At 41.5% G+C, this 72,089-nt stretch overlaps 3 protein-coding genes across 4 annotated transcripts in view; all 3 read left to right on the forward strand.

The window, feature by feature from the left end:
* Nucleotides 1-6,112, forward strand: part of serpinh1a (serpin peptidase inhibitor, clade H (heat shock protein 47), member 1a) — a 290,988-nt gene extending 284,876 nt beyond the window's left edge. Inside the window, exons 1-5 of one of the 2 annotated variants that reach the window (XM_079804770.1) lie at nt 1,095-1,372; nt 2,698-3,300; nt 3,382-3,480; nt 4,856-5,088; nt 5,173-6,112. In XM_079804770.1, coding sequence (XP_079660896.1) covers nt 1,303-1,372; nt 2,698-3,300; nt 3,382-3,480; nt 4,856-5,088; nt 5,173-5,475 — 1,308 coding nt within the window. In that variant the 5' untranslated portion in view covers nt 1,095-1,302 and the 3' untranslated portion in view covers nt 5,476-6,112. Of the gene's footprint in view, nt 1-1,094; nt 1,373-2,697; nt 3,301-3,381; nt 3,481-4,855; nt 5,089-5,172 lie in introns of those variants that run through there. The other variant, XM_079804771.1, reaches the window with a different exon arrangement.
* A 7,769-nt stretch (nt 6,113-13,881) lies between these two features.
* On the forward strand, nt 13,882-30,948 carry acer3 (alkaline ceramidase 3). The gene is made up of 10 exons (XM_079804056.1): nt 13,882-14,017; nt 18,051-18,161; nt 18,310-18,362; nt 18,543-18,595; nt 19,092-19,173; nt 20,189-20,224; nt 20,561-20,619; nt 28,180-28,281; nt 28,841-28,945; nt 29,038-30,948. The coding sequence occupies exons 1-10, from the start codon at nt 13,915-13,917 to the stop codon at nt 29,135-29,137; spliced, it is 804 nt and encodes a 267-aa protein (XP_079660182.1). The 5' UTR covers nt 13,882-13,914; the 3' UTR covers nt 29,138-30,948.
* Nucleotides 30,949-57,109: 26,161 nt separating this feature from the next.
* Nucleotides 57,110-60,087, forward strand: LOC307118840 (collagenase 3-like). The gene is made up of 10 exons (XM_079804665.1): nt 57,110-57,233; nt 57,329-57,570; nt 57,652-57,800; nt 58,206-58,334; nt 58,421-58,582; nt 58,671-58,800; nt 58,908-59,041; nt 59,320-59,479; nt 59,559-59,662; nt 59,742-60,087. The coding sequence occupies exons 1-10, from the start codon at nt 57,123-57,125 to the stop codon at nt 59,840-59,842; spliced, it is 1,422 nt and encodes a 473-aa protein (XP_079660791.1). The 5' UTR covers nt 57,110-57,122; the 3' UTR covers nt 59,843-60,087.
* The last annotated feature ends 12,002 nt before the right edge of the window (nt 60,088-72,089 follow it).

Raw genomic sequence — 72,089 nt, forward strand, 5'->3', positions numbered from 1 at the left:
GTCACTCGCCTGTACTCATCTCATCATATCCGTAAATAGAGAAAGGTTGCTCCAGCTATTTTGACACTGTGTACATTTAGCAAACATGGTTTTTTTTAGCATGTTTTAATACATTGCAAGCATGAATTAGCATGTTGCAAGCATGTCTTACCAAAAAGACTAGCATGTTGCTAGCATGTTTTAACATTGCTAGTCAAGTAACCTTCATTTATAGCTCTTTTTACAATACAGATTGTTTCAAAGCAGTTTTACAGTGATAACAGGAAATGAATGGAAGAGAGATTGTTTTGGTTGTAGGCTACAGCAGCAGACAAAAAGTTATTGTCCAGCCAGAGTTTTTGATTGATTCATTACCGGTGTCTTTTTTTCCCGGAGATTGCGAGAACTGAGGGATTTGAAATGCTGTAAAAGCGACACAGAGATGGTGTTTTATTACAAACAAAACAATGTTCTTCCACAAAATGCATTCATTGTTTTTTAACAGTTAGAGAGCCAAAAGTTGTAAACTGTTGTCCAAAAAAAATTGAAGTTTAGATATTTTTGCTGCAAAACATTTTTGCAGTGCAGAGACAAGGACACTTATACAAAACAGAAGTATCCTGGGCTTTAAACAAGCAATAAAATGTTCCTCTCAGTGCCTTGTTTGTAAAACAGAATTCCAATGCTATATAAAGAATTTATAAGTTTGGAACATAAAGAACGTTTTAAAATAGACGTAGTTTTCTTAAATGAGGAAAAATGAGAACTATAAAGCATGCTTCACACCCAAAGTGAGATAAAATCTCTGCCGTTTTGTCTGCTGTCTGCTTGCAGGCCTAGACACGACCCACTACAAACGTGGCATGCAGAAAAGAGAGGGACAAGAGACGGACAGGGTGGGGTTGGAAGTAGAATAGCCTCTTGTCTTAACTTTACAAGGTTTTTGCAGTTACTTTTATAATATAAAAGTTAAACTCTCCTTACCAATTAAATAAAAATACTAAAAAATGTAGTGCCAGATTTTAGATGAAATTACATTTTGCTTCTTGCTAGAATATTATAATTAGTAAATCTGATGTCCACAATTCTGTATTACATTCTTTTTTCATACTCACCATTTCCCTTGCATGAAAAAGCACTTTAGTTTCTTTTATAGTCATTGTGTGAGCAGGAAAAGGGTCAGTTTCTGCTGCCTTTAGGACCTTGAGGAGAGTCTAGTTCCCACAGTAACTGGATCTGGGGGAGGTCTCACAGAACACGGGAACCATTATAATACTCCTTTCCCGGCTTCCAGAGGTTTCTTTTCCAGACTATAAAGTCTGCATGAAGGATTTGATGTCAGGGGAAGCCAACAGATTCGAGAGGTTGCAAAAGTTTTCGGAAGCTCCGAGAGGTGAGTAATAGATGCCATTACAGCTGTGAAAACGTTTTGCATTCAGGCTTCATCAACTGCATAAAAATGTAACAAAAATGTGCAGTATTCCATAGCAGAGTCCTTCTTTCAAAATGTTGAAATGTAAAATAAATGTTTGCATGAGACTTTTATAAACTGTTCATAAGCAGCCAAGTGCTTTGATTAACTGATGATTCTAAAGTTTTTTTTGCGTCTGTAACAGTCCCAAATTGCTCCTTAAAGCCCTGACTCAGCCATACGGGGATAATACAAGTCCATTTTGGTGCATTTTGTATGGCTGAAGGCAACATTTTGGGCTGATCTTTTGCTAAAGGGGAGGGGGAAAACTATAACATGTCTGAAGTCTGATGTTCCCACACTATTGTAAGAACTTCCTGCCATCCTGGCAGTGCTGATTGGATAACGGTTATCCAGCGTAAGATGACTCCGGGAGCCTGGATATCTGTATATGTGGCTGTTACAGCTTTTCCCCCAATGAATATACCTTTGCATCTTGGGTACATGTGATATTATACATGACTGCTCAAAAGTTTATGAAAAAAAAAAAAATACTTCTATTTAGCAAAGATGCATTTAATTGATAAAAAGTGACAGTGAAGACATTTATAATGTTACAAAAAGATTTATATTTTAAATAAATGATATATTAAGCAACTGAACTGTTTTTAACATTGATAATAATAATAATGTCTTTTTAAGCAGAAAATTAGCATATTAGAATAGTTTCTGAAGGATCATGTGACACTGAAGACTGGAGTAATGATGCTGAAAATTCAGCTTTGTCACAGGAAATAAATTATATATTTAAAATATATTAATATATAAAACAGTTAGTTTGAAATTGTAATAATTTTCACAATTTAACAGTATTTTTTAATCAAATGTTGAGAATAAGACGTCTTTCAAAAACATTAAAATATCTTACGATCCCAAACTTTTAAATGGTAGTGTAAATATTCTTCAAAATATCTTCTTTTGTGTTCCCTAAGGAATATGTCTTATTTTTAAGCAAAAACATGTTGTGATGAAGGATCTCAGATCTTCTGAGAGCTTAGTGAGTGAGGTTACAACTGTGCACGTGGCAGTTATGTAACATTTCTGCCTTACTTGTATGCTGGACTTCCTTTAGCATATCAGGCCTGTCATTAAAAGTCTATGGAAATTGCAGCTTGAAATTACAGCTTTAATATGTCTTGGCACTACTCTCAGTTCTGTGATCTGGAACTAAAACAGACCACAGCTCTACACATAGAAAAGCATCTCATATCTATGTCAAATTAACTAGTTGTTTGTTACTCTTACAGGCTGTAAACTTACCACCTCTAAAATCATGTTGGTGTCAAGTGTGGTTCTCCTGTGCCTAATGGCCACCGTGAGCGCAGGCAAGACCCTCAGCAGCCATGCCACCATGTTGGCAGACAACAGCGCCACTTTGGCCTTCAACCTGTACCAGAACATGGCCAAGGAGAAGGACATCGAGAACATCCTGATTTCCCCTGTGGTAGTGGCTTCCTCACTGGGTTTGGTGGCTCTTGGAGGGAAAGCCAACACTGCTTCTCAGGTCAAAACCGTCCTGAGCGCCACTACGGTGAAGGACGAGCAGCTGCACTCTGGGTTGTCTGAGCTTCTCACCGAGGTCAGCAACTCAACGGCACGTAACGTCACCTGGAAGATCAGCAACCGTTTCTACGGGCCCAGCTCTGTTAGTTTCGTCGACAACTTCCTGAAGAGCAGCAAGAAGCATTATAACTACGAGCACTCCAAAATAAACTTCCGTGACAAGCGCAGCGCGGTGAAAGCCATCAACGAATGGGCATCGAAGTCCACCGACGGAAAGCTGCCCGAGGTGACCAAAGATGTGGAGAAGACCGATGGAGCCATGATCATCAACGCCATGTTCTATAAACGTAAGACTTGATCACCTTAAGAATGAGATGCAATTTGTAGAGTCTGTAAAAAACTAAAATGAGACACTGTTTTCTCTCCAGCACACTGGGATGAGCAGTTCCATCATAAGATGGTAGACAATCGTGTTTTCTTAGTGCATCGCTCCTACACTGTCTCTGTACCCATGATGCATCGCACAGGTGAGGCCATAGTTAAAGCAGATATGATCCTGAAACACAAAATGAGACAAAAAGCGTATTAGTTAAAAGTAAATTACGGTGGGTTTTTCATTAAAACCAATAATTGTACAGTTACACTAATTCATTATTATACACTTTTTGTCATAGTTTTTGTTTTGATGGAAATAAACTTTATTCATAAAAATCTAATGCAATTTTAGTCAACAAAAGAAGTCTTACAAGTAAGAGCAAAATTAAACGTTACAATATTTTTTGAATATTTAATGTATTTATAATTAAATAGATTGAAATCAACATTTATTGTTAATATATTCGTTTTGTGTTTTGACGAATATCCTTTAAATTTAGTCAATATTTTGTCATGTCATATTGCTTCATTTTAAGTCAATTTATCTCAATAAAATGGCATGTAAATTTTAGTCAATTAAAATAACATTTGGGTTAAAAAAAATGTAAATATTAAAAAATGTCAACTTTTATTGTCAAACATTGGTATATATATATATATATATATATATATATATATATATATATATATATATATATATATATATATATATATATATATATATATAAAATGTTTTATATATATATATATATATATATATATATATATATATATATATATATATATATATATATATATATATTAGGGCTGTCAAAAGATTAATCGCGATTAATCGCATCCAAAATAAAAGTTTGTGTTTACATAATATATGTGTGTGTACTCTGTTAATTATTATTTATATATAAATACACACACAAGCATGTATATATTTAAGAAAAAAATATTATTTTTATATATAAAACATTTATATTTATATATATTATAGATTATATAAATGTATATACAGTATATACATGCAAATATTTCTTAAATATATACATGAATGTGTGTGTATTTATATATAAATAATAATTAACAGAGTACACACACATATATTAAGTAAACACAAACTTTTATTTTGGATGCGATTACTCTTTTGACAGCCCTAAAATATATATATATATATATATATATATATATATATATATATATATATATATATATATATATATATATATATATATATATATATATATAAAATATTATATAAAACATTTGAATATGTAGTTCATTGTTAAATGGCATATGAACAAAGATATATAGAAAAAAATTCTAAAAAAATCTATCAGCATTTTGTTATAGATATATTTTTATAATATATAAAATATGTATAATATATATATAAAATATTTCAATACTTAGTTTAAGTTTAAAAAATCTTGGCAGGATTAAAACTGGCCAGTACATAAAAACTCACTTACCTTGAGTCATTTATATCCAAAACGCATTTGTCATACGTTTATGTCATATGTTTATGCTGTCTTTCAGGCATTTATGGCTTCTTTGACGATGCAACCAACAAGCTTTTAGTTCTGAACATGCCGCTGGCCCACAAGATGTCATCTGTGGTGTTGATCATGCCGTACCACGTAGAAGCCCTGGACAGAGCGGAGAAACTGTTGACACGTCAACAACTGAACACCTGGATTGGTAAGATGGAGCAGAGGGCGGTTGCGGTGTCGCTGCCAAAAGTCAGCATGGAAGTCAGCCATAACCTGCAGGTATGAACAGTGCAATTACAGCAAGTATTGTTATAAACACACCCATGATTTCAGTTACTTATATAACGCCACACCTTCTTGCAGAAACATCTTGCTGAGCTGGGTCTGACGGAAGCTGTGGACAAGGCCAAAGCAGATCTGTCCAACATCTCAGGGAAGAAAGACCTTTACCTGTCCAACGTGTTCCATGCCTCTGCCATGGAGTGGGACACAGAGGGAAATCCACCCGATACTAGCATCTTTGGTACCGAGAAGCTCAAAAATCCCAAACTCTTCTACGCTGACCATCCCTTCATCTTCCTGGTGAAGGACAACAAGACTAACTCCATTCTTTTCATGGGCAGGCTGGTCCGACCGAAGGGTGATAAAATGAGGGATGAATTGTAGGTTGTTAATTTAAATGTGAGTGAATGTGGTTAATGAGTGTGTGTGTGAGCAGCAAATTTGTGGATGTGTGTAAATGGTACACCTGAGTTTGTTTCATTAGATCAGTGGACCACCATGTGCTATCCATTACGTTTACTTTGACAATTTTAAATGTAGGTGCCTCATAATGTTTTATGTTATAAACAATGCAAGTGTACTAGACAAAGTATCGTAAATTCACACCTGAATCGGTTTCTGAGAAGTGCAGCATGCTTATATTAAGTATGAGCTCTATGAAATTTGCTTTAAATCCACACAAACAGCATTTTTGCTCAGGGGTTTCTCTTTTTTTATTTGCATTTCGATGGCTTGAGCGAATAACTCACTATGCCGAGTGTTTGATTTCCGAAAAAACTTTTGTTGCACAATTCTGTTGCACAAAGTGCCAAGGAGTTCACCACTCCATGCTGTAACATTCCTCTCAGAAGTGCACACTGAATGTCTGCACTGAATACTGCGTCTGCACTATAGATAGCATGTGATATGAGTCCACATCTATTCTGTACCAAGTTAAACTTGTATTCACTTGTACCTAAACACGGTTGTCTGAAATGTTGGATTGTTCCTTGATTTTTCAATAAAATCAGCATCACTGAGAACGTGTGTGGGTTTTTATGTATGCCATACATCTTTTAAGGTCAAGGTACAGTATGTATGATGTGAATTATGAAGTATACAATAGAGCTTACTGTGTGAAATACTACAGGTATATCCCAAAATGCATTGTGCTTGACCTGACTTTTAATTTCCTGTGTGATGAATGATTTAGAAATAATGGCTGCTCCCAAAATCGCATACTTCCCTACTATATAGTAGGCGAAAAACAGTACGTGACACAAGTAATATGTATGAATTCATAGTTCTCATAAAAGAGTAGGCAAAAAGTACCCCAATTACCTACTTCTTCGGTGAGATTCTGAGTGTGCATACTGTTGGAAACTCAGAAGCGTAAGACCAGGAGATTTGGATGTATCTTCAGCAGGATTCTTTCTTGAGAGCACGAGCACAGAAATATCTTGCTGGAAACTTTGCATAACAGAATAATCATCTTCTTTACCTTAAATGCTAAATACTAGGGGTGCACCGATCCGATATTAGGATCGGATATCGGCCGCGATACTGACAAAATAGCTGGATCGGGGATCGGAAAAATGAACAGATCCACAAGCCGATCCAGGTGTTTTTTTCCGTCGCAGCAGAACCTACGTCATTCGTCAGCTTCACGTGTGTCGCATGCTAGAAGGGAGCGAGCCAGAGAGTCGGCTGTGTGGAGGAGATATTTCACGCTTGCCACGCCAACTAGTTCGTCGCTGTTTCGAGGGTATTACTGCAAAGTCAGGGTCTTTCCTGCATTGACATTTTTTTGACGGCCAAAGCCTAATTTGATGAGTTATTGTGATTTACGAGTGATGTAGAACAGATGCTGCGCTTGTGACTGAGTGACAGAGAGACCGATCTGAGAGCTCCTCCCCTGCGCGCGCTCTCTGGGTCTTCAAAATAATCAGTGTTCGCTCTCATATTTCACATATTAATCCAAATCAAAAGCTCGGAAGACCGAAACCATGTTGCACGTGACACATTCGGACAATTTTGTCCTTGAATTATCACTGGGTGTGAATTGCGCTCAAAAAACATTGACTCTTCTCTGACCAGCTGACATAAAGCATACTTTCAATAAGCAGGAGACAAATTATATCCAGTTATGAAGTGTTTTCTGTGTGTTGACATCTTTCGCGATGTTCTAACAGACGGGATTTGCACACAACGCGTCTGCTAATGTCCGATTCGTGACCTAATGACTCCTTTGAACCGAATCATTTTAACGACTGGCCAGAACAACTGATCTGTCCAACACTGAACTCATGAACTCAGTTTATTAATTTACTCAGAACGCAACTGAAATGAGAACACAAGTGTGCTTACCCATTTTAGCAAGAGTGGGTAGTAAGAATTATTTTTAATTATCAACAGTATTTCATCTTATTTCTGTTGACAATGTGTAGTAAAATAAATAGGCCTAGCCTACAATCATTTACTCTGGAGTGAGGTGAAACCAGAACAAAGTTGTTATTAGCTAGCTGAAAATTTTTATTAAATTGCATATGGTAGAAAATTAGACTATTTGTTAATTTGTAATGCTACTTTTTAATATTGATATGATTATATACCAAAACAATTATCTGTAGTGTAAAAAATGTTTGGTAACTGTCAGATTACTATTGTATGTTTGACCAATACACTGTTTTTTGTTTCCACTGCTACATTTTATTTATTTAAAGAAGTTAGATTACATTCTATTTTAGATTTGAATGCACAATTGTTTTTTAAATAAATAAGAATTCAACACCTTACATACATCTGTTATTTTGTCTTAGTTATGTTTAGTTAGTAAAGTCTGGTGCCTTTAGTCTCTTCAAGGAAGGTATAAGGTGGAAGATATACAGTTTATTATTAATTCAACAATATATCGGATCGGTATCGGGTATCGACAGATACACAAAGCCCAGGCATCGGTATCGTATCGGGACTGAAAAAGTCGGATCGGTGCACCCCTACTAAATACAATGTACTTCCCTTAGTTTTAAACAGATTCTTAAATTTGTAATCCCTCAATACGATAAGACACTACTATCCCACGAGGCCATTTGTGAATGGCAATGAAGCGACGCAACTGACACTGGTAGATCACATGACAATGAAAACACGGTGAATGCAATGTTGTACATTCGGATTATATTTATACTACACACATTCATACTATATAAAACATACTTTTTAGTGGTCACGAAGTAAGTACTTATTCAAAATAAGTACCTACTCAAGAGAGTATGCGATTTCAGACGCAGCCAAAGTCAGCCATTTTAACAGTTCACCCAAAAATGAAAATTACCCCATGATTGTCTCACCCTCAAGCCACCCTAGGTGTATATGACTATTCTTTCAGACGAATACAATCAGAGTTATATTCAAAAATGACCTTGCTCTTCCAAGCTTTATAATGGCAGTGAATGGCAGCCCAAAATGTGAAGCCCAAAAAAGTGTATCCTTCTTTGAAAAGTAATCTGCTTATAGATTACTTCTATAAAAGTAATCTGCATGGCTCCGGGGAGTTAACTCTTTCAAACACATTGAAATGCACAAATTCACTTCATTTTACATGTAATGCAGGGATTCCTGTCAGCCGAACCTTTAAAGCTGCACTATGTAACTTTTCCGTCCACTAGAGGTCGCCTTTTCAAAACAAAGGCATAGTTTGATGACGCCAAGTTTGAGCACAGAATCTTGGGACATGTGGTCTTCACCTCACAGCCGGCGGAAAATAATCGGGTTAGGACTCGGGCAGAAATCATGTTCATGGATGTGGTTATTAACGTTACTGTAGTATGAAGCAGAGCAGGACCGAGTGTTGTGGAGCTGAGCAAGGCCACTGGAGCGATTGTTAATAAGAAGCGCGCAACACAAGCCTCGCGAGCAGCGGGACCTTTATTATGGCATAGTCGCCGGTAGGACTTTTATTATGCCACATTCGACATTTCCCCTTTTACGGCCATGAGTATGAGGTAACGCAGCTCTGTTTATCATATTAGATACATCTGAGTGTGTTGAAAATTATGTTGTTATGACGTTACTGCGTTCGCTCAGCGGCTGCTATGACACTTGTTGCACACTGTAGTAAGAGTAAAGCGTTTCTGCAAAATAAAACCAGAAACCGAGGGGAACGCAGATATGACGCCATCGACAGGCGACTCCCTCACACGTCCCGGTTCATTGGTTAAAATAGCTATTTCTCACGATTTACAAATAACATTTGGAAACATTTTTTTTACATAGTGCACCTTTAATAAAGGCCTTCTGAAGCGAAGTGATGGGTTTTTGTAAGAAAAATATCCATATTTAACACAGTATAACATAAAATATCTAGCTTCCGGCTGACCGCCTTCTGTATTCAACTTACGGAAAGAGCATAACTGGCGCGACGTCGGGCGTAGTGTAAAAGAACTGCGCTTTGAACTGTGAGAGACGTTACACTTTCTTCGTAAGTTGAATACGGAAGACGGTAAGCCAGAAGCTAGATATTTTACTTTATTACGTTTTAAATATGGATATTTTTCTTACACAAACCCATCGATTCACTTCAGAAGGCCTTTATTGAACCCCCGGAGCCGTATGGTTTACTTTTATAATGGATGGATGTACTTATTTGGGCTTCACATTTTGGGCTGCCATTCACTGCCATTATAAAGCTTGGATTAGCCAGGACATTTTTTAATACAACTCCGATTGTATTCGTCTGAAAGAAGATGGTTGAGGGTGAGTAAATCATGGGGTGATTTTTATTTTTGGGCGAACTAACCCTTTAACTTGTTACTTGATTAGGCTGCCGATGTTAAAACCTAGCTATTGTTATTTCTGAAAAAACAACTGGATGGCACTTGCTGAATAATACATATGCAGTCTGCAATCAAATAAGGCCATGTACAGTTACAGTATAGTAGCCTGATGTTTGAAACTAAAGGTTTAAACTTCTGTCTACAAAAAGTTTTGGCGACATCTAGCGTGATTTAATGAAATTACTTCAAGGCTCACTGATAATGGCTTGTGAAGCAGCAAAAAACAGCATAATTTGGATGTATCTGGTTAGAAAGAGAATCTGTTCCACCGTACACAGAAAACATAGGCTAAATGTATTTATCGTTCCTTCATCAAGTCTGTGGAGAGACTGACAATCCAAAAGAAACAGGTTTTGTCTGTATTCTCAAATGTATCAACTCTGTTATCTGATCAGATGAGAATGTGTTCAATTGTGCACTAGTATGTTTAACCTTAAACCCACCAAAAATAAATAAATACATAGCATGTTAAAAAATTGCATTGTGGGTAAAAATAAATAAAAAGTCTAATTTTAAAGGTCCCATGGCATGAAATTTTCATTTTATGAGGTATTTCAACATTAATATGAGTTCCCCTAGCCTGAATATTGTCCCCAAGTGGATAGAAATGTTGATCGGTGTAAACCCGAGTTCTGGCTGTCTCTCTCTGCCTTTGAGAAAATGACAGGCCAGACGAGCCAATCCTGAAGTCTCCTGGTTTGACGTCCAAGCAGGAGCGGTTTCCTCCCTTTCCCCGCCCAGAGAATCTGCCACACCCATGCAAACACTCGAGATCATTAACGTTACTTGTGAACGAGTGAACACTGGCAGTTTCTCAGTGTTTGGATGTACAAATGAAAACAGAAGTCTTTCTTCAGTTCCTTCTGATCTGTGATCATTGATTTCTTATGTGTAGCTTATTATTTATTATTTGTGGACACGCAGCGGCTTCTCTCTCTCCCGACAGAACGGTGTTTTCGTGTTTTCTATCTTGTGAGTCAGTGTTTTTGTACGTCCTTGTCGCGTCTATCTGTTCTAAAATGTGCATACAGTCTTTTCTGTTTAACATCAGCAGTCACATCTTTAGAGATAAACTTCACGCACGCCGAAGCTCGGCCTCCAACATCCCCGACCCCCAGTACTGCATCTGGCCCACAGCGGAGGCACCAAACGCGGCGTGAGATTAAGCAGAAGGAGGGTAAGCGTGAGGGTATCCGGCTAGGCTAGCCAGCTTTCCCCACAATAAACTGGATTACATTCGATTACAGCTGTTGTGTCTTTGTTTGCGCTGTGTAACGTTACTCAATGCGCGTCAATGACGCTATTCATATGATTGGAACATATCTAGAAATAATGCTATACTCAACACTTACTAACTCGTTCATCTCGCTGTAATGGTACATTGCATGTGTTACAAAGTTGGTAGAATAATGATGAAGAGGACTCGGTGTGACTGGGACTCGTGTTTATTCAGAACTCTCAGATACAAACACAATAAACTCGCGCTGACTGACAGCGCTCTCATAACTCAGTAGTTACTATAAATAACTTTGTTAGCAATCGCTTCGTCTCCGTGATGTCCGGTTCGCAAACGAATCATTCTTTTGAATCGGTTCTTTTTAGTGAACCGAACCAGTTCACCAAATCGGACTGAATCGTTAGGCTTGTTCGACTTCACCCAGCGATGCGCAGACCGATCGGCGGCTGACTTGAAGCAGTGCATGCCGGTTAGAAATTTTGTCCGACTTGAGGCAGCGCCGACGCCACGTGACAGTGACGTATGTCAACAAAGTGCCGCGAGAGCGATTCGAGAGCAGCCGGCGATTACAGCCGGTGCAGTTTCTCCAAAGCAGCTGCTCGAGGCTGCACGGACTCTGATGACGACACAGCCGTTCCACGATTGGCCAGATTCACCGCATGACAGCGATCACGTGTGTTTCGTGTTTATTCTAAAACCTTCAGCTCCACTAATGCGCACAAATCTGTTTTTTATAACAGTAAAACCTCCTTTCATGTAGTCGCGATGTTATATTGTCATGTTTATCAAAATATAACTGATTAAAAACATAGACCCCACTTCATTGATAGTGTAGGCTTATATGTTGAACTTTATTCTTGTAAAAACACACGCTGTATTAAGCAGTGCATAAAGTATTACATGACAATAATGTCTCTGAAACATCTGTGTATTGCCAAATATTGCATTTATTTCACTTCAGCTGATAAAGTGTGCAAACACAGCGCGAGCGTCACCGCGGGAAGCAGAAAGTGTCCGACTTCACGTCTGTGTTTGCAGCTCCTCCCCGCCTTCACGCGGCTACTCTCGCCGATCAGTTGCATCCAGCCGCAGCCGATGTCGAACACACCTGTTCTAAACGGTTCGCGTCTCGAGTCAGCGCTGATCCATAATTTACTAAAGTTACTAACTTTCTGACATGAGTGACAGCCCCTCCGACTAGAAATAAACTAATAACCTGAAGTATATTCTAGTAACTACAACAGTTCACCCTGAACTGAGACATGCTGAGAGAACTGACGAGAAGTGAACACAGGTCCACCCGTCTCTCTGGCAGACTCGTGCCTGCTCGTGCCTCGTTAAACCACGCCCCCTCCGCTCATTTAAAATGCAAAGATGTCAGCCAATCACAACAGTGGGCGTTTTTACTGAAGTCTCACAGCAGACACGCCTCTTGAAGCAGGGCATTCAGCCACAGGGCAAACAGCAGTATAGACAAAATGCCTTTTATTTCTAAATTATGACATTTTATGATGTACAAATCATACTAATAATATAAGTACACCTCAGAAAACACTATAAAATAATAGAAAAATGCCATGCCATGGGACCTTTAAAGGAAAAACAGCTAAATAATCCCATTATAATCCCATATTGAAAAAAATATCCCATGATGGTAAAAAAAAATTAATAAAAATATTGGTAACACTTTACAATAAGGTCCCATTAGTTAACATTATTAAATGCATCAACTAACAATAAGCAATACATTTGTTACAGTATTTATAAATCTTTGTTAATGCCAGTTCATTGTTAGCTCAGTTTAAAGGGGCTATATGCGTTTTTCTGAAATTTAAACTCGCAACTGACACCTGTGGCCAAAAAACAGAACTGCTCTCATTTTCTGCTCGCTCTCGCAGCGGTGGTGACGTCACATCCGCAGACAGCGCGGGAAAAGACGACCCGCCAGAAAATAGGAAAAATAGGATACAGGCTTATAGGTGCACCCACTGTGAGCGGACAAGGTGTCAGTATGCTCATCAGGAGATGTTTGAGTCATAAATGGTAAAATAAAAAGGCTATTGTTACGTTTATTTTGGGGAAAAAGTTGCATATAGCCCCTTTAATTAAATAATACTATCAGACACAACTTTTGTTTTTCATAATGCATTAGTAAATGTTGAAAATAACTTAACAGCTTATGTTAAGTAATGTAGTCAAATAATGTAGGGCTAAACAAATGGAACCTTGTAAAGTTTTACCAAAACATTTCAACAAAAAATAGTGCAAAATAAATCATTAATAGCCTAAGTCATCACAAATGATATAGTTCTTAAAGAGATCAATAGTTCATGAATATATAGTTCCCTTTATTTTAAGATGTCATTGTTACATTGCAATCAACATATAGCCTATCCTTACTATAGGGTTAGGGTTTGGTTGAGGGTTATTTGCATGTAATTATGCATATTTTACTCTTATTACTATGGTAAATACATGTAATATATGTAACAGACACTGTAAAATAAAGTATTACCACATGACAATAATCAAAGTATAAAGTACATAAACTATTAATCTTTTTAAGCTAATATAGGCCTAATATGTGTGTACATTGTGCATTGTCCTTTCAGAGCAACGATCACTTCGTTGTATTGAATTACAGAAGGCTATTGTTTGCACTGCAACTGTTATCACACGTAGGCCCTTTCAGATTGGATGGAGCACTGAATCCGTTACCGTACAAGCAACTCCTCCCTCCGCCCGTCCGACCTATCTGATCTCTCTCTCATCATGGCTCCGGCGGCGGACAGGCCGGGCTACTGGGGAACACCGACCTCAACTCTCGACTGGTGCGAGGAGAATTATGTGGTCTCGTATTACATCGCAGAATTCTGTAAGTACGTTTGAACGGTGAGCTTGTGCTCTGGACATACGGTTCATGGTCGTCTAGGGTGGTAAACGCGGATGTTAAACGGGACAGAGGAGTATTGTCGAATCCTACTATGAGAAGGCGTTGTGCTTAATATTCATGAGGCAATCATCCGCTATTGGACGCTTACGACGCATCGTCGGCACAGCCTAATTAATATTGATAAGTCAGTTATTTTCTATTGGAAGGTTTTGAAGCAACGTCAAAATTACGTAACTAATATTAAAAAGCCAAGCCTTGTTAGTAGCGAAGTTGCGACTTGCGAATCAACGTCAGCGTAACCTACTTAAAATTCATAAGCATTTGCCATAGTAGGATTCGTAACTATAGTAGCCGAGAGGCCAGCGACCCTCTGTACGCGTTAAACTCGTATCATAAAGCCCAATAACACATAGGAAAATCATACCAATGACCGGGAAGATAATTAATTAAACCTAGTGTGTGGCGACATTTGGGAAGGAGCACGCCTTCGATAGTGATTCTCAGTGAAATCAAAGTGTATGATCTGTTTTCTTATGCTAAACGTTCTTTACATTTGCTTTAATTATGAACTGACTAAGTACTGTATCAAAATGGGATTAATAACTCGAGCAAGAGCTGCTGAAGATCAGGCAGTTGAACGTTATAAAGGACAGTGTAACCAGCAACATGATAACTGGTATGCGGACTTTCAATACAACGCTATTAGTACGAAGATTACTATAGTACAATGGTAATTCGATGGGATTTTTTGGTCACTGCTGAAATAAAAAATATTTCCATCTGTATTCCAAACAGAAAACTCAAGCTAATAAACCATTACTTTCACCATGGTTGTAGAGATTTAACTGGAGAAGTCCTACCTAGATCTCTGATTGATTTATTGTGGACTTTTGTTTGACTGCTGATTATATCCCAGATATGAAAGTATGGAAGGACACAATGTACGTAGCCATTAGATCTCTGTTGTTTGCTCAAGTACTGTACATTTCAGGTTAACTTAAATAATATGCTCAAAGGGCACAGAGTGACAGTTAACACATTCACACACTAATACTAATAGAGCTTGAATCCCCTCTGCAATTCCCAAATGGGTTTTTAGGATAGCAGTTTTTGGTTAGTCTGATTATTGAGTTATATTGTACAACATAAACACACAGTCATATCTTAAATATGTTTTAAAACACTGCTAGAACCAGCAGGTGCCATTGAGATCAGCATGGTCTTAGAGTCCAGTGGAAATCTGTTGCCTTATGAAGGAATGTGCCTTGTTCGGTATGATGAGCTATGTATCCAAACAATGAAACAATAGGCCTGCATACACCATGTTAGTTCTTTCTAACATAGGTTTAGTTTACTTGGACTCAGCAAAGAGGCACAATAGCAGTCTGCCAGCTGCTGGTGGTGCTAAGAGGCCAGTTTGATGAAGTTCACTCAACCATTGTTCAACTTTGCTGCAATTTTTGCTGTTATCGTTTATAGACTAACTCAAATACGTCCTAAAGTTGGCATGAAATGGTAGTTGTGACAGTCTTTTCTTTCCTTGACGCTTACTTTTTTCTCAAGGAGCACGTGCTACTAAGTTAAAATTTTTAGGAGGGTATTTAGAAACTTTAGGGGCGCAACTAGTTATTTGTGTCTGTACATAAAACACTAACAGATGTTATTTTAGTGTCACTGAGATTTTGTTAATATTTTGAATTCAATTTAATTCTGCTTTAATTAAACATTTTAGTTAAACGTTTTAGTAATTCTGTTGTTTTGTCTTTTTTTTTTAATGTCAGTATAGTTTTTATAAATTTTATTTCAGTTTTAGTTTGGTACATAACCGGTTCATTTTAAATAAATGAAAATAAGAAAAGTTTATGTTTTTTTATATTTTATTTTATGTCAGTTAACTTTTATTTATTTCAAGTAAAAGAGATTTTGTTATTTTAGTTTTTTGTGAACTATAATAACATTGATACTAGTAAAATCTATATATTTGATAATAAGTGTCAAATAATGTTCTTAGTCTTTCCTTCCTGTGACAGGGCATCCCAGACAGAAGCTACAATAGTTTACTTTAAATTAAATTAAATGGAAATTAAATTAAATTACATACAGTTTATGTAACCAAATAATAACCAGGGTGGAAATTGGACACTCGGCGTGACTTTTATTTAATAAACAAGCCTGAAATACACTGTGACTCTTATTTAAAAAAAAAAAAAAAAGATTATGCTTTATTATTGCAGGATGCTCATTCAAATTCAGATGAGGGAGATACATATGCATTCTTACAATTGTATACAACCTATTACAACATAAACACTCTAAAGTAAACTGTCATAATTGATCAGCATTAGTTCATAAGCAATCGCTTGGCATGAATGTGCGTGAACTGATCTAAGCAGTCTGAAGCCTGTAGAACGCACAACAGCACCTGCACGTTCAGGCTTTGAAACGTGAAACGCTCATATTTATTTAATGAAATCATAACCTTTTGAAGTTTAATAATCACATAATATAAGGTGCCTTAAAATGATAATTAAGACGCTTGTTATACCATTAAACGTATTGAAGACTTTTTATGACATATAAAGGGTACATAACACACACAATTTCTGCCAGTCTCATGTTAATCTTGAGTACCTATAGAGTAGTATTGCATCCTTCATATCTCCGAAGAGTCTTTAGTTTTATCATATCTATAAAAGACAGATGCGTTGTACCGTTTTTTTCAGAAAACTGCCAAGCATGTGCAGACATGCAGTGGTCAGAGTCACGAGCAAACACACACACACACACACACACACACACACACACACACACACACACACACACACACACACACACACACACACACACACACACACACACACACACACACACACACACACACACACACACACACACACACACACACACACACACACACACACACACACACAATACATCATGGTATTATCCCTGGATAACTTTCGATTTGTGTTGTTTACATTATGTATGCCAACAAAACACAGACATTTGATCCAGTTTCACTCACCGCCTGTGGTTTCAACTCGTGACCGGGAACAAACAAACACACTTGCAGAACTCCATTGCTGCTCCGGAAAAACAAACTGCATCCACTGTTTCCTTAATGCTGGGTTATTTGGGACGCTAAACAAGGTTATCTTTCCCTCACAGCCAAAAACACACTTCTTTAGTGACATTGTTGATTTCGTGGTCTAAAAACAAAATGACGGTGCTGTCGAGGGCTTTCGTAACCGAACAAAGCTCATTTATGGGCGCACTCTTGCTCTCGCTCTGATTGATGTGCGCACGTGCTCATCCGGGAGAAGTGCCCATACAAGCAATTCTGCCCTTAATGAAGTCATACAGGGCCATACTCGAAAAAAACTTTCCGAAGCGTATTCGAATCCTGAAGGAGTGTATTTGGCACTCCATCATACGTCCAACTCGTTTTTTGAGATTTTGGCCATGTTAAGCATGAGAATCCAACTCTTTGGCAACAGTGTAAATAAAGTCAGAATGCATGAAATAACATTAGACCACCCCCTTTAAGAAAACTGATCCGCAGGGATTTTTTATTCGCACACGTGCTCCAAAATACATTGTACAGTTCGCTCGCATCTATTTTTGGTCGCAAATGTGAGTGAAATGGTCGTACTGTCCAGCCCTGCCTATTGTGATGTATCCAAGTGAAGCTTCTTCTAAAACAAGAAAAGAATGTAGGACAGGACTGGTTTTTGTCTATCGGGAATTGATTGAATGGATGGATTGTTGTGGTTTGCTATTGGTGGATCTGACAGGTTGCCCCACCCTCGCATCAGTAAACACGTCATCAGAGAAGAATAGAGATGTCACTGAATCTATTTAATAAAAAAATATATATCACTGGCATGAATAAATCATTTATAACAAATACTGCAATATTCAATTGAAAAAAAAGAATTGTCAATTGGGATTTCATGGTGACTTTAATATTTATATTCATTAACATGAAAACTTTTTTTTTTTCTCCTTTCTCCAGGGAATACTGTCAGTAACCTGATAATGATCCTACCTCCCATTTATGGAGCCATTCAGACATTTAAAGATGGTTTGGAAATACGCTACGTGTGGTCATTTTTAGGAATCGCTGGTACGAACCGATGCATCATTCACATTATTTTCTATACACACAAATATCAGTTTTTCAAAAGGAGTGACCTTTCCCACAGATATGTATTTCCTAAACAAAAGGAGATTAAATGTTCTGTTTTTATGTTGTCGCTCTTTTTTCGGCACAGCCGTAGGCATTGGTTCATGGAGCTTTCACATGACGCTACAGTATGAAATGCAGGTAAGCTTGACTTCTCGTCAGCCTTTCAAAGTGTCCATTTTGTTCCCAAGCACATGAAAAGCTTATTTCATTTGTATTTCATTCTCGTAGCCACAAAGCCGCTTCTCTAACGGTACATGCCCAAAGCAATAGCAATTATTCACAAGTGACACACAAATGCTGACAGTCTTTTGTTTTTAGTTACTGGATGAGCTGCCGATGATCTACAGCTGCTGCATCTTTGTCTACTGTCTGTAAGTTGACCTTTCTTACATCTGCAAAGTCACACAGTATGCGTTCACCTTTGACCTCTGAATGCTTGTCTTGAGCTTAATGAGGATCAGACATTGTATTTGACGGACAGAAAATGTTTTTTTATCATTAAGTTTTTGGATTTGAAAGAAGTCTTTTCTGCTCAGCAAGGCTGCACTTATTTGATCATATATAGTAGGAACAGCAATATTAAAATTATATTTCTAAATGTAATGTATTCCCCTGTTTTCAGCATAATTACTCCAGTCTTCAGTGTCACATGATCCTTCAGAAATCATTCTAATATGCTAATTTGCTGCTTCTTCTCATTATCATTGCTGAAAATTGGTTGCTTAATGCTTATTATTTTTTTTGGACACTGATAATTTTTTTTCAAGACTCTTTGATAAATTGATATCATTGTTATTGGTCATTTATTGTGGTTGCCTTTCCTCTGACTTTTTTCTGTGACTGATCTGAATGTATCTTACGTTACAGATATGAGTGCTTCAAGCAAGAGCGTGCTGTTAACTATTTCTCAATTACACTTTTGCTGACCTTCAGTATTATTGTCAGTGTGGTAAGTTTTTCTTTGCTCTTAAACATTTTCTAAAAAAAAATACAGTAGAGCCCAAAGTAAAACAATTCTACTATTGTTTTTTGTACAAACTTTTTTTATTTCAAATAGCATGATGTTAACACTTTACTTAAAGAGTTAGTTCACCCAAAAATACAAATTCTGTCATGAATTACTCACCCTCATGTCGTTCCAAACCCGTAAGACCTTTGTTCATCTTGTTTAACACAAATGAAGATATTTTTGATGAAATCCGAGAGCTTTCTTACCCCAGATAGAAACCAAAACAATGACCACTTTCAAGGCCAAGAAAGGTAGCAAAGACTATTGTTAAATAAAATAGTCCATGTGACAACAGTGGTTCGGTACAGCAGGGAAGAGAAAACTAAATATACAATTGCTTTTTAATTTTTTTTTATTAAACAGTGGTTTAGTGAACAAATTGTGTCTGTTCTTAAATGAATTCAATTATAACTAAACGTTTCTTAAAGATAAAAAAAAGTATCTCTTGCACATTACTATAATATAACAACAGAGCCCAAATTAGCCTAAATTCAATTGCTATTTATTTTTAGATATAATAATCAACACTCAAATAACACATTGTATGCATTAGAATATTTGCAGATCTCTTGTTACATCTGAATTTGGTTATTTGTGTTTTAATGCATTATACTTTCTAAAGGTGTAACAATTAATAGATTATTATTATAATGTATTATAACTGTGTTTATATTCATGAGACCATATAAAAAGGTGCATTACATGGCATAATTAATGCATTAAAATACTTTTATAATGCATTATATATAAAAGCTTTAAGTAAAGTATTACTAAAGTTAGTAACATAATTTGAATTGAAATAAAAAATGAAATAAAAAAAACGATACAATTGTTTATTTCCTTGTTTTAAATTAATAAAATCTCCAATTTTCAATACAGTCTCAGACCCCACTGTATATGTATATATTTATGTATATTGTTAATGATTATTTCTCATCTCATTTGTCTTTTGCAGATTTACCTGATATGGAAAGAGCCTGTCTTTCATCAGGTGAGGTCCGACTCTCATTTTATGAACCTCTTTATTTTGGTTTATCCTACTTGACCGTGTCGTGTTTCTTTAAGAGCATGGCAATGTTGTGTCTAAACAACTGGCTCTACTTCAGTCAGTGTTTGTTGTTAAGGGCATGACAGTAAGGTGTGGCTCTATTCATGCTCAGGGTATTGAATGGTACATGAGCTTCTGTAAACACACTGCTGTTATGTCTTTTATTTAAAACTGTCAGCACAACACAAAAAAAATCACCATTTAAACAATCATATTGTTTACATATCAGATGGTGATGTTAAATATACAGGTTAACAGCGGTTTTATCATTTCCCCCAGGTCATGTATGCCGTACTAGTGGCTTTCTTGGTGATTCGCTCAGTTTTCATTGTCACATGGTGAGTGAATGAATCTATATTTGCCCACCAATTTTACTTTCATAATGTGATGTATTTTTGAGTGAAACAGGATATTTATGAAGAAAGGGGAGGGACTGACCTTTACATTTTCAGTTATTCCAATTTTTGAAATGGATTATACATTTGTCCTGCCCAATCTTTCAGCAGCCTTGGTTCCAAAAGTATTTTTTCGATTCATTTTTCTCATAGAGATTTAAAAAAAAACTTTGTTTAGTCTTCGTTATAAGTCATGAAAGAAACCAAGCAGCTAAGAGGTCAATCACAACATTACACATTTTGATTTTGAGGCAAGAAATTATTTAAACATCAGACAAAAAGGTACAAGACTGTGTACTTGACGGAGAGAAGCACTGAGAATAACCAAAGACTTTATTTATGGGAAGACGTGCACTCAGATTAATTATGAATGGGAGAAATTGCAACGCCCAATATGGTGAATAAGGTGGCGTGTCCGCTAGGTGCTCTGCTGAAAACGCCTAGTTGTGGGCACTTAAGAGCCATAGAAGTGTTACCAGTAGTATCTAATTTCACCGATAGTTTGTTCTGTATTGTTTCTATATAAAAAATGTTGATACAATGTAAAGTATTTGCTCTGGCTCTTGTTTTAAATAATTTTGTTCTGTTAATATGAGAATGTGGCGGTTGGTCTGTGTGGTATTTGTCCTGTCCCTCCTCCACTGTGATTGGACGGCTTGGTAAAAAGTGACAGTGATGAGCTCAAAGTTGAAAATTCTTCAACTCTCCATGCTCTCAGCTCATAAAAGAGTAGGCAAAATGTACCTAGATGACCTACTACTTCCGGCGAGATACTGAAATGTGCATAAGTACACTTTACTATCCCATAAGGCCATAAAGTGACGAAGTGACGTAACTGACGCTGGTAGATCATATGATAATGACAGCATGGCGAATTTAGTACGTCCAGATTACATTCCTAACACACACTCATACTGTATTAACATACCTTTTTAGCGGTTGTGAAGTAATTACTTATTCAAAATAAGTACCTACTCAAGGGAGTATGTGATTTCGGACGTACCTTAGTTTCGATCCTCTGATTGGTGGAGTTTTTTGCAGAATCATGGGTAATGTAGTTCCCATTCAGTCGGTCACGTTCGACGTACGTCGGACGTACCGACGAATTGGGATCACTTCAGGGAGCCCCTATCAGCTTCGAGATATAGAGAACAGGCCAATGGGCCATTGGCCTGCGAGATTTGCATCTCGCGCTCCGCCCCGCGCTGCGGGTATAAACAGGAAGCGAGAGCGAATGCACGCTGTTTTTCACTTCGGAGCCGAACGGCGTTGATGAAGCAAGACTGCTTTTCTAAAAGAGAGCCTATCTGCAAGAGAGATGCTCCAGAGAACGAAAAGGACGCTCTGTGTTGGCGAAAAGGCACAATCAGCGTGACCGCATGTTCACCGCTGCATCAGCATAACAAACTGCTGTTCTCACAGCAACTGTCGGTTTGGTGAGGGCGTTTGTTTCAGTGAGTGCACCACAGGACTGCACTTACCACCTGTGTGTTGCCGCGGTCTTCCCCTGGGTGCTTAAGCACTGTTTAAAGAGCGTTTCCTCACAAAAGAGCAACACGGGTGTGACACTGCGTCTTTTTCAAGACGTCATTCCACTCGTGCGTTTCTGGATGCGGTTGTTTCCTGTCCTGACGGCCACGATCCCTCTCGCATAAACATGTTGAGACTGTGTTCGTGGGTGATCCATGTTCTCTCAGGGGAACGGGATCACGTCGACGCGCTGGTCATCTCACCTTCCGCGTGAGGGTTGAGTGTTCAGCGCGCCGTGTGCCGTCTGGCTGCCGGGTGACAGCGCGGGTTGCCACGGCAACTCTGCGCGCGTCACTCGGCGCCTCCGATGCGCGGTCGAGACTATGATGCCTCAAACGGGGTTGAGTCCCTTCGCTTATACCCCGATCTAGTCTCTTTTCTGGTGCACCAGAGGGGGGACTATTTTGGCTGATAAGCCTGGGTGACCTGAGGATTACAGTGAGGCTTCCCCGCCGCGTACATCTCTGTGGGCCCCTCACTCCTCTATCGCATCGCAAGCATGTTGAGACTGTGTTCGTGGGTGGTCTATGCTCTCTCATGAGAGCATAGCCACGTCGGCGCGCTGTTCGTCTTGCCTTTTTCATAAGGGCTTGAGTGTTCAGCGCGCCGTGTGCCGTCTCACGGCCACGCCCACTGTCTCACGTGTCTGCTGGTAGCTTACAGATGGGATTGCTGGTCCTTGAAAGGGGACCTAGCGTTTCATTTGGGGCTCTAGCAGAGGACAGATGTCAATCGCTGCATCGGAGAGAGGGCTGTTATGTGTTGAAAATGAAGATGATGCTGAGATTCCCACCGTAATAGTGGGCGCTCGTGCTGAATCAGATTCATACTTGACAGCCATGCTTTCCCGGATGGCTGAGGCATAGTGCAACGCGTAAATCGCCTTGCCTGCCCCTTGCCTTTTTTCGGATGTGCATTGGAAGGCTTTGGCATTGTGGAACTATTGGTGCCAAAATATGGAACACCAATAGGGCCATAATCTGTATAAAGTTTTCCTCTCTCTCACTACCCTCATCGGTGGGGTGGCAGTGCCACTGGCAGGCCACCTCCGCCCTGCTTAGTGCACGAGGGTAGTTCTGAGCCAAGGTTGAGCTGCGCACAGCGCTGGCACTTGGCTAGACGATGTCCACCCTGGTCCAGAAACACAATTGACCCGGATTTGGTCTGGAACTGTTCTTCCCCGGAGGAGGGCCGGGTGGAAAACCATTAGTAATTCTGTTCCGCCACTGATGTTAAAAACAGCCAGTGGTACCCAAAAAAAAAAAAAAAAGAGCAGTTCCAATACCTCTGGGTCTCGGGAGTTCAGGAATGGCAGCGTGTGACGCTAACGAGCCTCGCCGCTTTCATTCCCCTCCCCACAAGAGGGCGAGAATGGCAGTGTGTGACGCTACAAAGCCTCGCCACTCTCATTCCCCTCTTCTCAGCGGTGCGTGGACAACAGTGCGCGACGCTATGCCTCGCCACTCTTGTTCCCCGCTGAGGAAGGAGGTGAGGCAGACCGTGCGCAAAGCCACAAAGCCTTGCCACGCTCAGCCCCTCCTTCATTTGGGAGCGCGCTTGGCGGTGGTCGACGCTCCCATGCCTCGCCACCCTCAAGTACCTCTCCCTTCGCCAGCAGGGGACGCCGGCTGTCAGGACGCACACAAGCGGCCTCCCCACACTCGCACGTCCCCTCCGCGGATGCAGGTAAGTGTTGCACAGCACATTCAGATCCCGCTTCGGGCCGCTCCCATGCCGTCCGAGCCGGATCCCTGCGTTCCGCCTCGCTGCCCCGCTGCGGGTACGTCTGTGGTGCCGATGATCCCCCTTGCTCGGAGTCTGGGAGCCTGGCTAGCGCTTCCCAGCCCGTCTCGGTGGCTCCTCCGTACCATCAGACTCGGCTATGCGATTCAGTTCGCCCGGTGTCCCCCCAAGTTCAGGGGCGTTCACTTCACGACTGTAGTGGAGGCGAATGCCCCCGTGCTCAGGGCAGAGATCGCTGTCCTACTGGCGAAGGACGCGATAGAGCCGGTCCCTCAAGCCGATATGAGGTCCGGGTTCTACAGCCCGTACTTCATTGTACCCAAGAAAGGCGGCGGGTTACAACCGATCTTGCGATTCCTGAACCGGTCCCTTCACAGGCTGCCGTTCACGATGTTAACGCAGAAGCGCATCTTCAGGTGCATCCGTCCCCGAGATTGGTTTGCAGCAATCGACCTGAAGGACGAGTACTTTCATGTCTCGATTCTCCCTCAACACGGCCCTTTCTGCGCTTCGCGTTCGAGGGACGGGCATATCAGTACCGCGTCTTACCCTTCGGCCTGTCCCTGTCGCCCCGCGTCTTTACGAAGGTTGCGGAGGCGGCCATTGCTCCCATGAGAGAGCATGGTGTTCGCATCCTCAACTACCTCGACGACTGGCTGATTTTTGCCCAGTCGCGAGAGCAGTTGTGCGAACACAGGGACAAGGTGCTCAGTCACCTCAGCCAGTTGGGACTTCGGGTCAACCGGGAGAAGAGCAAACTCTGTCCCACACAGAGGATCTCTTTTCTCGGTATGGAGATAGACTCGGTCGCCATGACAGCGCGCCTCACCGAGGAGCGCGTCCAGTCAGTGTTGAACTGCTTGAATTCGTTCAAAGGCAGGACAGCGGTACCACTGAAATATTTTCAGAGGCACCTGGGGCATATGGCATCCGCAGCCGCAGTAACGCCGCTCGGATTGCTTCATATGAGACCGCTTCAACAGTGGCTACACGATCGAGTCCCGAGATGGCCGTGGCACAGCGGTTCCCTCCGCGTCCAAGTGACTCCGAGGTGCCGCCAAACCTTCGGCCCGTGGTCGGACCCTCTGTTTCTCCGGGCGGGAGTTCTAGAATTCTAGTTCTAGAACAAGTGTCCAGGCACTCCGTTGTCTCCACGGATGCCTCATCCACGGGTTGGGGTGCCAAGTACAATGGGCTTGCAGTTTCGGGTCTGTGGACGGGGCCTCAACTGCAATGGCATATCAATTGCCTCGAGTTGTTAGCAGTTCGTCTTGCACTCAGCCACTTCAAAGTGCCGCTCAGAGGCAAGCACGTTCTGGTCCGGACGGACAACACTGCGGCCGCAGCGTACATCAACAAACAGGGTGGTCTACGCTCCCGTCGCATGTCGCAACTCGCCCGCCATCTCCTCCTATGGAGTCAGAAGCATCTGAGGTCGCTTCGTGCCGTTCACATTCCGGGCCTGCTCAATCGTGCGGCCGATGAGCTGTCACGTCAGCAGGTGCTTCCGGGAGAATGGCGACTCCATCCCCAGGTGGTCCAGCTAATCTGGAGTCATTTCGGGGCCGCACAGGTAGATCTGTTTGCCTCCCCAGATACGACCCACTGTCAGTGGTTTTATTCCTTGACCGAGGGGACCCTCGGGTCGGATGCCCTGGCCCACAGCTGGCCCCGGGAAGAACGCAAGTATGCGTTTCCCCCAGTGAGCCTTCTTGCGCAGACACTGTGCAAAGTCAGGGAGGACGAGGAGCAGGTCCTGTTGGTCGCTCCGTATTGGCCCAACCGGACTTGGTTCCCGGAACTAGTGCTCCTTGCGACAGCACCTCCCTGGCCCATTCCTCTGAGGCAGGACCTCCTGACTCAGAGACGGGGCACCCTATGGCACCCGCGTCCGGACCTCTGGAAACTCCATGTTTGGTCCCTGGACGGGACGCGGAGGTTCTAGGTGACCTACTGCAAGCGGTAGTTGACTCTACGAGGCGCCTCTATGCGTTGAAGTGGAACCTGTTCGTCGATTGGTGCTCTTCTCGCCGAGAAGACCCCCGAAGATGTTCGATCGGATCTGTGCTTGCCTTTCTACAAGATGGGTTGGAGCGAAGGCTGTCTCCCTCCACCCTCAAAGTCTATGTTGCCGCTATCGCCGCTAATCATGAGCTAGTAGATGGAAAATCTCTAGGTAAGCACGATCTGGTCGACAGGTTCCTTAGGGGGGCGAGGAGGTTAAATCCGCCTCGTCCTCCCTCCATACCCTCTTGGGACTTAACTCTGGTGCTAACTGCACTACAGAGAGAACCCTTTGAGCCTCTGCAGTCAGCTGAGTTGAAAATTCTGTCGTTAAAGACAATACTCCTGACTGCGTTGGCCTCCATCAAGAGGGTAGGGGACCTGCAGGCATTTTCGGTCGACGAATCGTGCCTGGAATTCGGGCCCGGTAACTCTCATGTGATCATGAGACCCCGGCCTGGATATGTGCCCAAGGTTCCCACTACTCCCTTCTGGGACCAAGTGGTGAGCCTGCAAGCGCTGCCTTCGGAGGAGGCAGACCCAGCCCTAGCTTTTCTCTGTCCCGTCCGTGCTCTCCGGACTTACGTGGACAGAACGCAAAGCTTCAGGACCTCAGAGCAGCTCTTCGTCTGTTACGGAGGACAGCGGAAGGGAAAGGCTGTCTCCAAGCAGAGGATGGCCCACTGGATAGTGGATGCCATCGTCTTGGCTTATGAGTCCCAAGACGTGCCCTGCCCGCTCGGGTTAAGAGCCCACTCCACTAGGGGTGTTGGCTCTTCCTGGGCGCTGGCTCGTGGCGCCTCGCTGACAGATATTTGTAGAGCTGCGGGCTGGGCGACACCTAACATGTTCGCTAGATTCTATAGCCTCCGTGTAGAGCCGGTATCTTCCTGTGTGCTCACTTCCCATAGTCAGTAACACCGAAATGCCTGTTCTAGTGTCGGCTTGCTGCGCCATTCCCTCCCCTATGGTAGACGGATGCGTGCGCTTATTCGGACGTGGTGGAGCGTTCGACGCCAGGTCTAACACTCGTATGCATTGGTGGAACTTGTGTTAGGCTGGGTTCCATATGTAGTGACCCCCACGGCGGTCCCATATGTGTATTCTTCCACGGTACGGCTCCCTACGGCGAGCCCGTGTCTTTCCCTCGGCAGAGCTCCTCTGCCGTCCCAGGTACGTGTTGTCCCCCTCCACTAATTGGCCAGGGCCACCCCTGGGACTTCCGTATGTTGTGCTGCCCACGGCCAGCCCATACGTGTATTCTCCACATGGTAACTCCCTCTGGGCATGATGTGGCTTCCGCAGCGGCCTTCACAGGCACGCTTTCCCAGCGTTATCCAATACAGTCAGCTGAATGGGCTTTTGCGGAACAGCAGCTTGGACTCTCCCTGCGTGAATTCCCCGCCCGCATCAGATCGGGGTCTGAGGGGCTCATCGCTGGGCGCTGGAAGTGGTAGTAACTATGGCGTTTTCCATAAGGGATCCCAATTCGTCGGTACGTCCGACGTACGTTGAACGTGACCGACTGAATGGGAACGTCTCGGTTACGTATGGTAACCCACGTTCCCTGAAGGAGGGAATGGAGACGTACGTCCCATCGCCACAGTTGCTGTACCATCACTGCAGGTTGAGCCACTAAGTTCGGCTCCTCAGTGAAAAACAGCGTGCATTCGCTCTCGCTTCCTGTTTATACCCGCGGCGCGGGGCGGAGCGCGAGATGCAAATCTCGCACGCCAATGGCCCATTGGCCTGTTCTCTATATCTCGAAGCTGATAGGGGCTCCCTGAAGTGATCCCAATTCATCGGTACGTCCGACGTACGTCTCCGTTCCCTCCTTCAGGGAACGTGGGTTACCATACGTAACCGAGACGTTTTTACCAGGAATTCTGCTGTTAAGCACGATTATTTAAAAAATAAGTTGAAATAATGTTGGCCGATGGCTTCAACAAAAGCATTTACCATTGATTTAACAACCTCACTTTACCTCACTTTAGGTCTGTCAAGATAAGTTATTGTTCAAAATCAATTCCCCTATGGAGAAAATGAATGGAATTTTTGCTTCTGGAAACAGAATGTTGCACTTTATTGATTAGATTGCGAAAAGTGGGCATTTCATAGCAGAATAGAGCCAGATTTGAATGCAAGTTTTCTATAACAATGTCTGGATTAAGAAGGTGTGATTTGTGTATTAAGGAAGTTACTACTTTACATGTCTGTGCTTTGCAGGGTCTATCCGTGGCTCAGAGCCCTCGGCTTTACATCATTAACCGTCTTCCTGTTGGGATTCGTATTATGGAATATCGATAATATCATGTGTGACTCTCTAAGGTAGTTCTACAGTTACATTGCATTTACATGTAGCAGTATATTCATTTATTTTAATTTATATGTTTTATAAATATGTTATAGATTTAAAAATCACTGACAAAAATGACAAACATTTTAATCAGTTTGACTGTAATTTTATAATAACATTTTGTTTCCAAAAATAAATTAGTTTTACAAGAAAATGCTAAATTAAATATTCATATATTTTATATTTTTTTATAAATATTTGGTATACTTAAAAATCTACATTTAATATTTTTTTGTATTAAAAAAATAAATACTGTATATATATTTGTACTTTTAGTTTTGACAACGTTTTACACTGAAATGGAATGTCATTTTAGTCAACAAAAATCACATTTTAGTTTACAAAAATATTTTAATTTACCGAAAAAGTGCTAAATTAAACTAAACATTCAAATATTGCATATATTAATATCTCTTAGAGTATTATTTAGATCTACTATGTTCATTGTGAGTAACTTTGTTGTTGGCCAAGCAAAATGACAGCAGAAAATGAGAACTGAAGATTGCATTATTTTGTCATGTTTTCATTCAGAGCCACACGGCAGCGACTGCCTCCTGTGATTGGGGCGGTTACACAGCTTCACGCCTGGTGGCACATCCTAACAGGCCTGGGGTCATATTTACACATACTCCTCAGGTACGTGAAAATCTGTGAAAAATATCATTTGAATGTATGATGTATGTAAATATGGGTACAATTATTTATTTTTATTTATTTTTTTGCCATAGCCTCCAGATTCGGTCAACCTACCTCAAGCACAGACCAAAAGTGAAGTTTTTATGTGGTGTTTGGCCGATTCTACACATTGAATCTCAAAAGGCAAGTTGAAAGAGACCTCAGAAGAGGAAGATGGACCAATCACAGACCTCAGACAGAAAGAGGTCCAGCCAATGAGCTTCAACGGCAGCAGGAAGTGACCAGCGGCTGTCGGTTTGGTTCCCCTGTTCCCCTTCCGGCTCTGTTTGCCAAGTGCATTACTGAGAAAGCTGCCAAACGAAGGAAAGATTTTGTCTTTATTATAGGTTAGATGAGAGTTTTGTAGTGGTCTTGTGATTTTGCACATTGTAACATGTACATAAGTTGTCCTATAAATCGGAGGGTGTAATTAGCAAGAAAGAAGCGGCCAAAACTAGTATTTTGTTCTGGTTAGTATTTATTTCTGCCTTCATGAGGGAAAATAATATAGCTTTGATGGATCATATCTAGTCAGTTTTACATATTCATACTTTGTACTTACTTGAACTTAATGTAACTATCTTGAGATTATGCAACATTTTACTTCTCTCTACACTTTTAAAGATTATGAAGGTCAAATTAAACAGATCAGAAAAATGAATGAGTGGTAATAAGTAAGATCTTCATCCTGAAGCACCATTGAGGCATTTAGGGATGAGATACATGCACATTTTACTGTAATATGCTCACTTTACTGTTTCAGAGGTACAGTAGCATGTTACATAATTGTGTCCATGTTACACATATTACATATTAATGTTTGTAATTACAGAAAGACAGATTAACAATAGTCATAAACTGCCATGCAAAAAAAAAAGAATAATAATTCAGTGACTCATTTGTCATGTTTTTGTTCCTGAATGAATCAGCGTTTTTGAACAAATTGGTTGAATGAGAGACACAGATAATTCAAGGAGGTCACTGAACTAATCAGTGTATGAAAAAAAAAAAGTTAAACCTGATCTAGTTTGCCCTTCAAACATTTCAAGCCCCTCATATGACCAATATGCAATCGAAATTGAATTAATTTATTATAATTTTTTGTAAAATTATGTTGATATGAACATTTTATGAAGGAATTATCGTGTAGGCTAATTATTAACATTGCGCTGAGATACTTTAATGCTTTGATTGCTGTTACTCAGTCAGGAGTAAATTCATCAAAATCAAGTAAAATCTTGCTATCATTAGCAAATGAATGTCTGATTAACTAGATTATATTCTCATCTCTAATACTTACTACTTGAACTCCCATTAGCCGTGCTTGCTGTCAAAAAGAAACAGTGAAGGATGGTGACGAATGAAGTTGTATTTTAATATTGATTCATCATTTGTTTTATGTATTGTGCCATATCAATGGTTCATAACAACGCAATCATCTATGAAGCACAGTTGATTAAAAAAATCATATATAATCCGATGAGATGCACAATGTTTCAGATAAAGCTCTGGTGTTGGTTTGGAGCCGTGTTTGTACCGTTTGTACCACTGAGGATGCCTTAGATTAACCTATGGTTTTTTCCTTGTTGCCTTGATGTCCATTATATCAAATAATTATTATTACATATTCCAACACATATAATTCAAACAAAAAATAAAGAGGTCAACATTTTCGCTGAGAGTACAAATGAACAAACAGCAAATTACTGCCACTCTCACAGTTTAGTGCTTAAATCCACTGACGCAGTTGTTTAGATATTAATTACTGCATTTTTGGAGCTCAAATCTTGCTTATGACTGAAACGGTGGTTATAATATGGAATATTGTGGTTAACCTTCTCAGCATTGTCCTATTAAGGCTGTATAATAATGATTTATGTATGTTATTTGTGTTTTGTGATTATTTTTTGCCTCATTAAAATCTGTTGCCAAAACATTAAACATTGTTAATATTGTTTTACATGATTTTAAATAGTTTGTGTTCCCTGAACGTCTTTATAATATGGATCATGTCTGGTATTTATGTATAGCTACACAGCTTTAACCAAACGTTAACCAATCGTCCAGATATGGCAGGATTTTGATACCCCGTAGCTGAAGGGGAGCTAGGGTGGCTGAGATCACCCAAGTAAAATATCTCTGTGCCAAAGACAGGCCAAATGGTAGAACCTGGAACTGAAAGGCTTGGCCTTGAAAAGAAAAGGCCTGTGCTCTGGACAAATTGGAATATGAAAATATATATATTTTAAATCCAGGGACGTGAACCATTCTCCTGCACGTATGGACTGCATTACCATCTTTGTATGGATAATTTTGAATGGAATAATTTTTAAGTACTGGTTGAGGTGCCTGAGATCTAGAATGGGACAATGACCCTGATCTTTTTTTGAAATTAGGAAATAGGTTGAATAAAACCCAGTCTGCCGTGCGTTGAAGGGCACCTATGTGATTGCTCCTTTTTGTAAAATAGTTTGCACCTCTTCCCTAGATATGAGCACCAACAGTGGGTCCTTGACAATAGTCATGCGGACTCTTGAAAAGGCAGCTGAATCTGTAGTCGATACCCTTGAGTTATTGTGGATAAAAACCCACTGGACCACTCTCTCCCAACTGGCCTGTGAAAGTTGAGAGGAACAGTCGACGACCAGCCCCTGACCCCTATGCAGCGCCGCCATCCCGTCCTGCACCCCTCCGTGAACTTCTCTGTTGGCCTCTCCCACGGGCCTGAAATCTCCCCTGGGGATGTGTGGCAGGATTTTGTATTTGGGCATGAAAGCTCTGTCCTTGAACACTAACAGGATTGCCACTCGTGTGTCTAGACCAAGCAGGTTGCTGTGGCCTTTGTGTTTCTCGAGACCTTTGTCTGAAGACTGGAGCTGGTTTGTGACAAGCCCACTGGACAGCTTCTCTCGTTGTAATGGAGTGCTCAGCCCTATCCAGCACCTCCTGAGAATCTGAATTAAAAACGTGACCGGGAATTCATGGCAAATTTATCGCTTCTTATGGTCTCTGGCAAAGAGGTTTGTGCCAGCCATATCTGCTACGACATAAAACAGCCGTAAACATAGCCTCTCCTACATTGCGTGCCAATTGAACTATCGGTAAGCCCCTCCCCTCAAACGCAGATGAGCCAATAGCAGTTGAGTATCATTTGCGCTGGGACCGGAACTCGAACATTTTTAGGTGACAGCGCCATAGAGAATCATTGGAAAATCCGAAGCTTTCATCGTTTTGATGGTGTTTATGCTACAAAAATGCTAAAATGTCGTGCCTGAGGTACTGTAACACTGATTTCAGGGATCCTGAGAGGATTTTCTGTTTCTGTCATACTCGTTAAGTTACGATTAAAGTCCCTGCTAACATACAAACCGAAATAACTAACGTTAACTGTTCTCACATCATGTAACTGTAACGTTAGGTCAAAAACACGAAGGTCTATATTTCAGTGCCTCTCCATATTAAACTGGTTATATGTAAATTGATTTAATTTTAGATATGTTTAAGGTCTACCTTATCTGTCCTACTGAGGAGGACTCCTATTTTGATGGGTATTATAGTTTACGGGTAACGTAGTGAAAGGAAGAGCTTGCACGCAGTTTATCGGAGTTGTTTTGCAGATACAAAGTTTACCAGTTATTAACTGCACCCTCGAAAAGGCATACGGTCTGTGTATTTGTTTGTTTACTGTTAGTTGTATGAGTGTTTTTGTGTAATTTGCTGTGTATGTTAATGGTAATGCAACGAGAGAGAGTTTGTGAATGAGACGTTAATGCGCACTTCTTATGCTATGTTTGTTCAGCTCTTGTGAAAAGGACCTAATAAACTTGATAAATCATCAGTAAAGTTTGGCTATCATTCGGATGGGATATACGCTACATTCTGTGTCCAAAAACATCTTGGGATAAGGTTTGCATTCTGACAGCTGTCATTGTAAGTTATAGCAACTCCGTTTGTTTGTCCGAGTTAGCAACAGTAACTAAGGGGGGTGGGGCTTACCGATAGGTCAATTGTGAGTGGGCTGCCAGAGCAGAATAAACAAGGTTCTTAGAATCCTAATCAGCCGCACTTACTGTTTTCCGTAGTGCTGCCTGTACAAGCTGCACGTGCAGTGGCATTAAAGGATCGTGAGATCAGACGGTCGGCAGTATATTTTGCATCCGTGTCAGGGTTACACTGTTGCGCAGGTGGAGGAACGCATTCCTGACCAGGAGGTAGTGATGATGAAAATGAGTGACGAGCTTCAACTCTGTCCATCCTCTTTGCTAAACTCTGAATAACTGCCAGGATCTGTAGTTGAGTGACTGTGTTGCCACCTTCTGCTGGTGGAGCAGGAGTTGGGTGTTTAGCTACTTCCACCACCCGCTCACGGCTTGATCTGTGTGGTTCATAGCAATCACATAAGTGCTTGCGAGAATTCTTATGACTATGCCTGTCCGATGAGCGTTCCCTCTTTCTACCACGCTCAGGTACAGAACCGCATACCCTATTAGCATGGCGAAGTCGTTCTTCTCTGCTGCATTGCAGGGATTATCCACATCATCTCTCAAATAAGCCATCCCCAGGCATGAAAGGCATTCCCTATGCCCATCACGAGGGTCAATCGCTGATATCGGCAGCAATGAGAGGCCATGATACCCTTGTCACACCAGGTAAGGCCACACACAATACCCCTGACTGCGCACAGCAGTGAAGGGTATATCAAGCCGACACAAAGCAAAAAGTCCCGCACTAGTAAGCAAACGTACTTAGCAGGCCTACATCAAACCCCAACGGCTGTGAACACTGATATAGGGCACAAAAAGGGCAACAAAACTCACCTAAATTTTGTAATGAAGTATATTCCCTAGGTTAACTGATGGATATTCTGAAAGAAAACAGAAATAATTCATAATATTGAATGGCTAGTATTTTTAGAAACTAGCCTCAGAATATCAGAATAATACAATAAAACAAATCTCCATTCACAGCACATGCAGCATGAATGGAGTGATTGTACTGAAATGTTGAACTAGCCTCAGAATATCAGAATAATAAACTAATCACAATTCATAAGCACATACAGCATGAATTAAGTGATTGGTACAGAATAATACAAAAATAATACACCGCAATTCACAGGGACACAAGGCACCTGCACCACTTGGGTGATGAATTGAATGGTGAATAAACAATATAAATTCGGCTCCTATGTGTACCAGGTCTCTATGGCGAGAAAGGTAAAGAGAACGAGCTGAAAGTTTAACCCGCCTTTTATAGCGCATGACGTTTCGCTTCCGGGGTCATGGGCATAACTTTACATAAGGTCTCGAGAGAAGGCGAAACAAAGGTTATCATTCTATTAGACCGTAGTGACGGTCAGAGTGAGGTCTAAACAGATCATCTTTAATCCTTAATTCCTCAACGTCATGTGGAGAGACTCTCATGTGTTTGCGATTTTAATTTAAGACAAATAAAAAAATTAATGACCAAACGTATTGTAGCAAGCAGTGAGGCAGAGGGACCGTGAGAACGGGGCAAGGGGCATTGGTTTAGGGGTTAGTTTCTGTTGTAGCAATTCATCTTTTGGTAAGCCTCCTTTTGGCAGGTCCATTATTACTCCGACCTACAGATATCCCTGTCTCCAGACTATTGACACGCACCCCTGCAGCTGTCTGTGAGTCATATCAGACAGAGATGTCATTGAGTCATTTCCTGGCCAAAAAATGGCATGTTTGAACCTCTGGAGTCTCAGGTAAGCAGGGGAATTCTACACGACGTCAGAGATCTCAGGTGAATGCTCTTCAGTTGATTACATGGCTTCTGAGTGTATCAAAATAGGAAACCCCTTGACATCATCAGGATTGTTCTTCAGGCGTCCTGAGTAAAACAGGACCCAAAATCTACACAAACATGCACTGATAACTGACATGACACTTTACAGCAGAGTGACATGTTATTAATTTTAAATCATACATTTCTTTTTGAATCACAATTCCTATTTATTTATTAAACTCCATTAGTTGGGATTTATATAAAACTTCATCAGTGACAAGTTATATACAGTGACTTGTATATTCAGTTTGTTTTATTTTCATTTAGTTATCCACATCGTACACTAGGTTGAGTGGGTTTTAATACAGATTTACATGTACATACACATACACGAACACACTTTACACAATAAATCTTTATGTCTCAGACCCTACCTGTATTTATTTTAGAAATGAAGAATGTTCCCTAAGTGGGAAAAAAACATGTTGGAAGTAAAAAAAATTCCCTGACTACATCCTGAACCAACAGACTGTCAGCTCAGAGCTGTATGTGTCACTAGCACTATTGATAAAACTGATTACATAATGGCAGATGAGGTGGTGGTGCCAGATTCTGTGGGCAAAGGAAGTGATGACCACCTCATTTATAGATGAGCTGTTCTCAATAATTTTGCTGAGATTAGACAATCGGTGAAGGTTGAGAGGGGCTGTTTTTCATCTTCAGAATCCCTGAGTCATTGGAAGCACTTATTATAAACATCTGTTGCTCACGTCTTATTTTGGAGCTGAGAGTACAGGATTATTAATCAAAACATTTAATAAACAAGCACACAATGGCGACGTGTGGAATTGTGTGGCTTATTAGAGTTACAGTTCTACATGTACAGTAGATGCCATCTAGGCTTGGCTAGCCTATGACTCTGTCCTTGGACAATACCAGGTTTTTATGACATGTGTTAAGTAGATAATTTGGTGAGATATCATGTGAGTCATCTGAATAACTAATTTCCTATTTGAAAATCAGATATGCTAAAGGCAACAGTGTCAAGCCTCGCCTGTATAAGGGATGGTTCACACAGAACATAAGTGGAACACACAATATGGCAAGCCAAAATGGTCTGAATTACACAATAGATGCGTTTACATCCAAAACACCACTTTTGATGGCGTTTTAGCGCCAAATTATGACCCTTATGGTTTTTCGATAAGACTTGTGGCAAGTCAAGGGGCGTAAAAAGCGGTTCTTTTCACAAACACATCTTCAGCGGAATTCATCTACAGCGTTATTCTGAAAAAACAATGGGAAAGTAGCACAGTGGAATGGGAAAAACACTTTATATGAACCAGCCCCAACACTACTAAAGCCCAAAAACGCATTCGAAATTACACTGAAAGTCTATGAGTCAAATTTAATTATTATAGCTTTTAGTTTTAAAGTCAAAATGATTTTATTCATGTTTCAATAGAAAATCTATTTTATTTAACCCAAAACATTCCTTTAAAGGGGATCAGATGTGGTATGAATGTAGCCTATAAACCACATAATATTAGTCATATGACAAGCATGTTGAGTGTCTGGAGTCTTAGCCAGGCTTTCAGGTTCATAGTCCATTTAGAAACCATTGGAGGAATTCAGGAAGTGCAGGAAGTAGATGAGGACTGAGATAGACCTGTAATGCAAGGAGTTCTGAGAAGATTGAGGAATATTTGTTTATCTGAACTGGTATTTTTGGTAATTTTGTTAAAAAGTTCAATTTCTATGCTCCTTTAAACAAAAGGGACTGAAATAGTTTAAGTGAATGAAGAAATAACCATTGATCTTCTCAGATACATATAAGTTAACATACACAATATTGCCAAAAGTGTTGGGACACCCTAGCCTGGTTAAAACCAGACCATTCTCAGTAGTAACTGAGTTATGGTCTGGCAAAGCTTCATAGACAAATCATTCCACCAACGGACGTCGCTCAAATGCCTCTGGGCGCAATTGGATAGTCCTAAAACCAATCAGAGCGATGAAGGAGATGACGCATGCAGAGCGACGGAGAAACATCTGAGACTCTGGCCATTTCTCAATATCCGTTCTTGTCTGTACTTGTGTTCTCAAATAGGAAATGTCCCCGGTTTCCATTTCAGAAATCTGGTCACCTTACCTAAACCACATATTAATGTTTACTATATTATTTTTTAAATGTAAACGAAAAGAGGCAGGGTTTTTTATACTTCGTTTTTATTATAAATATATAAGATAATCAATGTAGGCCTAGCTACGCGTTGCCTGAACCACATGTGTGTGGCTATTATATTTAAGATTTAAAAAAAAAATGAAATTAGGCAGTGGTGTTTTATGACATATTTCGTACGCGAATTTCTGACTTGCGTCCGTGACTTGCCAAGTTTGACTCCGGTGAACGAACTCCCCAGGAAGGGAGGACACTAGTCCGGTATTCTGCTAATGGACAAGCAGCGTTCTTGACAGTATCACTCAGTATATATTTGTATATTTTAGGCTACAATAAAACGAAATATATGATAAAACACCACTCTGCCTCTTTTCATTTTCTTTAAAAAAAATATTAAACATTTTATAGCCACACAAATGTAGTGCAGGCAATGCATATTATCTTCAATGCATGTATAATAAAACGAAATATAAAAAAACCTGGCCTCTTTTTGTTTACATAAAAAAAAAACACATTAATACGTGTGCATATATAGGCTATGATTATCACTGTAATAAAATGAAATATGACATAAAAGACAACCCAGTCTCTTTTTGTTAAATGTCAGTTTATGTGTGATCAATAGCCCTTATAAAAGTATAAGTAAAAGGTATAAGAAGCTATACAATAAATAAAGCAATTCAGTTAAACAAAGTCAGCAATAGGAGACTGCAACGGTAAAGTTTAATAGCTTAAAAATAATGTTATGAAACTTCACTTTGCCCTCAGACAAAACGATCTGTCAGGGAACAAATTATAGATTAATGAGAGCAAAGATCAGCCGTTAGAGCCACACAAGATGAATCATATCTTATGTTTAACCACTACAGAGACATCAGAGCCAGCGGCAGACGGCAGAAGGACTGGCTGAGGAAAGGCTGCTCTCGGCGGGGTTAATGAGCGCTGAGCGCCGCTGATCCACTGGAGCTCACAACTCCGAAAACGGCAGATCAAATTTTCAAAAAGGCGCTCTCTTTATAAATAAACCACAGATTTGAGCTTTAAACAACTACATTCTCGCCTGTAAAGGACTTAAAACTATATTTTGTGAAACATTAACACTACCAGAGGGCTCTCGCTAAGACCCATTCGTTTAGCCACCAAAGGGGCAAGCTGGTATATCAGATTTTTGCCGAATCCAGTCGGTAAGACAGCGATAACATCTTTTTTAGATATGAAAGCTTCGAGTGTTGATCTTTGCTCGGGTTTTAACGAATAGGAAAAGTTTAAATCGCTTAAAACAGACGCGATAGCTGATTCGAACGAGTGATGTTCCACGGCGGCATCCATCTTTGTAATGTACAAAATCTGCTTCACAGTTGCTGCGCTGTCGTCATCGTGTAAAGCCCGCCCCAATGTTTCTGATTGGTGCCGCGATTTCGATGGATTAGAAATGGACTTGAATGGGCTCTTTGCCAGACTACTTGCAGAGCAAATCTAAATTTGCCGGAAGTTGTCTGGGTTTTCCCAGGCTACGAACACCCCTCCAAATCATTGAATTCAAGTGTTCCAATAATTTTCATGGTCAAAGGTGTATAAAATCAAGCACCTAGGCATGCAGACTGCTACTTCAAACATTTGTGAAAGAATGGGTCGCTCTCAGGAGCTCAGTGAATTCAAGCATGGTACCGTGATAGGTTGCCACTTGTGCAATAAGTACTAAATATTCCAAGGTCAACTGTTAGTGGTATTATAACAAAGTGGAAACAATTGGGAACAAAAGCAACTCAGCCACGAAAACTCATAGAGTTGTGTGCCTCAGCGCATGCGCAGAAGTTGCCAACTTTCTGCAGAGTCAATAGTTACAGACCTCCAAACTTTTTGTGGCCTTCAGATCAGTTCAACAACAGTAAGTAGAGATCTTCATGGAATGGGTTTCCATGGCCGAGTAGCTGCATCCAAGCCTTACATCACCAAGTGCAATGCAAAGCGTTGAATGCAGTGGTGTAAAGCATGCCGCCACTGGACTCTAAAGCAGTTGAGACGCGTTCTCTGGAGTGACAAATCACGCTTCTCTGTCTGGCAATCTGATGGGAGAGTCTGGGTTTGCCGGTTGCCAGGAGAACGGTATTTGCCTGACTGCATTGTGCAAAGTGTAAAGTGGGGATTATGGTGTGGGGTTGTTTTTCAGGGGTTGGGCTTGGCCCCTTAGTTCCAGTGAAAGGAACTCTTAATGCTTCAGCATACCAAGACATTTTGGACAATTTCATGTTCCCAACTTGGTGGGAACACTTTGGGGATGGCCCCTTCCTGTTCCAACATGACTGCGCACCAGTGCACAAAATTAACAGTGAACTTTTTTTTCTCATATTTTAGTAGTCTAAAGAATCGATGTTGATCTGCTTTGTAATGCAGGAAGATGTATATGATGTCACATGATGTTTCAAAACAATTTATTTGTGACTTCACACTTCACCACAGTAACTTAACAAAGGGAAGTCATAGTGTGCAATCATGGGAACTTCCACAATTCGAGTTTATCAACAACAGCTGTGTTGCTGAAAGAAAATTAAGAGGTAGTGATTTGCGTAAACACACTGAGCTGTCTATAATGGTGACTTTTTATGGGTGTATTGCATAAAGAGCTTGATTCAGAACACAGTGGAATGGGCAGACTACCAAAGTTTCTATGCTTATCTTAAAATCATTTACAAGTCTATACATTTAGTTTGGCTGAAGGGTGTTTTATCAGCATAAAATAAAAGCAGCATCTGTGTATGTGGCAATGTCTCTTCCTGCACAGTGGTGGAACTCTTGAAACGATTATAGTAAACAGCCCTCTGGGAAACACACTCTTTATGAGTTATATTATGTAATTCAAAAAGTTTTTAAACCCTTTCAGCTTTAATTTTGGGAGTCCACAAAAGCCAAATGTATCTCAACCAGAAAAGTGAACATATGATGGACTTTGTGGTTAAACATCATGACTAGCTTAAATATGTTGTTTTATATGTTGCTAGGCAGTTGCTATCCGCTTGTTAAGTCATGACGTAAGGAACGCCGTTTGGGTCCAAGCCTCAACTCGTTTCACTTGAGAATGCCATCGACGGCCGTTTATGAGTGCTATTTATTCATATTAAACATCAAACATTTGAACAAGTTAAACATTTTAAATACTTACAGTCTACACAACAGTCTCTGTGCTCACAGCGTCACAGATATTAATATTTTATCGATTTATAAAAGATGAATCAATGTCAGGGCATTTGGAATTTTGGTATGGAGATAAAGGTTATGATTATGATTTTTTGTTGTTGTAGTATTACACCACATTGTGTGTGTATTTTAGCACTGTTTGTTGTTTTTCTTGTGGTATGAGCGTTTGGACCCGGAAGCGCTGCCACGTGACGTCAGACTTAACAACCGAATAGGGTGTTCTGGGTAGTTGCTACAACCAAAACCTCACATGAAAAAATACTATAGTATTTTATAATACCTTTATTACATTACAAGTCAAAAGTTTGGAAACATTACTTTTTTTTTTTTGGAGAAGTCTCTTATGCTCACCAAGACTGCATTTATTTAATCAAATACAGTAAACAGTAATATTGTTGTGAAATATTATTACAAATTAAAAGAACTGTTTTCTATTTTAATATATTTTAAAATGTAATTGTCCAATAATGTAAATGTAAAAAATCCTGTGATGCAAAGCTGAATTTTCAGCATCATTACTCCAGTCTTCAGTGTTATATGATCCTTCAGAAATCATTCTAATATGAAGAATTCATAGTTATGCAGCTTTGACAAGTACCCTCAGCTCCAAGCTGTTTTTTCTGCCAAGAGAGGTACTCTCCCGTCCACACTCCAGACACCAGCCTGCCCCCGAAGACTGCGCCCCAGCTGGTCAGAGGTGTCCGTCTTGATAATTTGGGATTGCGACAGAACCAAGGTTATTTTCGTACACGAAAACTGAAACTAAGACTAAAACTATTGGTCAAAAAACATTTTCGTAAAATGAAATAAAATTTTTATATAGATGAAAAACTAAAACTAAACGAAACTAACAACAGTTACTGAAAAACGAACTGAAATAAAATAATAATAAGCAAAAAAAAAAGAATAATTCATAAGCTCTTTACTGTGACAGAAACTCTGACCTGTGGTTCCCTTTCAGTCGGTCACTACGACGTACGTCGGTAATACCGATGAATTGGGATCACTTTAGAGAGCCCCTATCAGCTTCGAGACAGGCCAATGGGCCATTGGCGTGCGAGATTTGCATCTCGCGCTCCGCCCCGCCCCGCGGGTATAAACAGGAAGCGAGAGCATCGCACTGACGTAATTCACTTCGGAGCCGAACGGCGTTGATGAAGCAAGACTGCTTTTCTAAAAGAAAGCCTATCTGCAAGAGAGATGCTCCAGAGAACGAGAAGGACGCTCTGTGTTGGCGAAAAGGCACAATCAGCGCGACCGCATGTTCACCGCTGCATCAGCATAACAAACTGCTGTTCTCACAGCAACTGTCGGTTTTGGTGAGGGCGTTTGTTTCAGTGAGTGCAAACACAGGACTGCACTTACCACCTGTGTGTTGCCACGGTCTTCCCCTGGGTGCTTCAGCACTGTTTAAAGAGCGTTTCCTCACAAAAGAGCAACACGAGTGTTACACTGCGTCTTTTTCAAGACGTCATTCCACTCGTGCGTTTCTGGATGCGGTTGTTTCCTGTCCTGACGGCCACGATCCCTCTCGCATAAACATGTTGAGACTGTGTTCGTGGGTGATCCGTGTTCTCTCAAGGGAACAGGATCACGTCGACATGCTGGTTGCCACGGCAGCTCAGCGCGCGTCACTCAGCGCCTACGCATGTTGAGACTGTGTTTGTGGGTGGTGTATGCTCTCTAATGAGAGCATAGCCACGTCGGCGCATTGTTCGTCTTGACTTTTTCATAAGGGCTTGAGTGTTCAGTGCGCCGTGTGCCGTCTCACGGCCACGCCCACTGTCTCACATGTCTGCTGGTAGCTTACAGATGGGATTGCTGGTCCTTAAAAAAGGGACCTAGCGTTTCGTTTGGGGCTCTAGCAGAGGACAGATGTCAATCGCTGCATCGGAGAGAGGGCTGTTATGTGTTGAAAATGAAGATGATGCTGATGTAGCCAATGATGATCTTTCTCTGAGGCGTTTCCTATTTTTCGTGGCCTATAAAGATAGCTTCAGGTGTGGTAGGAAGGTGCGTCTCATAGTCACGGGTGACGTCATCCATTTCCGGTGTCGCGGGAGTGTTGGTTTGTGTGGACTGAGGAAGCCTGCGGTACAACGCATGTGGTACCCGATTGATTTTACGTCCTGGAGTTTAAATGCCCTGTGCATCGCAAGCAGTTTAAACCGTCTACAGACTGAGGGAGAAACATTGCAGTGGGTTTCTCGTCGGGACTTTTGTGGCTGTCTTCGTATACGTTGACTGCTATACCACTGATTATCGTTCAGTATTGTGCTGCATATGGTCACGTTACAGACTGTCGTCGCGGGGTGCTGCGCCGGCTTGACTGCAGGAATGGATGTGTAATCTACCGCGACCTGCATTCACGTGCTGCTGTGGTAAACGTGCGTTTATTTCTGGTTACCGCTGGACACTTGCAACATCAGCTACCTGGTGGCCTGGCGTGCCGCAGATTCGATACGGTGGCCTATTACTCTCGCTTTGAGGCATCAAGTGGTTTAACCATCCAACAGTCATTATTTTGATCTGGGTTCTTTTGGAGTGGCGTAATTATATATAATTTGGATTATCTTGTTTATTCTGTTTGCTTTCTGTCTTGGTTTATGTGAACCTATTGCTTTAAACATTTAGTATTCTTCTGTTGTAAATTAGTTTTGTTTGCTCTGAATTTATTATTTTTTTGTCGTGTCAACCAAGTTTCTGAACTGGTTGTTAACCGACTATTCTTTTCTTTTTTTTATTAGGTTTGTGTATTGTGTTTTTTTGTGCCATCCACCGTTTCAGTGAATTGGTCTATTAGTGGATGGCAACCAGAAGTGTGTAATTGCTCTTAAATTCATTAATACTAGTTTTATAAGTATGTATGTGAGTATGTATATTTGATTGTATGTTTCACATGTAATTCTGCTTCTCCCTCCAGTTGTTGGGGTGATTAGTATTCGGGTTTGTGTGGACGACTTCCTCTCTGTTGGGTGGTGGTCTCTTCCGATTGCAGTGTTCCACATTTGTGGTCTGAAGTGTGAGTGCACGAGTGTTTTGCTGTGCTATTTTCAAGAGAAGGAGTGAGTAGTCCTCAGCTCTGGAGAGGAGGCCGAATTGTGTGTTTCTTTAAATTCTCATATTTATATATGTACTAATGAGGTCTGAATAAAAACTGTAATTTTGTATTTTCACCTCTGACTCGGGTCTTATCTCAGCCGCAACCGAACCTGTGTGCTTTAAGTTAACCTTATCAGGTGATTTTTCCCCGGTAAATTGCCTCCCGGGGTGGCGTAGTCAGGTATCTTAGAGGGGTAGGGTTTAAGTCTGCCTTCTGGGGGTGGAGCAACCCTCCCTGGTGTAAATTTTCTAGTTTATGCCCATTCAAAACCAAAATGCGCTGCTACACTGAGATTCCCACTATAATAGTGGGCGCTCGTGCTGAATCCGATTCATACTCGACAGCCATGCTTTCCCGGGTGGCTGAGGCATAGTGCAACGCATAAATCGCCTTGCCTGCCCCTTGCCTTTCCCGGATGTGCGTTGGAAGGCTTTTGCATTGTGGAACTATTGGTGCCAAAATATGGAACACCAATAGGGCCATAATCTGTATAAAGTTTTCCTCTCTCTCACTACCCTCATCGGTGGGGTGGCAGTGCCACTGGCAGGCCACCTCCGCCCTGCTTAGTGCACAAGGGTAGTTCTCAGCCGAGGTTGAGCTGCGCACTGCGCTGGCCCTTGGCTAGACGATGTCCACCCTGGTCCAGAAACACCATTGACCCGGATTTGGTTCGGAACTGTTCTTCCCCCGGAGGAGGGCCGGGTGGAAAACCATTAGTAATTCTGTTCCGCCACTGGGGTTAAAAACAGCCAGTGGTACCCCAAAAAAAAAAATATATAAAAAAAGAGCAGTTCCAATATCTCTGGGTCTCGGGAGTTCAGGAATGGCAGCGTGTGACGCTACAAGCCTCGCCGCTCTCATTCCCCTCCCCACAAGAGGGCGCGAATGGCAGTGTGTGACGCTACAAGCCTCGCCACTCTCATTCCCCTCTTCTCAGCGGTGTGTGGACGACAGTGCGCGACGCTATGCCTCGCCGCTCTTGTTCCCTGCTGAGGAAGGAGGTGAGGCAGACCGTGTGCAACGCCACAAAGCCTGGTTAATTTAGTTTATTAATTAGATTTATTTTGATGTTTAGTTGAAAAATTTAGTGTCCCAGACTGAGCACGCCAAGCCAGAGGCAACAGTGGCAAGGAAACCAAAACCCCAGTAGGTGACCGGGGGGGCGAGGAGATTAAATCCGACTTGTCCTCCCTTTATACGCTCTTGGGACTTGACTCTGGTGCTGACTGCACTGCAGAGGGTGCCCTTTGAGCCTTTACAGTCAGCGGAGCTTAAGATCTTGTCTCTAAAGACAATACTCCTGATTGCATTGGCCTCAGTTAAGAGGGTAGGGGACCTGCAGGCCTTTTCGGTCGACGAATCGTGCCTGGGATTCGGGCCAGGTGACTCTCAGGTAACCCTGAGACCCCGGCCTGGATATGTGCCAAGGTTCCCACTACTCCCTTCCGGGACCAAGTGGTGAGCCTGCAAGCGCTGCCTTCGGAGGAGGCAGACCCAGCCCTGGCTTTTCTCTGTCCAGTTCGCGCCCTGCGCGTCTATGTTGACAGAACGCAAAGCTTTAGGACCTCAGAGCAGCTCTTCGTCTGTTACGGAGGACAGCAGAAGGGAAAGGCTGTCTCCAAGCAGAGGATGGCCCACTGGATAGTGGATGCCATCGTCTTGGCTTATGAAGCCCATGACTTGCCCTGCCCGCTCGGGTTAAGAGCCCACTCCACTAGGGGTGTTGCTTCTTCCTGGGCGCTGGCTCGTGGCGCCTCGCTGACAGATATTTGTAGAGCTGCGGGCTGGGCGACACCAAACACGTTCGCTAGGTTTTATAGCCTACGTGTGGAACCGGTTGCTTCTCCTGTGCTTGCTTCCCATAGTCAGCAATACTGAAGCTCTTGTTCTAGTGTCGGCTTGCTGCGCCACACCCTTCCCCATGGAACGGATACGTGCGCTATATTCTCCAGTCGAGTTCCCAGGATTGGTGAACCCTGTTGAGTCCTCCGCACCCCTCGGCAGTCGGATGTGGCGGAGCGTCCGACGCCAGGTCTGGCACTTGTATGCATTGGTGGAACTTGTGTCAGACTGGGTTCCGTATGTCGTGACCCCTACGGCGGTCCCATACGTGTATTCTCCACGGTACAGCTCCCTACGGCGAGCTCGTGTCTTTCCCTTGGCAGAGTTCCTCTGCCGTCTCAGTACGGTGTCGTTCCCCCGCCTGTAATAGGCCGGGGCCACCTCTGGGACTTCCGTATGTTGTGCTGCCCACGGCCAGCCCATACGTGTACTCTCCACATGGTAACTCCCTCCAGGCATGATGTGGCTTCCGCAGCGTCCCTCCGGGCACGCTTTCCCAGCATTATCCAATAAGTCTGCTGAATGGGTCTTGCGGAACAGCAGTGTGACTCTCCCTGCCCGCATCAGAACGGGGTCTGAGGGGCTCTCGCTGGGCGCTGGAAGTGGTAGTAACTGTGGCGTTTTCCATAGGGATCCCAATTCGTCGGTATTACCGACGTACATCGTAGTGACCGACTGAAAGGGAACGTCTCGGTTACGTATGGTAACCCTCGTTCCCTGAAGGAGGGAACAGAGACGTACGTCCCGTCGCCACAGTTCCTTACCATCACTGCATGGCCGAGTCACTAGTTCGGCTCCTCAGTGAAAAACGTCAGTGCGATGCTCTCGTTTCCTGTGTATACCCACGGTGCGGGGCGGAGCGCGAGATGCAAATCTCGCACGCCAATGGCCCTTTGGCCTGTTCTCTAAATCTCGAAGCTGATAGGGGCTCTCTAAAGTGATCCCAATTCGTCTGTATTACCGACGTATGTCTCCGTTCCCTCCTTCAGGGAACGAGGGTTACCATACGTAACCGAGACGTTGTTTAGGGAAATGACTGTATATGGCGCTTCATGCGCGTGAAGTTAGCTGAGGCGATTAACCGCTGTCCCAACATGTCCTCCAACCAATACGCCTATATTGTCAGGGTCCTGCCCTGACAGTCTTGTCTGTCTTGTCTCTGTTCAATGTTTCTTTATTTGTCTTGTGTCTTGTGGCTCTATCTTTGTTTGTGTTGGCCATGTGCTCCTCTCATCCCACCTCCTGGTTTTCCTTTACCACGCCCCCTTGTTTAGTCCTTGTCTAGTCCTTGTTTGCTTAATTGTGTTCACCTGATCCTCATGTGCTTTTCCCTTTTGTCCTTGCTGGTTCGTTGTGTGCATTTATTTTATGCCGTGTGTCTAGCTAAGCTATTCCTAGTGATTCGTATTTGATCTTGCCTAGTTATAGTTAGTGATGGCCAAATGAAGCGTTTCGAAGCATTATTGCTTTCTGACACAATTGTGTTGAAAATGGTTCATTACTCGAAGCTTCATTCAGATAGAAATTGCAGCACCATCTCCTGGTGAAGTAAATGTAATGCAACAAAGCTGACAACCATAAAATGCAAGTAGGCTCATATGTTAACGCCCCGTTCATTACGTGTTTACCGAGGCGATCAAAGCTGAAACAGTGTTAGTGCTGTGAAACTCATTTATGTAGGTGAATTTTACAAATACTGATGAATTTCATGTGTTCACCTTGATAATAAAACATTAAGCATGATGTGTGTGTGTGTGTGTGTGTGTGTGTGTGTAATTATTTCTTTAGACAAGGACAGAAGATCAGACCAGCTTAAAAAAAGTTGGAAACCATCACAGAAATTCTAATGGTTTCTATTAAAATACCAATAGGAACCATTGGCTTTTACCATTTAAACCACTACATAATTCTTTTTTGTAGTGTGTTTGGGACATATTCCATTAGGATTTAATGCCCCCACCAATAGAACCCAACACATATCAGTAGAGACCCCCAGAGACCACTATAATACCCATTACAACCAGTAAAATTCCCATGAAAACCATTAAATCCAATAGAATTTCTGTAATGGTTTATATAGTTTTTTAGCAGGGCTGTATCATGTGTGAAAGCTTTATCTTGTTTAGCTGTGGAAAGCAGAACTCTATAACTTGTTAACTGGTGGGACTGATATTTTTGTATGTTGAAAATGTGTGTAACTGGTTGTACGTGTATAATGTAGCAGAGGATTTTTGAAGTTTCTGTCTTTGATGCGTGTTTTTATGTTACAAAAATGTTCATATGTTCTCTAATTAATAATAAAAATAAATAAAAATATGGCAGAGGGTGTCACTGAAATAAACTCAATCCACTCTCCTCAACAATAATGCCAATCCAAATACCGACTACTACAACCCACGTTGTTGCCATGGTTTGGCTTCACTTTTATAAGAAATTCAGCCGCCAGGATTCAAACCTGTCAACACTGGATTGGGCTGTCAAAGCAGTCAGGTGGTTCACTACAGGAGTGAACCAGTGTGTTTGCTTCAGACGTCATTTTCACGTGACTAATGACGTAATGATACAAGCTCCGAAGCAGTGGTTCATTGCAAGGACCGTTCGAGTTTGAAGAAAGCTTCGGAGCGTCGGTGTCAGTAGTTATAGTCCTTTGCTTTATTTTCCCTAGCCTTATTTTTTTGGATTTCTCTAGTTTTGATTTTGTTCCTGAGATTTTACTCTAGTCTAGTTCTTGTCTTTATTTTTGGTCTAGTCTCCCTAGACTTATTGTTTGTCTTGCTTTTTCTAGCTTATCTTAATTACTTTATTTAGTTCCTCTCTAGTTTCCTGTAAGAGTTCCTCTCTAGTTTCCTGTAAGAGTGCAGTCTTGTTTTATTTCCTTTTTTATTTCTTAGTTTCACTCTTTTATAGAGCTTGGTTTTATATTATTTTTATCTTTTGCTAGCTTCAGTTATTATTTAGGTTACTTTGTTTTCTTTATTCTTTCGTGTAAGTTTAAGTCTGTTCTCTCTCGTAGTTTGTGTGTGTGTGTGTGTCTTGTGTTGGTTCCTGCCCTGTGTCCTGATTTTCCCCTGACTCTCCTGGCCTGGCTACCAGTCTGGTTCTACAGCAAGTCAATTCGTCAACTGTCAAGCCTGGTTCCCTGAGCCGCTTCCTTGTCTCCATCGTTGGCCATCACGTCCTTGCTGTCTCTGTCCTGACTGGCCAGTTCTCCCATTGTTCTGCCCCTATTTTTTGGACTTTGTTCCTGTCTCTCCATTCTTGTCCTGTGTCCAATATTGTTAATACATTTCACCCCCTGCTCATTCTGCATCTGGGTCCTCACTCTCAGTTTCCTAACATATATAGGTCGTTTGTCACTTCTCTGAAATACGACCCATAGGAGCGTTTACTAAAGTTGCGCCCCTATTGACAACAGGACACTTTCATTTTAATGCTTTGTTTCCTTTTATTTGCGTTATATTTTAGGTTTTGTGTAGCTCAATTGATAGAGCATTGCAAAATACAACATCAAGTAATCATGTGATCATGCAATTGTGGGTTCGATTCCAGGGAACACGTACTTATAAAGTGTATATGCACTATAAATCACTGGGTAGGTTTAGGGGTGGGGTGGTTGCAGTTGTTAATAAAAAATTATTTTTGATAAATGGAAATATGACAAAGGGTGATAAAAAGTCCACACATTGCATTTAAATGAACACGCATTTTGATTGGTAACGACAGTCATTCGTCATTTCACGAAGACAGACGTAACATGACACTGTCATTATTTTTACGCCAGCTAGATGACTTAAAAACATAATTAAAGGTCGTAATAAGTTGCTTGAAAAACGACCTATAGAGTCTGACTATCCTGTGACACGCTCAGAGAAGGACCGAAACATAGAACACATCGTTATTCCTAAACGGCTGTTCACAAAGAGTGGGCTTGTGGCAATGTAATGGTAAATGACACATGATGGAAGGTAATGAGAAGCAAGTTGAAAAACCCAAGCATTTAACAAAATTACTGTGTGGGTCATCGCTCGAAATGAAGCGAGAACACGTTAGACAGCAACGAAACTCCATGGCACTTCACTGCAAGGAGAACTAAGTTCCACAATCATAGTCGCTGAAGTGCAGATAAAGAAAAACTCAAACAACAATCTGAAATTCAGGCCAGATAAACCGTAGCAGAAGGGCTAAAATGGCCGTTTCGTGAAGGCAGAGAAATGGCAGAGCAATGAGGAGCAGATGGCGCGCTCATCAGTTTAGTATGGCGACGTAAGAGCGTCGGAGCCATCAGCCAATGAATTGCCGTGATTCTATGGCCAACGGAGGCGTGCAGCAGGGCCTCACCTCTTCCAGGCCCAACTGAGGGAGATGTAACACTTCTTTGGCTTGGAAGAGAGTGGAGATGTGGATACACAGACAGTAGCAGCCATGAGAAGAGCTCACTGTGGTCTATCTGACGCTGGGCAGTTCAAAAAGACGATGCGATGGACATCCAGAACCCTAACATACAGGTGATGTTCAGTAGACTATACTCTCACCAGTAGAACCCATAGCTTGTTGGCTCATATTTTCACATGTCTATGCTCAGAATCTTCGGATACAGCTCAAAGATGACAGCTGCCAAGGTCAGGACAGCATTCAGACAGGCATGGAAACTTTGGCCTCCAGCTGTGCCCTTGAAATTCCGCCAAAAGAAAAGGATTGTGGCTGATATGTAATTTCCTTCAATAACAAACATGGGGGAGAAAAGCTGAACTTCGAAATTATGGAGCTGAGTAATAGTCATGTGTATGTGTGTGTGTGGTCCTGGTAAGTGTGTAACTTTGTTATAGGGACAGAAGTTCCCCACAAAGATGGCAATACATATCCAAAACTCTTGTCTGTGTGGGGATATTTTTTGGTTCCCATAAGGAAAACAGCTTATAACCCTATCTATCTATCTATCTATCTATCTATCTATCTATCTATCTATCTATCTATCTATCTATCTATCTATCTATCTATCTATCTATCTATCTATCTATCTATCTATCTATCTATCTATCTATCTATCTATCTATCTATCTATCTATCTATCTATCTATCTATCTATCTATCTATCTATCTATCTATCTATCTATCTATCTATCTATCTATCTATCTATCTATCTATCTATCTATCTATCTATCTATCTATCTATCTCTCTCTCTCTCTCTCTCTCTCTCTCTCTCTCTCTCTCTCTCTCTCTCTCTCTCTCTCTCTCTCTCTCTCTCTCTCTCTCTCCCTATATATATATATATATATATATATATATATATATATATATATATATATATATATATATATATATATATATATATATATATATATATATATATATATATATATATATATATATATATATATATATATATATATTGCCAAAAGTTTTTGGATGCCTGCCTTTACATGCACATGAACTTTAATGACATCCCGTACATTACATTATCTGGTAGGGTTTAATATGGAGTTGGCCCATCCTTTGCAGCTATAACAGCTTCAACTCTTCTGGGAAGGCTTTCCACAAGGTTTAGGAGTGTGTTTATGGAGATTTTTTGACCATTCTTCTAGAAGCGCATTTGTGAGGTCAGGCACTGATGTTGGACGAGAAGGCCTGGCTCGCAGTCTCCGCTCTAATTCATCCCAAAGGTGTTCTATCAGGTTGAGGTCAGGACTCGCTTATCCATGTATTTATGGACCTTGCATTGTGCACTGGTGTTGGAACAGGAAGGGGCCTTAACAGTTCCCACAAAATTGGGAGCATGAAATTGTCCAAAATGTCTTGGTATGCTGAAGCATTAAGAGTTCCTTTCACTGGAACCAGGCGGCCAAGCCCAACCCCTGAAAAACAACCCCACACCACAACCCCCCCTCCACCAAACTTTACACTTGGTATAATGCAGTCAGACAAGTACCATTCTCCTGGCAAATATCCCAGACTTGTCCATCGGATTGCTGGACAGAGAAGCGTGATTCGTCACTCCAGATAACACATCTCCACTGCTCTAGAGTCCAGTGGCGGTGTGCTTTACACCACTACATCTGACGCTTTTCACTTGGTGATGTAAGGCTTGAATGCAGCTGCTCGGCCATGGAAACCTATTACATTAAGCTCTCAATGCACTGTTCTTGAGCTCTGAAGGCCACACAAAATTTGGAGGTCTGTAGCTGTTGACTGCAGAAAGTTGGCGACATCTGCGCACTGTGTGCCTCAGCATGTGCTGACACCACTCTGTAATTTTACGTGGCCTACCACTTTGTGGCTGAGTTGCTGTTGTTCCCAATTGCTTCCAATTTGTTATAATACCAATACCAGTTGACCGACTAATATTTAGTAGTGAGGAAATTTCACAAATGGACTTATTGTCGGGACTGTGGATTAAAGGAGGACTCAAAGTGCAGTGAACAAGCAAGTGGTTTATTCGGGGAATAAACAACGTGAACAGTCAAACAAAGTGAAGAGGTGACAGTCTACAGAACTGTTTGGTGGCTCCTGCTGTATCTGCGCACACTACAGCAGACACACAGGCTGGAGAGACCACCGAGAGAACGGGAGACAGGTTGACCCAGCAGAAGACGAGACCGAGCCCAGCAAGGGAATATGGCTTGCTGAAAACTCCTCGTCTACGGGTCCTGAGCACAAAATCAAACATGTAAGACACAGAGCAGAAATGCAGTGCAGACATGTAACATTCACGTGACATGAAGTGATCAACTGACAACAAGACATAGCTGGGCGTATAAAGGGTAAAGGGAACAAGCGACAGGTGCGGGAGATCAGCTCGTGATCAAACTGATAATCCAATCACGACCTGCAGAAAAATGACAGGACAGGACAAACAACAGGAAGAGCCGGTGTCACACCCTGAACCTGTGACACTTATTGCACAGGTGGCAACCCATCACGTTACCATGCTCCATCAATTAGGGTTAGAAAAATGTATCCCAAACATATAACATGCTAGAAACAAAATAATCACTGCAATAATGACCCAATCATCGACTCTTAAGCATTTGCTATTTAAATCCAAACAGCAACTTTTAGGGGGGCTGGGCAGAGTATTTTGGGAACTCAGTACACTAATGTACTTATGGTAGATCATGAAGACAGGTCACCGTTTGATGGCGAGGGAGGCATCCTGGTGCATACCTTTTTCCCTGGGCCTGGCATTGGTGGTGATGTGCACTTTGGTGATGAAGAGGACTGGACAACAAATGCCACTGGTAAAAAAAAACAAAGAAGACCGTTGACAGTAGTGTAGAATGTGTTATGTCCTTTCATATGACTCATGTCAATGTTACTTGAGGGTTGAAGCCCTGACATACTCATGTGAATTTATTTACTGAGTAAATTACAGATATTATAGCTATATCTTCAAGAGTCTACAATTGAAGGGTTTCTGCTCTGTTAATGCATACTCAAAATGTTTTATGTTATGACATGGCATAACACATGATGGGGGATGACACCTGTGCATCACCTAAATGCTGCAACCTTCTCGCTGTGGCGGTGCATGAGTTTGAACACGCTCTCGGCCTTCCACATTCATCACATCCTGGAGCCAGCCTATAATTTTGGCACTCTGTTTTGCAGCTGTCTATCCAGGACGTCAAAAATATACAGGAAATGTATGGTATGGTATGTCTGTTAATATTGTCACACTTGAGATATTCAGAAAGAAACACGTGAAAGAAAATAGAGATTTTCTTGCATCTCTATTTTCAGTGTTATTATAAATTATATAAATTGAAATAGTTTTTTTTGTTTCTTGTCCAAAAACAATGACAGATTTTGAATGAATGAAAAGTACAGACAATTTATGCTAAATTCAAATTAAAATGAATTTACAAAAACAGCTCATGAAATCGAGAAATGAGCCGTCTGAACAAATCGATTCTATAGAAAGAATAAGATTTCCAATGATACATTTAATGGGATTTTGATTCATCCAAATTACCGATCAGGCATAACATCACCTTCCTAATATTGTGTTGGTCCCCCTTTTGCTGCCAAAACAGCCCTGACCCGTCGAGGCATGGACTCCACTAGGCCCCTGAAGGTGTGCTGTTGTATCTGGCACCAAGATGTTAGCAGCAGATCCTTTAAGTCCTGTAAGTGGTGAGGAGATGGATCAAACTTGTTTGTTCAGCACATCCCACAGATGCTATTACATATAACATATAACAATTTATTATGTTGGTGTGAAATAAACAGTTACGGAAATGTAGAAATTAAAGCTAAAGCTCCAATCTGCTCCCAAAAATCCCCCAAAAAGTCTGTTAGTGCCTCAATGCCAACTTCACTCAGAGAAGCGGTCAATCTCAGCTGTCAATCATGACGCCCCCCCCCAATTTTATAGCATCAAATAACTTACTAAAACTAAACTTATTTAAAAAACGAACACTTCAGTTTCTGAGAGGAGTGCTTCAGGCTTGGATTTCAGATGGAGGGGCTCTGACATCCCATTGTTTCATTGTAGTGGGGCGTAATTAGAAGGGGTGTGGTTTGTAGTACTGGGGGACGCAGTTGGACACACTTGGATAAAATGGTCAAGCATGTCCGTCTAGCGCATGTTTACATTTAAATAAAATGGAAAAGCAGCACAGTGGAATGGAAAAACATATTCTGGATTTACCGTTTCTTTTCTGTCAAAGGTAGGAGCCTACTGGACAGATTTCCTCCAAAAACACCATAAATGTGAGTGATCCTATCATTCGACACGGTGAAAGCCATGCAACAGGAGCTAGTTTTCTTTAAAAACTGGTAGTCTGGCTCCATATGTGTACATTTTTAGCAGAACTAATCATTGTACTGCAGTGTCTAGACTAATATGCCTGTTGCAGGTTTATTTGGCGGGTACATTCCAGCTTTGAGCAAATAGGAATCACACTAATAACAAGTTTGTGACTCAAACTTCCAGCTCACATATGCTGCCTATGAAAACATAAACCAAAACAGCATGCTAGTTTTCAAAGGTGAGGCTTTCATAGTTCAACGTCATCATAAATAACTTTTTCTCCTAAAACTAATAGTTCCATTCCATGTTGTGTGTCTCGTACACACTCACATGTTTAACACGTAAGAAAAATAAAGAAATGTGATAATAATGAAAAAGAATTGTATATATTTTTTATTGTTATTATTTCATTATGAAAAATACTCCATGAGAGTAACATTTTCTAAAAAAACTAAAATCTGTGACCCAAATCTGCAAATAAGTCATGATATATAGTCCCCTTTTCCGGGGGAAAAACAATGATAATGAAAAGAAAATAGTGGCAAAATCAATATAGCATATGTTAACCTACATATTAAGCCACACCGAGGCCATATTTTCAGACATTTGAATAATTTTCTTTATTGATGTCTAGGATGTGTGTATTTCATGTAGGACCTCAACAACTGGAGTTTGACCCCACAATCAGACAAGTAACTAAGAGAATGGCAGCAAACACATGGCTTCAGTGCTGAGAAATAACAGACGGCACACAATGGGAACCAAATTGTGATTTATTTATCTGGCTTCTTGGTTTCCTGTTGCATGGTTCCCATTTATTCAGATTTCATTAAATTATTTTGAAATAAGTTGCCTCAGCTGCGTTTGAGTGATGATGAAAGTGTGTATGTGTACACATTTGGTCTAATGTAGAGTTTTGCTTGTCTAAATCCAACTTCCCACAAAAATACAGTGTGTTCTTTCTTTAACTAGTGCATGCTGTAATTTGGAAATTGGTTCATATTTCTAACTAACACTTTAAAATAGAGTCCTTTAGAACCAATAACATTCTAAACAGACTGATTGTACATCAATCTAGTTTATTAATTAAGTTTAGTTTTAGGACATGATGAATTTGCAAAGAGAACTAAACTGGCAATGATAAAATAAATATGCTAATGTACTAAAATTTAACTAAAATAATGAACTAGCTTGATGTTTTTGGTTCTTATGGTGTGTGTGCTAGAAAAACATTAACACAATTTTACCATAATGAACTGAACAAGCTTCTCAAATCACTAATAATAATCTTTATATAAAATAAACCCACAAGAAATTTAGTGTTGCCGAAACACAACAATTTAATGTAGCCTTTAGGCAGAAACACTGTCAAGAAATAATTTTAAACCAGTCTATTCTGGCCCACTTCCCAAATGACTAACAGAGTTGTCATAACCCATCTGCACATGTCACACATCTCATTACAACACTACAGGAAAAAGATTTTGAACCCACCGGGCTTCCCCTTATTCAAGATGATCCATGAGAGAAAAAAAAAAAATGTTTGTAACAAACGCACCAACAAAATAATTGACTGATTGTTAATGTATGGTAAATTACTCAGAATCAATGTTGTATGCAAATTTTACTCGTCACTTTACTGAAATCCCTTCTTTTTTTCTTCTTTGAAACATTTTATTCATCCTAAATAAAATAAAAGGGACACATATGGAGAATATAGATTTTAAATGATGCCATATCACACATTTTAAAGTTTATTTTATAGAAAGCATGAATACATTGATCTAACCATGGTAATGAGGAGCCGTATATAGTTTTTTATCAGTACTTAATATGTTCTTACAATAAATACCACTGTTATTGCAGTTGCAGTTACTATGCAAGAGTTATAGAACATTTTTGTAAGACTCCTCACGACCATTGTTACACAATTATGTGAAAATGTACTTACAGTCTTTACAAAATTGCAAATTCTTAGAATGAAGGAAGATAATACTTTTTATACACTTTGCAAATCAATATAGTATATCCAGGGTATAGCTGGGGTCCAGGCAGGGCGTCGGGATTTATATATAAAACATTTAATACACAACAGAAATTTATTAAAAAAATTCTATATATAATTTTTTCTATATATTTTTTCTAACAATGCCATATATCATATTAGATAATTTAGTTGCTTCCCTAGATAATGAGATAATATAAAAAAATGTAAAACATATACATTTTAAATAAAATGGCACAATGATTGTTAATGCCATTAATAAAAGTTATTATACAGTGTTGCTGGCAAAAAATATTTATATCATTTTTATATTCTCATAAATTTTTTAAAACTTAAAGGGATAGTTCACCCAAAAATGAAAATTAGCCCATGATTTACTCACCCTCAAGCCATCCCTAGGTGTATATGACATTCTTCTTTCAGACGAATACAATTGGAGTTACATTAAAAAATATCCTGGCTCTTCCAAGCTTTATAATGGCAGTGAATGCCTGTTTCTGTTTCTAAGTCCATAAAAATGCATGTATCCATTTTAAAAGTGAAGCGCCTTATGAATCCATAATCTGGTGACGAAGGCGGAAGCAAAATTAAACTTGTTTCTCGTGAGAACTAGCATATTCTCACTGGAGCGTCCAATTTCATATGCTGGAATGCCAGTCTCTCGTGAATTACGGTTTGTAAAGTTTTAAATATGGATATTTTTCTTACACAATCACATTGCTTCACTTCAGAAGTCCTCGATTAATCCCCCGGAGCCGTGTGGATTACTTTTAAGATGGATAGATGCACTTTTATGGACTTCAAAACAGAAACAGGCATTCACTGCCATTATAAAGCTTGGAAGAGCCACAACATTTTTTAATATCACTATGATTGTATTCATCTGAAAGAAGAATGTCGTATAGACCTAGGATGACTTGAGGGTGAGTAAATCATGGGCTAATTTTCATTTTTGGGTGAACTATCCCTTTAAACATAAGAAAAATATGAAAATCAACTGCTAAATGCAATAATATATTAGGGGGACCCTGGATTGGTCAAGAGTTGACTTCTCTTTGTATAAATATTTTTTTATTTAAATGACACAAGGAGATTAAACTATAGGCATTGAAATAATTACTTTATAAATGATTTCATTGTTAAGAAGAATCTATTGCTAAAAACGTCTGTGTTTGGGGGTTTTGTCATTCCCTGATTTCCTTTCCTGTGGCTTAAGGTGCGATATGTGACTCAATCTTGTATTGCACAATCAGTCCTTCTGTGGGGTATTTAAGAGGGGAGAAAAACACAGACAGCATTAGTTTCTTGAATGAGAAGCAACATGAAGAGCTACTACAAGCTGTGCGTTCTTATCACTTTGGTGGTTTCTGGTTACACCAACCCAATAGCGCCACCTGAAGACAGAGAGAGTATTGCTGAGGTAATTTGCACATTGAATGTACTGTTAACTAGTTTGGCCTTTCTATTAGATACAGTTTGCAAACTAACTTTGATTTATTTTAATCTTTTTTTCAGAATTACCTGACTAGATTGTATGGCCTGCCACAGCAGACCTCTTCTAATACTGAAAGACGCTCCAGTGTCATGAGTCTGAGGTTAAAAGAGATGCAGCAGTTTTTTGGACTCAAAATGACAGGGAAGCTGGATGAAGAGACATTGAATGTGATGAAGAAGCCACGCTGCGGGGTTCCAGATGTTGCGGCGTACTCCACTTTTGAAGGGAACTACAAGTGGAAAAAACATGATCTGACCTACAGGTAAGACCTGCAGACTTAAAGACAAACCCGTTTAAAACAGACTTGTAACATTTATTTTGCTGTCTTTTTTTTTGTTGCCAGGATTGAGAACTACACCCCTGACATGTCAGAAGCAGAGGTGGATGATTCCATCCAAAAAGCCCTGCAAGTCTGGGCAGATGTGACTCCTCTGAGATTCACCCGTCTCTACAGCGGCACAGCTGACATCATGATCTCCTTTGTTGTTGGAGGTCAGTTTTTTTAAACTAATCATTAGCAAGATGATACATGAGAAAAAGTGGGATTTGTTTTGTAGCAAACATGCCTAAAAATAATGGATTAAATGTGGATGTCTATCTTGTTTTAAGTTTTTTTTTTTTTAAGATTTAAACTTTAAAATTATACAAAAATACAGTATTTCATAGCATCATAGATATTTATATATATATTTTTTGATAGGAAATGTGACAATATTGAACAATAATTGTATATATTTTAATATATATGAATTTTAAATGTCCAATTCGTCAGTTATAGTCAGCAAATGTTCCTTGGTACCTTTATATACATTTGAATATGTTTTATCAGCTGCTCACAGTAACTGTTTTATTTTATACATTTATATGCTTTTAAAATAAATCTTCTCTTCTTTCCAGATCATCGTGATGGTTATCCCTTTGACGGACCAAATGGTTTTCTGGCTCATGCCTTCCCTCCATATGAGGGTCGCGGTGGTGATGCCCATTTTGACGATGACGAGACGTTCATGTTCAGATCTCCTCAAGGTTAGGGTTCATTTGGAAAAGTCTCCACTTTGTACCAATGCACAAATTAAAGACCAACTGTATTCACATTCCTACTTATTCCACAGGCTACAATTTGTTCTTGGTTGCTGCCCATGAGTTCGGACACTCTCTAGGGCTTGAACATTCCCAGGATCCAGGTGCACTGATGTATCCTACCTACGTTTACAGAGATGCCGATACCTTCTCCCTCCCTCAAGACGATGTCAATGGAATCCAGTCTCTTTATGGTAGGATATTACAAATAGCATATACTGGTGATGGTTCAAAAGACCCTGAAAGTGATGTATCTAATGATTTGACATTTTTATCAAACAGGCCCAAACACTGATATCAACCCTGGTGATCCAAAACCCACACCACCAGTTACCCCAAACATATGCGATCCCAATCTGGTCCTGGATGCTGTCACCATGCTCCGCGGAGAAATTATCTTCTTCAAGGGCAGGTAAACAGAGACAGAAATGCTTTCTGTTGTTAACGCGAGCTTACGATAGTTATAATGCTTATGATAATTATGACAAGCTGGATCTGACCCGCTGGCTTTATTCACAGCTTCTTCTGGCGCAGTTATCCCATGAGCACAACCGTTGAACAACATCTCATTAAAAGCTTCTGGCCTGAGATTCCAGAATATATCGATGCAGCATTTGAGAGTCTATTGGAGGACAAAGTCTTCCTTATCAAAGGTAAAAACCACATGAATATAAAAAAAACAAAACACTTAAAAATAAAGGTTACAAAAGAGGGGTTTTCACACCGATGCCATAGAAGAACCATTTTGGGTTTCCCAAAAAACTTTTCACTGAAAAAAAACATTTGAATAATCAAAAAAACTTTTTTTCCACTATAAAGAACATTCTTCATGAAACCATAGATGCCAATAAAGAAACTTTATTTTTTAGAATGAAGATAACTATTTCATATGAGAAATTAAATATAATTTGAATATGTTGTCACACCTCAGGTGAAAAGGTCTGGGCTCTCTATGGCTATGATATGGCACAGGGTTATCCCAAGAGTCTCAGCATGTTCAGTTTGCCCAAAAAAGTGAAGAAAATCAACGCAGTCCTCTACGACGAGAGCAGCTACAAAATCCTGTTTTTCGTTGACAGCCAGGTTTATAGGTCAGTAAATCAGTTTGATTGAGTTAGTCTGGTCACCTTTTTCAAGAATCTTCAAGTAACTAGAATTTATTTTGTGCAGTTATGATGAGGAAAAACGCAGAATTGAGAAAGGTTATCCTAAACCGGTGGAAGTTGTTTTCCCTGGAATGACAGGGAAGGTGACCGCAGCCTTCCAGCACAAAGGTAAGGGTTTTACAACATGTAACAAGAGGAAATCTAAAATAAAATTCTGTCTAACTCTGTTTTTCATGATAATTTTTAGGTTTCAACTATCTCTTCAGTGGGTCAAAGATGTTCGAGTTTGGCTCCTACAACAACAAGCTGTTCCGTGTTCTGAACAACAATTATTTCCTGCCATGCTAATCCATTAATGTTGAGTTTTTCTTTAAAGCTCATCAATATACTGCCTGTCTGAAGGAAAATATGAACCGTCAGTATTTTTAAGTAAATTATTATCTTTTTAACTTATTTTACAGAAAAAATATTTTGATGTTATTTGTAGGTTGTCTAGTATCGTTGAAAGGAGTGTATGTCCAACAAGTAAAACATAACAAGTAAAAAGTTGTGTTCTGATTGATGCAATGTCAAAATAAAGATTTGATAAAGCCAAATCTAGTTTTGTTTATTAATCTTGCCTGACACCAAATGTGGGAGTGTAAAGTAGGGGAGACTGAGTCACAGGATCAGTTATCCGATACTGATCTGCAGTACAGTATTCTACAGTCTGACAATTTACAGAAATGGAGCAAAACTTTTTTATTTGATTTGTGATCATGTTAATGGATGTTAAATGATAAAACATCTGAATCACCAGATTCTCTTGCCTCTTAAATAGATACTATATCTAATTTAAAACTTTCACCAAAATAATATTAATAATGTTTTACACACATATATATATATGTATATGTGAAAAGAAAGGACACCCTTTAAGATGTTATGGTTTTACGTATCAACATAAAAATCATCTGGTCGTTAGCAGGTCTTAAAATTAGGTCAATACAACCTCAGATGAACAACAACAAATGACATATTATACTGTCATTATTTATTTAACAAAAAAAAAGGCAAAATGGACAAGCCATGGGTACACCCTATGATTCAATTGCTTGTAGAGCCACTTTTAAGCAGCAATAAGTTGAAGGAATCGTTTTCTGTTTGACCATATCAGCCTCTCGTATCCTTCTGGAGGAATTTTGGCCCGCTCTTCTTTACAATATTGCTTCAGTTCATCGAGGTTTGCAGGCATTTGTTTATGCACAGCTCTCTTAAGGTCCTGCCGCAACATTTCAGTCAGGTTGAGGTCTGGGCTTTTAATGGGCCAGTGCAACACCCTGATTCTTTTCTTTTTCAGCCATTCTGTTGTAGATTTGTTGGTGTGCTTGGGATCATTGCCCTGTTGCATGATCCAATATCGGCTAAGTTTTAGCTGTTGGACAGATGCCTCACATTTGACTCTAGAATACCTTGGTATACAGAGGAGTTCATGGCCGACTCAATGACTGCAAGGTGCCCTGGTCCTGTGGCTGCAAAACAAGCCAAAAATCATCATCCCCCCATCAGCGTGATGGAGAGTTGGTATGAGGTGTTTGTGCTGATATGCTGTTTAGTTTTCCCCTAACTTGGGGCTGTGCATTATGGCCATCATTCAGATGTAACTGTGCAAACCAAAGCCATGCTGCCATGCTTTTTAGAGAGAAGAGGCTTTCTCCTGGCAACCCTTACAAACATGCCATACTTGTCCCATCTTTTTCTAATTGTACTGCCATGAACTTTAACATTTAACATGTGAACTGAGGCCTGTAGAGTCTGAGGTGTAATTCTTCCAGAAAGAGGCCAGATGAAGTAACAATGTGTTAATTTATTAACAGACCAGCAAGTATAATATTAAGAGTTCTTTGGTCTGTAGCTCATGTCTAGAGGGTAATGGAATCTGCATTTCCTGCCTGAAGATGAAGGGAGGGTCACAGCTGACCCCCTGGGATGCATAGGCAGGGACCATCCTGGTGGTGGTGGGGAGGATGGAGGTAAATGTTGGCGTCAGCATCTGCAAACTCAGACATGTGTAAGTACCGATCTTTTATACTCCGAGTATTAGGACATGATTGGTTAGGTCTGAATGTAATAAGTGACGTAACATTGAATCTCCTGGCAGAACTTACGCTAGAGCTTTCATTTCTTGGGTGTTTTGAAAATTCTCAGAGAAATGGGGTGAATTTGCTGGGATGTCCACTTCTGGTGTCACGATGACCAGTGAGAGTGCCCGTGTAGTCCACCAGAGGGCACTCCACCTCAGACTATTGCCATATCACCAAAGACTACATTACCCACAATACTTACTGCCCGCACACATCATTCCTGATTACATTCATCTGTGTCTCATTTACCTTGTTAGCTCACCCTACACTCTAAAAAATAATTCAGTGGCTTAGTACATATCACAGTAATAATTAACTTTATTAACTTGGTAACATTTCTAAATATCATTTACTTGATGTTTTGAGTTGAACATACCAAAATAATTGACTAAAAATCCAACAGTTAATTTTGTCTCAAATTTACAGTTTAATTATTTTTTTTTTCACTAAAAGAATTTAGTGTTCGAATAACCAATTATTTATTTCAAATATACTTAATATATTTGTGAAATTTCTATCAAAATATTTGAGAAAGGAGAATTAAATCGATCTGTTTCAAGAACCACAAATATTACTTAAAGGGATAGTTCACCCAAAATTGAAAATAAAGTCAGTAATTACTCACCCTCATGTTGTTCCAACCATGTAAGACCTTCGTTCATCTTCGGAACATAATTAAGTATATTTTTGATGAAATCTGAGAGCTGTCTCACTCCTCCATAGGCTTTCAGAGGGAATGAAACTTGATGGCCCAGAATAGTAAGTAAAAACGTCATTTAAGGAGTCCAAATGACTACAGTGGCTCTGTATTAAGTCTATCATGCGACGAAAATACTTTTTGAGCGGAAAAACAACAAAAATAACGACTTTATCCCACTATTATTGTTGTTCAATTTGAGCCTCTGACGAGAGTTCGCGGGAGTGCCACGACACATGCGCGAGAACTGAGATTACGGCGTTCTTCTTCTACTACTACTTGTTACTGGCTGCTCACTCCTCTTAACGCCGTAATCTCAGTTTTCGCGCATGCGTCGTGGCACTCCCGCGAACTCTCGTCAGAGGCTCAAATTGAACAACAATAATAGTGGGATAAAGTCGTAATTTTTGTTGTTTTTCCGCTCAAAAAGTATTTTCGTCGCATGAAAGACTTAATACAGAGCCACTGTAGTCATTTGGACTCCTTAAATGACGTTTTTACTTACTATTCTGGGCCATCAAGTTTCATTCCCTCTGAAAGCCTATGGAGGAGTGAGACAGCTCTCAGATTTCATCAAAAATATACTAAATTATGTTCCGAAGATGAACGAAGGTCTTACATGGTTGGAACAACATGAGGGTGAGTAATTACTGACTTTATTTTCAATTTTGGGTGAACTATCCCTTTAATTCAAATCAAGATTATTATTATTTAACATGCACTGAAGACATTTAGTAAGTTTACTTAATTAAAACACTGCACCCATCCCCCGCTCCTTGACATGATGACAGCTCGGCGGTTGATTGAGCACAGGCTGTTTGAATTCTCTTCAGTCTCCAGAGCAGTTCCTTCTTCTCAGCGTCGCAGAATTGGAACATTTCCTCTGTGAAATTCAGGTTTGTGTGTTTTATTGTATCTATAAAATCATTACTATGAGCTTAAAACCTTTTTATTTAATGCAAAACAACATACAGGGACGCAATGTGAGTAAACGAGTGCGGCATCTGTCTTTGAAGCCCCTGGTGCTACTGCCTTGCTCAAAACACACGACTTGATTCCTTAAGATAATGAATATAATAAATTTGGATGATAAAATGTTCTTAAAACTGTGCACTGTTTGTTTGGTTATGGTTTCAGGCGCGTTGCAGCATCTTTGAGCTACGAGTGAAACGAAGGACGGCGGTCTGAAGTTCAAAGTCCACCCGCAGAGCGCGAGTCCATCTCAGGCTCGAGAAACAGCGCTTATATGGTGGAAATTGGATAACAGACAGGTTGATTACACTTTAATTACTTTTAAATGTTTAATTTTTACTTCTAAAATGTTTGTTACATGAGTTTAAATGTTGTAAATATGTTGTAAAATATTGTATACATGTCAAAACTGTAATATATGCTGTATTGCTTTACTCATCAACAATAAAGGCCAATGTCATGTATAAGTGTGGTGTGGAGTATTTTACAAAGGTTTAGAGGAAATTAAAGTTAATATTAAAGTTATACTATAGGAGTTAATATTACTCATAAATAAAAACTGTTAATTTTACTCATAAATATTGGTTTTTAAATGTTTTTCCTACTCAATTTTATTTGTAAATGTACCAAATGTAGTTGCATAGATCTACTTATTTTTTTTACTTGCATTTGCTCAGCTCATACGGACTCATTGATTTCACTGCTTTGAAATTTACTAAATTTTTTTAGTGTAAAAAATGTTTCACCAAAAAAATTAGGTAAATCATAGTAAACGTTTTTAGAGTGTATATAAGCCTGGTCAATTCTGTCAATCATTGCTAAGTCTTGTTAGTTGTATCACTGCATTTCTGAGCGGTTTCCCTGGTTTCTTGTCTCTTGGTTTTGGATTACTTGCCCGTTCCATGGATTACCCTTTTGCCTGTCTCTCCTGTCTTGTTTGCTTGTTTGGGCTGCTCACCTGTGTATGACCTTTTGCCTGTTTTTGACTATGATTGTGGATTACCCTTAAATAAAGCTGCATTTGGATCCTCAACCTTTGTGTCTCGGAGCAGTACGTAACACCTGGGAAGAATGACAACTGTCTTGAATGTTTTCCTTGTGAATAGTCTTCCTTAATGAAGAATAATGGACTCCAAATTGTTTGAAAAATGGCCTCATAACCAGTGATGCCAGTAACGCGTTACTTAGTAACGCGTTACTCTAATTTGACCACTTTTTCCAGTAACGAGTAATCTAACGCGTTACTATTTCCAAACCAGTAATCAGATTAAAGTAACTTATCCAAGTCACTGTGAGTTACTTTTTTTGTCATTTTCCTTAGTAAAAATATTTATTTTTGCTTTCTTGTTTAGTCTCAGCAGGGGTTTTCCTGCATAGAGAATTACGAAGCGGCCGCTCCGTCAAATTTCTTGCCGCCTCCGTCTGTCGACAAAACGGCTCGGGTTATGTATATAACCCTTGTTCCCTGAGAAAGGGAACGAGCACTGCATCGGTAACGACGAATTTGGGGACACTCCCTAAGCAACAGCGCGTCTGAAGTATGAATGAAATCAGGCCAATCCTGATTGGTGTTGCGTCATGACGTAACTATGACGGCATACCCGGAAGATACATATAGGGCAGCCCAGGCATAGTAATGGCAGTTATCGCGATGAAGCATGCGCTCCAGGCCTGCCGAGGTGTGGCGACGAGATGCAGTGCTCGTTCCCTTTCTCAGGGAACAAGGGTTATATACATAACCCGAGCCGTTCCCTTTCGAGGGAACTCCCACTGCATCGGTAACGACGAATTTGGGGAACGAGTACCCACTAGGCCACACCGACGGTAGTACCAGTCCTAGTGTGAAGCCGGAAACCGGGCACAGCTAGGACTGGAGTACCCTAGCACCGGGCGTCGCAGGGAGGTGCAGACTATAAAACCTAATAAAGGTGTGTGGAGTAGCCCATCCGGCCGCCTCGCAAATGTCCTGCAAGGGGACCCCAGAAAGGAGGGCCACCGAAGAGGCCATGCCCCTGGTGGAATGTGCCCTCACGGCCATAGGTGAAGGCAGGTTGCGCACCTGATAGGCCGTGGCTATTGCCTGGACAATCCAGTTACTAATAGTCTGGGTTGACGCAGGCAGCCCCTTCTTAGATGAACCAAAACACACTAATAGCTGCTCAGACTTCCTCCACTGCGCAGACTTCTCCACATATAATTTAAGGGCTCTGACCGGGCAGAGCAGGTGAAGCCTCCCTTCTTCCGCCGTCACGTGAGGCGGAGGATGAAATGCCTGAAGAACAAAAGGCCTGACCACGTTTGATGGCACCTTGGGCACATAACCGGCCCTAGGGTGTAAGATGGCCTTCACTTCGCCAGGGGCAAACTCCAGGCAAGTCGGCGTAAGCGCCAAGGCCTGAAGGTCCCCCACCCTCCTCAGAGAAGTGATGGCTAAGAGAAAGGCCATCTTAAGGGTCAAGCTCTTTGGGTCTGCTGACTCTAGTGGCTCGAAGGGGGCCTCAGCCAATCCCTCGAGAACCACTGCCAGGTCCCAGGTTGGGACTCTGGACCGAGCCGCAGGCCTCATCCTCCGAGCCCCACGGAGGAACCGTACAACCAACTGGTGCCTACCCAAAGGCCCATCACCCAACGGTGTGTGGAAAGCCCCAATGGCAGCCACGTACACCTTGAGTGTGAAAGGGGTAAGCCCTGCAGAGAAACGATCTTGGAGGAACTCCAGCACTGAAGCCACTGGGCAGTTAACTGGGTCCACCTCACGCTCTCTACACCAAGTGGAAAACACATTCCACTTGAGGCTGTACAGTCTCCTTGTAGATGGAGCCCTGGAACTGAGTAAGGTCTCGATCACATCGGCCGGCAGGCCAGCCTCTAGGTATCTGGCCCCCTCAGGGGCCAGACCCAAAGGTTCCATAACTCGGGCCGGGGGTGAAATATCGTGCCCCCTGCCTGAGACAGGAGATCCCTCCTCAGAGGAATCTCCCAGGGTTGACCTGCCAGCAGAGATATGATGTCCGAGAACCAAACCCGAGTCGGCCAACGTGGCGCCACCAGAAGCAGGTTGGCGCCTAGTCGACGGACCCGCTCCAGGACTCCCGGGAGCAGAGCGATCGGGGGAAATGCATACAGACGTAGCCTCGGCCATGTCTGCACCATGGCATCCAGCCCCAGAGGGGCCGGATGCGTGAGAGAAAACCACAGTGGGAAGTGGGTCGTCTCTCGAGATGCGAATAAATCCACTTCCACTGGGCCAAACCTCTCGCACATGGCCTCCACCACCTCCGGGTGGAGTCGCCATTCCCCGGGCCTCAGCCCCTGCCTCGACAGGATGTCTGCTCCCTGATTTTGGACCCCCGGGACATACATTGCCCTGATGGACAACAGTTTCCCTTGGGCCCACAGGAGGATCTGATGCGCCAGTCTGCATAGAGGGCGCGATCTGAGACCCCCCTGCCGGTTGAGGTACGCTACGACAGACGTATTGTCTGTCCGTACCAGGACATGGTGACCGCCGAGGTCCGGGAGAAAGCTCCTGAGAGCTTTGTAGACCGCCATCATCTCCAGCTCAATTTATGTGCCAGGAGGAATGACGGCCCTCCCAAGGGCCCCTCGCAAAGCGGCCGTCCATGACCGCGCCCCAACCAGTGAGGGAGGCGTCTGTTGAAACGGATTTCCGGCAACAGGACGCTCCCAACACTGGCCCCTGGGACAGAAACCAAGGTTCTTTCCATATGGCTAGGGAACGAAGGCAAACGCGCGTTACCCTGATCATACGGAACGGGTTCCCCCTGGGGGAAAACCCCTTGGTTTTCAGCCACCACTGTAGAGGTCTCATGTGCAGCAGGCCAAAAGGTATTACGTTGGACGCTGCAGCCATGTGACCCAGCACCCTCTGGAAGTGCCTGACAGTGATGCTGTGGCCTAGCCTTAATCCTGAGACCATCGCCCGCGTGGTCTTGACTCGTGCGGGGGCTAATTGCGCCCGCATCGAAGTCGAATCCCACACGACTCCCAGGAACGTTGTTCTCTGGGATGGCGTCAACACACTCTTCTTGGTGTTGAGTCTCAGCCCCAAGCACTTTATGTGGGCCAGAACGACATCTCGATGCCGAACCGCCATATCGTACGATTGGGCCAGAATGAGCCAATCGTCGATATAATTCAGTACACGGATGCCCTGGAGTCTCATTGGAGCCAGAGCTGCATCCATGCACTTTGTGAATGTGCGTGGGGAAAGAGCTAGACCAAAGGGAAGCACTCGGTATTGGTACGCCTCGCCCCCGAAAGCGAACCTCAAGAGCTTCCTGTGACATGGAAGGATGGATATATGGAAGTATGCGTCCTTCAGATCTATCGTGACGAACCAGTCCTCGGACTGGATCTGACTCACGATAGTGGGGATGGTGAGCATTTTGAACCTGAACCTCATCAGAGATCGGTTCAAATACCTCAGATCCAGAATAGGACGCAACCCTCCATCCTTCTTTGGAACTATGAAGTACCGGCTGTAGAACCCGGACTCCCTCTCTGGCGGGGGAACATACTCTATGGCCCCCTTTACCAGCAAGGATTCTACTTCCTGTTCCATAACCCGAACCCGCTCTGGTTCCACTACAGTCCATGTCACTCCACAAAATTTTGGTGGAGGGTGACTGAACTGCAGTCTGTAACCTTTTTCTACAGTACGCAGGACCCACGTAGAAATACTCGGAAGGCGTTTCCACGCGCCGAGATAATCTACTAAGGGAACCAGCCTCTCGAGGCTGGCTTCGGGTATCAACAATTTTCGGTGTACGGACGTGTTAACTGCCCAGTCGCAAGTCCTCCCGGAGGCGGCTGGAGCAGTGAACGTCCGCGGGAAACCGATGTGGCCCGAAGCGTCTGTGACGGCGGGATTACCACATCGATTTCCCGAGAGCGCCGCGGCGGGGACAACCTCGGTTGTTCCTGCGCGGGGGGGACCGCTCTTTGAAGTCCAGCCGAAGCTAGGACTTCTTCCCAGCAGCCTTCCTAGCCTGAAGGACGTTTCTCAAATCGCCCATAGGTGCGGAAGCCTGCTGGTGCGAGCGCCGCCTCTGTTGCCAAGCTCCAGGAGGAGGGGCTCGAGAGGCGACGCTCTGCTTTTGCACCTGCCGGTGCGAGGAACTGGTGGACGGCTGAGGCTGCCCGCTGGAGGCAGCCTTCCCTTTGGAGCGACGAGGGAGATATTGGCGGAAAGCTGCTGACTGCTTCCTCGCCTCCTGGAATCTGTCGACGACGATATTAACAGCGTCGCCGAACAAACCAGAAGGCGAGATCGGGGAATCCAGAAGGAAGGTTTTATCCTTCTCCTTCATCCCCGATAAATTCAGCCATAGATGTCTCTCCACAGTCACCATGGATGCCATAGAGCGGCCCACAGCGCGGGCCGTCTCCTTGGTGATGCGGAGAGACAAATCCGCAGCCTTCCGGAGCTCCAATATGTCCCCCGGAGAGGGACCCTCACCCTCGTCCAACTCCTTCAGGATGTCGGCCTGGTAGGCTTGCAAGATGGAAAGTGTATGCAAGGAACTACCAGCCCGCCCAGCCGCCATATAGGCTCTGCCCACCAAGGCTGAGGTGTCCCTGCAGGGCTTGGTGGGCAGTACCGGGGCTTTCAGCGACGATGCCGATTCGGGAGAAAGATAGCCCGCGAGCGCATCTTCCACCCGCGGCATCGTCCCGTTTCCGGCTTCACGCGCCCCCAGGACATTAGAATAGTCCAATACCGGGGGATTGGAAACGCGTGCCGAATACGGCTTTTTCCAAGACTTGCACAACTCGTTACGCAAATCCGGGAAAAAAGGCAAACCCCGGCGAGGTGTTTGAGCCCGGCGTGAAAGGAATCGGTCATCCAGCCTGCTTGGTGGCTGGATTTCCTCATTTTCCTGTGGCCAATCTAATCTTAATTTGGCCACCGCACGGGTCAAAACCTCGACCAGTTCCTCTTGAGCGGGTGGGTGAAGTGGCGACTCATCTGGTGCTTCACCGCCCGCTTCGATGTTCACCTCATCTGGTTCCTCGGAACCAGAGAGAATGAACATCGGATTCTCCACCCCGGGGGAAGAAGCCGCAGCGCGGGCTTCCACACGGGGAGGGAGAATCTCGGAATCATCAGACAAAGTTTGGGAAGGTGCATCAGCAGTCCCAAACCTGTCTGACAGATCCCGCTGTGAGCCCCAGGATCTGCGACGCCGCTTTGCCTCGGCAACAGCGAACACGGCCAGCCGAGAACGCAAGAGCCTGAGTGTGAGCCGCTCACAATGTTCACAGGCGGCTCCCTCGAGAGCCGCCTGAGCATGCTCCACACCCAGGCACTGAACACAAAGCGAGTGTGTGTCCGAGCCCGACATGTAGCGGGGACACGGGTGCACACACTGCTTGAAGTCCCTTGCCTTCTCAGTCGCCATCTCACACACTTTCTTTTTCACTTTCTCACAACGAACAACAATAAATAGACAGACAGATTTCACAAAGAGCGCTATGCTGAAGAGCGATAACTGCCATTACTATGCCTGGGCTGCCCTATATGTATCTTCCGGGTATGCCGTCATAGTTACGTCATGACACAACACCAATCAGGATTGGCCTGATTTCATTCATACTTCAGACGCGCTGTTGCTTAGGGAGTGTCCCCAAATTCGTCGTTACCGATGCAGTGGGAGTTCCCTCGAAAGGGAACTCAAGACAGGCAGTCACTTCAGATTAGGCATGTCGTTAATTAAATAATCATCAGAAATATATATTGTCACATTATCCTTCAGCAATCATTATTAGTATATTATTATTTGCTAGTAGCCTACAAAGTAATCTAAAGCCATTCCATAGCTGAATGTCTTTCCTCCGCTGTAGCTGTCAATCATTCTCCATTCAGCAAAACTGCGCATCGTTCGGTTCCAGTCAGCAGCTGCACGGGAAAGCTCACTCCATATGATATATTCCCGTTATAATACTTGATATGTTGATAAAATAATTTATCTTCCTGGAGTTTATCTAGCGGTTTCTGAAAGATGTTGTGCTCGCTACTCGGGTGACAACACAAGGACTATTAATTAGCATCACACGCACAAGAATTAAAAACTGTGAAGAAACAAATAATCAGTGAATGTTTGGACCGATATAGGCTACATAGTAGACTAGGATTTGTGGGCTCAACGCTCATCTTCTCTTTATGCCGTGGACTTTTCAATGTGCACTCGCGCTGCACTGCACACTCTGATTCCATGTTGCTTTAAGCGCATCATTCTGCACCCGGGATGCGCATAAGCGCTTTGTTGCCGCTCTGTTTTGAAGCGTTTCATATATTTTCATAGTTTTGTGCACTTAAAGATTATTAAAAAATATATTGTTCTCACGGATCGATCATATATTTGTTGTCCCTTTACAGAGCTGCACATTACGTTTACAATAAAATATAAATCTTGTAATTTTATATTATTTGTGTAGGCCCATATAATTATTTACATTCATATATAAATATAAATTAAAAATTAAATATAAATTGTTTTTCATAAATGTATTTAATAAGAACACAAAGTAATTTGTACCTTTTCATTAACATGTTTAGGGTTTTATGTTTAGTGTTTTATGTTTAGTAACATGTTTTATGTTTAGTGTTGGCAAAAACAGTTGTCATTTCTATGTTGAGGCGGCAGGGGTGTTGTCGGCAACTGATGAATGTAACTAATAAAGTAACTTGTAATCTAACTTAGTTACTTTTAAAATCAAGTAATCTGTAAAGTAACTTAGTTACTTTTAAAATCAAGTAATCTGTAAAGTAACTAAGTTACTTTTTCAAAGTAACTGTGGCAACACTGCTCATAACCCTTCTCAGATTGATGGCATCAACAATTGCTTTAAGATCATTGCTGATGTTTTTCCGCTTTCACATTGCGTTAACACACACATACCAGCAAACTCCCAAAACTTTGGCTTTTATAAAGGTGATTACACTTGCTTATGATCAATTAATCAAGGGCATTAACAGCATCTGACTGCTACTTACCCTCTTAATTCCCAGGGTGTAGCCTACTTAGTTTGTCACCCATAGCTTTTCCATTAAAAGCCCATTAGTTTTTGTTAAACAAATAACACTGTGTAATATGTCACGTGTTGTTGTTCATCTGAGGTTGTATTTACCTAATGTTAAAACCACACACACATAGCCTAGGAGAGATCTGAAAATGGTTGTCCACCGACGATCCCCATCCAACCTGAACCGAGGTTGAGAGGATTTGCAAAGAATGGCAGTAAATCCCCCCAATTCAGGTGTGCAAAACTTGTTGCGTCATACCCAAAAAGACTCAAGGCTATAATTGCTGCAGAAGGTGCTTCAACTTAGTACTGAGTAAAGAGTAAATGTGATATTTAAGTTTTTTCATTTTAATAATTTTACAGGAATTCTGTTTTCACTTTGTCATCATGGGGTACTAAGTGTAGATTAATGAGCGAAAAAAAAAATTCATTTAAACGATTATAGTATCAGACTGCAACAACAAAACTGAAAAAGTGAAGGGGGTCTGAATACTTTCGGAATGCACTGAATATACTGTATATATTTATAAATGTCTGTGTAACATACACTGTCCCTTTTATATCCCATTTAAATTGAAATATTGTCATGCCCTTGTTATTTGTCAACATGTTTAAGGCAAGAAGCATTTCATACACACCTAAAAAGAAAAAAAACTCCTGTGTTTGGGATAAGAACAATGGACATATTAACTATTTTCAAGGGCGATGTCAATGTAACATTAATTTAATGACAGTTTAAGATGTTTCCCACAAC

The sequence above is a fragment of the Gobio gobio genome, assembly GCF_949357685.1.
Source record: "Gobio gobio genome assembly, chromosome: 22".
Taxonomy (NCBI): Eukaryota; Metazoa; Chordata; class Actinopteri; order Cypriniformes; family Gobionidae; genus Gobio; species Gobio gobio.

Excerpts from the sequence above, each read along its gene's own strand:
- acer3 (XM_079804056.1), top strand. The coding sequence starts at position 13,915 with ATGGCTCCGGCGGCGGACAGGCCGGGCTACTGGGGAACACCGACCTCA. Across the intron at positions 20,620-28,179 it reads TCAGTTTTCATTGTCACATG|GGTCTATCCGTGGCTCAGAG; the intron begins GTGAGTGAATGA and ends TGTGCTTTGCAG. Across the intron at positions 28,946-29,037 it reads TATTTACACATACTCCTCAG|CCTCCAGATTCGGTCAACCT; the intron begins GTACGTGAAAAT and ends TTTTTGCCATAG.
- LOC307118840 (XM_079804665.1), top strand. The coding sequence starts at position 57,123 with ATGAGAAGCAACATGAAGAGCTACTACAAGCTGTGCGTTCTTATCACT. Across the intron at positions 57,234-57,328 it reads ACAGAGAGAGTATTGCTGAG|AATTACCTGACTAGATTGTA; the intron begins GTAATTTGCACA and ends TCTTTTTTTCAG. Across the intron at positions 57,571-57,651 it reads AAACATGATCTGACCTACAG|GATTGAGAACTACACCCCTG; the intron begins GTAAGACCTGCA and ends TTTTGTTGCCAG.